We start from the raw sequence: 71,697 nt of genomic DNA on the forward strand, positions 1-71,697 counted from the left end.
CCAGTTGATCAATGATAGTCAGTGTCTTCTGATTATGAACAAGGTGTTGTTGCTTGATAACTGGATCACGCCATTGGGAGAATCACGTGATGGACTAGACCCAAACTAATAGACGTAGCATGTTGATCGTGTCATTTTGTTGCTACTGTTTTCTGCGTGTCAAGTATTTATTCCTATGACCATGAGATCATATAACTCACTGACACCGGAGGAATGCTTTATGTGTATCAAACGTCGCAACGTAACTGGGTGACTATAAATAGGCTCTACAGGTATCTCCGAAGGTGTTAGTTGAGTTAGTATGGATCAAGACTGGGATTTGTCACTCCGTGTGACGGAGAGGTGTCTCGGGGCCCACTCGGTAATACAACATCACACACAAGCCTTGCAAGCAATGTAACTTAGTGTAAGTTGCGGGATCTTGTATTACGGAACGAGTAAAGAGACTTGCCGGTAAACGAGATTGAAATAGGTATGCGGATACTAACGATCGAATCTCGGGCAAGTAACATACCAAAGGACAAAGGGAATGACATACGGGATTATACGAATCCTTGGCACTGAGGTTCAAACGATAAGATCTTCGTAGAATATGTAGGATCCAATATGGGCATCCAGGTCCCGCTATTGGATATTGACCGAGGAGTCTCTCGGGTCATGTCTACATAGTTCTCGAACCTGCAGGGTCTGCACACTTAAGGTTCGACGTTGTTTTATGCGTATTTGAGTTATATGGTTGGTTACCGAATGTTGTTCGGAGTCCCGGATGAGATCACGGACGTCACGAGGGTTTCCGGAATGGTCCGGAAACGAAGATTGATATATAGGATGACCTCATTTGATTATCGGAAGGTTTTCGGAGTTACCGGGAATGACGAATGGGTTCCGGGAGTTCACCGGGGGGGGCAACCCACCCCGGGGAAGCCCATAGGCATTGGGGGAGTCACACCAGCCCTTAGTGGGCTGGTGGGACAGCCCACAAGTGCCCAATGCGCCAAGAGAAGAAAAATCAAGAGGAAAGAAAAAAAAAAGGAAGGAGGTGGGAAGGGAGGGGGACTCCTCCCACCAAACCAAGTCCAACTCGGTTTGGGGGGGGAGTCCTCCCCCCCTTGGCTCGGCCGACTCCTTGGGGGGTCCTTGGACCCCAAGGCAAGGCCCCCTCCCTCCTCCTATATATATGGAGCTTTTAGGGCAGATTTGAGACGACTTTCTCACGGCTGCCCGACCACATACCTCCATAGTTTTTCCTCTAGATCGCGTTTCTGCGGAGCTCGGGCGGAGCCCTGCTGAGACAAGGTCATCACCAACCTCCGGAGCGCCGTCACGCTGCCGGAGAACTCTTCTACCTCTCCGTCTCTCTTGCTGGATCAAGAAGGCCGAGATCATCGTCGAGCTGTACGTGTGCTGAACGCGGAGGTGCCGTCCGTTCGGTACTAGATCGTGGGACTGATCGCGGGATTGTTCGCGGGGCGGATCGAGGGACGTGAGGACGTTCCACTACATCAACCGCATTCCCTAACGCTTCTGCTGTACGATCTACAAGGGTACGTAGATCACTCATCCCCTCTCGTAGATGGACATCACCATGATAGGTCTTCGTGCGCGTAGGAAAATTTTTGTTTCCCATGCGACGTTCCTCAACAGTGGCATCATGAGCTAGGTTCATGCGTAGATGTCTTCTCGAGTAGAACACAAAAGTTTTTGTGGGCGGTGATGTGCGTTTTGCTGCCCTCCTTAGTCTTTTCTTGATTCCGCGGTATTGTTGGATTGAAGCGGCTTGGACCGACATTACTCGTACGCTTACGAGAGACTGGTTTCATCGTTACGAGTAACCCCCTTTGCTCAAAGATGACTGGCAAGTGACGGTTTCTCCAACTTTAGTTGAATCGGATTTGACCGAGGAGGTCCTTGGATGAGGTTAAATAGCAACTCATATATCTCCGTTGTGGTGTTTGCGTAAGTAAGATGCGATCCTACTAGATACCCTTGGTCACCACGTAAAACATGCAACAACAAAATTAGAGGACGTCTAACTTGTTTTTGCAGGGTATGATTGTGATGTGATATGGCCAACGATGTGATGTGATATATTGGATGTATGAGATGATCATGTTGTAATAGAAATATCGACTTACACGTCGATGGTACGGCAACCGGCAGGAGCCATAGGGTTGTCTTTATACTAACATATGTGCTTGCAGATGCGTTTACTATTTTGCTAGGATGTAGCTTTAGTAGTGATAGCATGAGTAGCACGACAACCCCAATGGCAACACGTTGATGGATGATCATGGTGTGGCGCCGGTGACAAGAAGATCGTGCCGGTGCTTTGGTGATGGAGATCAAGAAGCACGTGATGATGGCCATATCATGTCACTTATGAATTGCATGTGATGTTAATCCTTTTTGCACCTTATTTTGCTTAGAACGACGGTAGCATTATGAGGTGATCTCTCACTAAAATTTCAAGACGAAATTGTGTTCTCCCCGACTGTGCACCGTTGCTACAGTTCGTCGTTTCGAGACACCACGTGATGATCGGGTGTGATAGACTCAACGTTCACATACAACGGGTGCAAAACAGTTGCGCACGCGGAACACTCGGGTTAAGCTTGACGAGCCTAGCATGTGCAGACATGGCCTCGGAACACATGAGACCGAAAGGTCGATCATGAATCATATAGTTGATATGATTAGCATAGGGATGCTTACCACTGAAACTACTCTCGACTCACGTGATGATCGGACTTGGGATAGTGTAAGTGGATCATGAACCACTCAAATGACTAGAGAGATGTACTTTTTGAGTGGGAGTTTAGCATATAATTTGATTAAGTTGAAATCTAATTATCTTGAACATAGTCTAAGTCCACTTTGAATATATTTGTGTTGTAGATCATGGCTCACGCGACAGTCATCCTGAATTTTAATACGTTCCTAGAGAAAGCTAAGTTGAAAGATGATGGAAGCAACTTTGTAGACTGGGCTCGTAATCTTAAGCTAATCTTACAAGCTGGGAAGAAGGATTATGTCCTTAATGCTGCGCTAGGAGATGAACCACCCGCTACGGCTGATCAGGATGTTAAGAACGCTTGGTTAGCACGTAAGGAGGACTACTCAATAGTTCAATGTGCAGTCTTGTATGGCTTCGAACCGGGACTTCAACGTCGCTTTGAGCGTCATGGAGCATTTGAGATGTTCCAGGAGTTGAAGTTTATCTTTCAGAAGAACGCCCGGATCGAGAGGTATGAGACCTCCGATAAATTCTATGCTTGCAAGATGGAGGAAAACTCGTCTGTCAGTGAACATGTGCTCAAAATGTCTGGGTACTCAAACCGTCTAGCTGAGCTGGGGATTGAACTCCCGCAAGAGGCTATCACTGACAGAATCCTTCAATCACTGCCGCCAAGCTATAAAGGCTTTGTGTTGAACTACAACATGCAAGGGATGAACAAGTCTCCCGGCGAGTTGTTTGCGATGCTGAAAGTCGCAGAGTCTGAACTCCGTAAAGAGCATCAAGTGTTGATGGTGAATAAGACCACTAGTTTCAAGAGAAACGGCAAAGGCAAGAAGGGTAATTCGAAGAAGAGCGGCAAGCCTGTTGCCAATCCGACGAAGAAACCCAAAGCTGGACCTAAGCCTGAAACGGAGTGTTACTATTGCAAGGGTATGGGTCACTGGAAGCGCAATTGCCCCAAGTATCTGGCAGATAAGAAGGCGGCCAAAGAAAAATCAGGTATATTTGATATACATGTTATTGATGTGTACTTAACCGGCTCTCGTAGTAGTGCCTGCGTATTCGATACCGGTTCTGTTGCTCATATTTGCAACTCGAAACAGGAACTGCGGAATAGACGAAGGCTGGCGAAAGATGAAGTGACGATGCGCGTAGGAAATGGTTCCAAGGTTGATGCAATCGCCGTCGGCACAGTTTCACTTCAGTTACCATCAGGATTAGTGATGAACTTAAATCATTGTTATTTAGTGCCTGCGTTGAGCATGAACATTATATCTGGATCTTGTTTATTGCGAGACGGTTACTCTTTTAAGTCAGAGAATAATGGTTGTTCTATTTCTATGAGTAACATCTTTTATGGTCATGCACCTAATGTGAGAGGATTGTTCATATTGAATCTTGATAGCGATATGCATATACATAACATTGAGACCAAAATAGTTAGAGTTAACAATGATAGCGCCATATTTTTGTGGCACTGCCGTTTAGGTCATATTGGTGTAAAGCGCATGAAGAAACTCCATGCTGATGGACTTTTGGAGTCACTTGACTTTGATTCACTTGACACGTGCGAACCATGCCTCATGGGCAAGATGACGAAGACTCCGTTCTCCGGAACAATGGAGCGTGCAAGTGACTTGTTGGAAATCATACATACCGATGTGTGTGGTCCAATGAGCGTGGAGGCACGCGGCGGATATCGTTATTTTCTCACCTTCACTGACGATTTGAGTAGATATGGTTATGTCTACTTGATGAAGCACAAGTCTGAAACATTTGAAAAGTTCAAGCAATTTTAGAGTGAAGTGGAAAATCATCGTAACAAGAAGATCAAGTTCCTACGGTCTAATCGTGGGGGTGAATATCTGAGTTTCGAGTTTGGTGCTCACTTAAAACAATGTGGAATTGTTTCGCAGTTAACACCGCCTGGAACACCACAGCGTAATGGTGTGTCCGAACGTCGTAATCGTACTTTGTTAGAGATGGTGCGATCTATGATGTCTCTTACTGATTTGCCGTTATCATTTTGGGGTTATGCATTAGAAACAGCTGCATTCACTTTAAATAGGGCACCATCAAAATCCGTTGAGACGACACCATACGAACTGTGGTATGGCAAAAGGCCAAAGTTATCGTTTCTTAAAGTTTGGGGATGTGATGCTTATGTCAAAAAGCTTCAGCCTGAAAAGCTGGAACCCAAAGCGGAAAAGTGCGTCTTCATAGGTTACCCAAAAGAGACAGTTGGGTACACCTTCTATCTCAAATCCGAGGGCAAAGTGTTTGTTGCTAAGAACGGAACTTTTCTCGAGAAGGAGTTTCTCTCGAGAGAATTGAGTGGGAGGAAGATAGAACTTGACGAGGTTGTCGAACCTCTCATCCCTCTGGATGGTGGCGCAGGGCAAGGGGAAACCTCTGTCGTTGCGACGCCGGTTGAGGAGGAAGTTAATGATGATGATCATGAAACTCCAGTTCAAGTTTCTGTTGAACCACGCAGGTCAACGAGATCACGCGCTGCTCCAGAGTGGTACGGTAATCCCGTCTTATCAATCATGTTGTTAGACAACAATGAACCTGCGAATTATGAAGAAGCAATGGTGGGCCCGGATTCCAACAAATGGCTAGAAGCCATGAAATCCGAGATAGGGTCCATGTATGAGAACAAAGTGTGGACTTTGGAGATACTACCTGAGGGCCGTAAGGCTATTCAGAACAAATGGATCTTTAAGAAGAAGACGGACGCTGACGGTAATGTGACCGTTTATAAAGCTCGACTTGTGGCAAAAGGTTTTTCACAAGTTCCAGGAGTTGACTACGATGAGACTTTCTCACCCGTAGCGATGCTTAAGTCCGTCAGAATCATGTTGGCAATAGCTGCATTTTTCGATTATGAAATCTGGCAGATGGATGTCAAAACGGCGTTCCTTAACGGTTTCCTTAAGGAAGAGTTGTATATGATGCAACCCGAAGGTTTTGTCGATCCTAAGAATGCTGACAAGGTGTGCAAGCTCCAGTGATCCATTTATGGACTGGTGCAAGCATCTCGGAGTTGGAACAAACACTTTGATGAGGTGATCAAAGCATTTGGGTTTATACAAGTGGTTGGAGAATCTTGTATTTACAAGAAAGTGAGTGGGAGCTCTGTGGCGTTTCTAATATTATATGTGGATGACATATTACTGATTGGAAACAACGTAGAGCTTTTGGAGAGCATAAAAGGTTACTTGAATAAAAGTTTCTCTATGAAGGACCTAGGAGAAGCTGCTTACATTCTAGGCATTAAGATCTATAGGGATAGATCAAAATGCGTGATAGGACTTTCACAAAGCACATACCTTGATAAAGTTTTGAAGAGGTTCAAAATGGAACAGTCCAAGAAAGGGTTCTTGCCAGTGTTACAAGGTACGAGATTGAGTAAGACTCAGTGCCCAGCAACTGATGAAGATAGAGAGCATATGCGCTCCGTCCCCTATGCTTCAGCCATAGGTTCTATCATGTATGCGATGCTGTGCACTAGACCGGATGTTAGCCTGGCCATAAGTATGGCAGGAAGGTTCCAGAGTAATCCAGGAGTGGATCACTGGACAGCGGTCAAGAATATCCTGAAATACCTGAAAAGGACTAAGGAGATGTTTCTCGTGTATGGAGGTGACGAAGAGCTCGCCGTAAAAGGTTACGTCGATGCAAGCTTTGACACAGATCCGGACGACTCTAAGTCGCAAACCGGATACGTATTTATTCTTAATGGGGGTGCAGTAAGCTGGTGCAGTTCCAAGCAAAGCGTCGTAGCAGATCCTACATGTGAAGCGGAGTACATGGCTGCCTCGGAGGCGGCTAAGGAGGGTGTCTGGATGAAGCAGTTCATGACGGATCTTGGAGTAGTGCCAAGTGCGCTGGATCCAATAACCTTGTTCTGTGACAACACGGGTGCCATTGCCTTAGCAAAGGAACCACGGTTTCACAAGAAGACCAGACACATCAAACGACGCTTCAACCTCATCCGCGACTACGTCGAGGAGGAGGACGTAAATATATGCAAAGTGCACACGGATCTGAATGTAGCAGACCCGCTGACTAAACCTCTTCCACGGCCAAAACATGATCGACACCAGAACTGTATGGGTGTTAGATTTATTACAATGTAATTCACATGGTGATGTGAGGGCTGGATTATTGACTCTAGTGCAAGTGGGAGACTGTTGGAATTATGCCCTAGAGGCAATAATAAATGTAGTTATTATTATAATTCCTGTATCAAGATAATAGTTTATTATCCATGCTATAATTGTATTGAATGAAGACTCATTTACATGTGTGGATACATAGACGAAACACCGTCCCTAGCATGCCTCTAGTTGGCTAGCCAGTTGATCAATGATAGTCAGTGTCTTCTGATTATGAACAAGGTGTTGTTGCTTGATAACTGGATCACGTCATTGGGAGAATCACGTGATGGACTAGACCCAAACTAATAGACGTACCATGTTGATCGTGTCATTTTGTTGCTACTGTTTTCTGCGTGTCAAGTATTTATTCCTATGACCATGAGATCATATAACTCACTGACACCGGAGGAATGCTTTGTGTGTATCAAACGTCGCAACGTAACTGGGTGACTATAAAGAGGCTCTACAGGTATCTCCGAAGGTGTTAGTTGAGTTAGTATGGATCAAGACTGGGATTTGTCACTCCGTGTGACGGAGAGGTGTCTCGGGGCCCACTCGGTAATACAACATCACACACAAGCCTTGCAAGCAATGTAACTTAGTGTAAGTTGCGGGATCTTGTATTACGGAACGAGTAAAGAGACTTGCCGGTAAACGAGATTGAAATAGGTATGCGGATACTAACGATCGAATCTCGGGCAAGTAACATACCGAAGGACAAAGGGAATGACATACGGGATTATACGAATCCTTGGCACTGAGGTTCAACGATAAGATCTTCGTAGAATATGTAGGATCCAATATGGGCATCCAGGTCCCGCTATTGGATATTGACCGAGGAGTCTCTCGGGTCATGTCTACATAGTTCTCGAACCCGCAGGGTCTGCACACTTAAGGTTCGACGTTGTTTTATGCGTATTTGAGTTATATGGTTGGTTACCGAATGTTGTTCGGAGTCCCGGATGAGATCACGGACGTCACGAGGGTTTCCGGAATGGTCCGGAAAGGAAGATTGATATATAGGATGACCTCATTTGATTACCGGAAGGTTTTCGGAGTTACCGGGAATGTACCGGGAATGACGAATGGGTTCCGGGAGTTCACCGGGGGGGGGGGGTAACCCACCCCGGGGAAGCCCATAGGCATTGGGGGAGTCACACCAGCCCTTAGTGGGCTGGTGGGACAGCCCACAAGTGCCCAATGCGCCAAGAGAAGAAAAATCAAGAGGAAAGAAAAAAAAAAAGGAAGGAGGTGGGAAGGGAGGGGGACTCCTCCCACCAAACCAAGTCCAACTCGGTTTGGGGGGGCAGTCCTCCCCCCCTTGGCTCGGCCGACTCCTTGGGGGGTCCTTGGACCCCAAGGCAAGGCCCCCCTCCCTCCTCCTATATATATGGAGCTTTTAGGGCAGATTTGAGACGACTTTCTCACGGCTGCCCGACCACATACCTCCATAGTTTTTCCTCTAGATCGCGTTTCTGCGGAGCTCGGGCGGAGCCCTGCTGAGACAAGGTCATCACCAACCTCCAGAGCGCCGTCACGCTGCCGGAGAACTCTTCTACCTCTCCGTCTCTCTTGCTGGATCAAGAAGGCCGAGATCATCGTCGAGCTGTACGTGTGCTGAACGTGGAGGTGCCGTCCGTTCGGTACTAGATCGTGGGACTGATCGCGGGATTGTTCGCGGGGCGGATCGAGGGACGTGAGGACGTTCCACTACATCAACCGCGTTCCCTAACGCTTCTGCTGTACGATCTACAAGGGTACGTAGATCACTCATCCCCTCTCGTAGATGGACATCACCATGATAGGTCTTCGTGCGCGTAGGAAATTTTTTGTTTCCCATGCGACGTTCCTCAACATAGTCGTGAGAGGACACCTTCTGACCCAGGTACTCCTAACTCCCATGGCTTGCCCAAGGCAGCTACCAGGTCCAGAAGGAAGATAAATTCTGATTAAGATGTTGACTTTATCCCTGAGGAATCTGCTCCCCAGAAGCATAAGGAGAAGACCACAATGAGGAAGACTGTGAGGAAGGAGTATGCCATACCTGATGACACTAGAGCTCCAGAAGCTAGGCTTGCAAAGAAGCCAGGTCAGAATAGAGCCGGAAAGAGGATTGTCCATGCTGTTGGGAGGACAACCTCAATGTATGAAGATCCATCAGAAGCTGTTGATGATGAGGAGGAAGAAATTCTAGCTGAGATCCCTCCTCCCAAGAAGACAAAGTTGATGGCTGATGCTATGCCTAAGAAGACTGCCCCAAAGCCTTCAACACCTAAGGCTAAGAAGTATGTAGCTCCCAAGAGGACTGCAAAGGATATTCCTGCAGCTGAAAAGAACAAAGACTCTACATCCAGAGATTTTGTTGTAGAGGAAGATGAGGATGCCCCTATGCTTATGAAGTTGAGAGTTCATTTGCCAACCCATGATGCTTATCACCCTGCTGCTGAGGACATGCAGAAGAGGAGAGATATAGGTTTGAGGAAATGGAGATCTGTTGATCCATATGCTGTGAGAAGGAGAACTGTTGTTGATCCTCGCTTTCACACAAAGGAGCAACAAGATTTCTATGAGACTGTGTTGCTTGATAAGAGTCCAGCAGCCAGCGACATGAGATATGTCGATAGGGAATACATCAAGGCCAATGAAGATTATTTTCCCCATGTGAGAGAAATTTTCAGGATGGTTGATATTGAAGATTTTGTTGGCAAAGAGATGACTGCTTGGAATGATGAGATGATCATGCAATTCTATTCCATCGCTCACTTCTATTCTGATGGAAGAATTGTTTGGATGACTTAGGGTCACCGGTATGAGTCTACAGTTGATGAATGGGCCACTATCATTGGTGCACCAAAGGCACAAGAAGGAGATTTGGCATGGGTAGAAGAGAATTGTTTGGATGGATTGGAATATCTAGATCTCAACACATGAGTAGGTGACTCTCTCTCATAAAACTGGATATGGCAAGTGTGTGTGTGAGTATGTTATGAGTGCTTCCTCTGCGAATGAGAGATGGTGAAGGGGTATATATAGGCATCTCCCAAAATCCAACCGTTACAACATTATTACCCAACTCGATGACAGTGAAATGAATCTCGGTGGTACCGAGTTGCACTAAGTGTGGCAACTTTTGAATTCTCGATGAGACCGATATATGAATCTCGGTGGTACATATTCGATGGCCTAGGGCAGCTTCCAAATCTCGATGGTATCGATTTCAAACTCGGAAATTCTGATTCTTAAAACAGAGATACGAGAGAGTTGGTCACTGACTTTTGGTGGCACTGGTATGAAAGTTGATGGTACCGAGAGATTAGAGTTTGGCAAAGGTTCCGTCACTAGAAAAATTGGTAGGGCCGAAATGGAATTCTTGGTGACACCGATTTTGATGTGAAGGCTTTGGACGCAGATATTTGTGAGAGAAATGCCGAGTATTTTTGGTGGCTATCTTTAAACACTTGAGCAACCAATTCATTATAAATACCTCACCCCCTTTTAATAGTATCGACTTTCCTATGGACTCAAAAGTGATTTCTCATAAATATAAAATGTAGAGTCCTCTTGCCTAAAGTTTGGCCAATCCTATCGCTTTCCTTGCACCAAGAGTTTCTCCTCACAATACTTTAGCCAATGCATCTTTGATTTTTTCTGAAATAAGCTTAGATGGAATTATTAGTTCAATGCTACATATGTTGTTATTAATTATTAAAACCACCTTAGGAAGCAATTGTGCTTTCAGGTAGCTGCTAGCGGTGACCGCCATGACCGTTACCCCATCGGTTTTTGTTGTCGCCATGCCACCGGCGGCCGCCTTGGCCGTCACCGCACCATCATACGCCTCGTTCGCCACCACACCTTCGTCCTCCTTGGCAGCCACCCCACCATCAGCCGCCGGGGCAATCACCCGCTCCGCCACCGCGGTCCGAAGGCGGGAGTAGGAGGCAGCCGTAGAAGCCCAGTTGCTCCGCTACATACCCTAGCTTTTAAATGTTGGGGATGCTTTGTACTTGGGTGAAATTTTATAGGTAAATGCTTCCATCCGGCGCGCCGACCGAATCGTTCGACCGGTCGCACGCCACGCTGGCCAGGTGCATGCAACATTTTTTCGTCAGATTTGCTCCAACCATGTGTTAATTTGATACAAGCGCTTTTCATTTTGCTACAATCTGTCTATTCAAGAAGCTACATCCACGTTTGGTTGCAACTCGAGTTCGTTGAATTTTTGCTACAACCGGCGTTTTGACTTTTGCTATAACCGTATTATTTTTTGCTACAACCGACATCATTTTTTGCTGCAACCGTTGACGAAAAAAGTTGCATGCACGCTCACGTAGATATTTGCTACAACCTGCGTTTGACTTTTGCTACCACGCACCATCAGCTTCGTTTTTTTGCTACGATCACGTAGATATATTTTTTGCTACAATTATTTTTGTTGTTGCAACCGTTGACAAAAGTTGTTGCATCGTGGACGAAATTTGTTGCATCGAGAAAAAAATACTGCATGAAAATCGAATGGCGTGGTCCGCCTACAGCTAACGGATCGGGTGACCCGCGCGCGGCCGCCCAATTTTATAATGGATTCAGATCCTTTTCGAGAAAAGGTGTTCGTAATAACAAAAAGGAAAGGAGGAAACACCTGGACCCACTGTCATACGCCGTGAACACGACGGGCCGCGGGGACGAAGCCAACCAAACCCTCGGCCGTTCCATTCCATAAACCCGAGGAAGCGCACTGTCACACGCCCCGCCCCACCCCACCCCTCCCCCCGCTCCACTCCGCCGCGCGGCCACCCCTCCGCCAGAACCCTAGGAAAATCACGGAGAAGGCGCGGAGGAAGCAGCCGGCCTCCCTCGCTCGGGAAGATGACGGAGAATCACCGCTTCTGGGGTGCGTACCTTCCTCCCTAATCCCCCAATTTCGCCCCCGATCCGATCGCGCGGCCCAATTCCGGTGCCCCCGTGCCGTCCCTGCATTTCGCCGCGTCTGATCGGCGGGTGCTAATTCCGCTGGTGACGGGGTCCGTCCAGCAGTTGGGGGGGATCTACGCGATCTGTTCCCGCCTAGGGTTCCTCGATTCTGACCGAACCCTGTTTGTTTAAAGTAGCGCATTCATTCTGATTCCGGGGCCCCTGCAATCCATGATTCGCACTTCGCTTATTCCGTTGGCTCGCGATTGCATGCCGTGTCTTGATCTAGGGAGAGTGGTGCGGTTACCTTGTTATGGTCTGGATTCTGGAGAGAGCATTGTGGTTTCCTGCTTGTTGTACCTGGGATTTGGTTTGTGTGAACAGTAATCTGATGGGTACCCGGTTGGATGGTATTGGTTTCTCCTGTACTTTCAGTGGTCATAACCTACATAAAAATATGTCGTCAGCTTCGATATATGTTGTTTTGTGACCTGCATTTCTTCTGAAGATGAGCATGCTCTGGTAATCGTTCATGTAGGTTTCTCCTGTACTTTCAGTGGCATTTCGTTCGTGTAGGGCCACCAATGCACGGTTTCTGTTCTGTGTGAAGAAATATCCCCATTCGGTCTGCCGTAATAATGCGTGGTGCATATTTCTCTGGGGTGCTTCAGGAAGCAACAGATATTTGTGTTTGCCAGTTTCAATATTTGTTAAAGACTAATGGCTACTATGCATGGATGCAAACATTTGCAGGAGTTGTTGTCAAACCTGGAGAGACGGTGAAGTGTGACCCAGGGGATTCACATTATCACATTTCGACGGTGCGTTTTGCACACTTTGTTTATAAGTGGCCTTCTAGCTTATTTGTAGGTGGATCAAGTTTGCTTACTCTTCAGGTGTTTGCTTTTCTCGTTTAATACAGATAGCACTGGAGGCTGGCAAGGCAGAAGAGAATGTGCAAGTTTTCGTCAACACCGATGATACAAGGATTATGCTTGGCACACTGTCAGTTCATAATCATCCTCATGTTTTAGCTGATCTGGTGTTCAAAAAGGAGTTTGAGCTGTTGCACTCCTCAATGACCAGCAACATCAGCTTTACGGGCTACAAATTTGATATTATGAAAAGATATCCTTCCACATTTCCTTCTTCAATGATTGCTACGGAGCTTAGACATGCATTTGTGTTCTTTAACTGTTTTCCTGTCTTGTCACATCTCACTCATGTACTAAACAAGGTAAATATTATTTTTCATTTTAGTATTGGTCATCTATGATGTTTTTTTTTTTGTACAATTGATAACTGCATAACTTACATATATCTGATGTTTCAGGTGATGAATCTGACGAGGAGGTTCCAATGGCCATTCCACTAGACTTCAATACAGACGGTATAATTCTTTTGCTATGCATAACAATTGTTGTTTAAGAGTTCAGAATGATTTATCTGCTTTGACGATATTAGTAAGATTTGCCTGTCTAGTAAGTTGTGCTTTGCCCTCTTTGTTTTTGTTCTAGAACGATAACATGCTGTATTGACCTTTGGCTTGTTTGACATTATTTACTTTCAGCTAACAAAAACAATGAAATTGCACATGATGCCAATAAGCTTATTGCACCAAGGCCTGCTGATGCTCCATCCTCTATACCAGAGGCTACAGTTGAGGAAACAAATACTCCTGGAAAGCAAAAGGCAGATGATAAGGTTTGTATTTTTGTTAAGAATAATCAGCCGTAGTTATGATGGTTTCCTGTATGGTCTATTTCCTTGCTCTTTTTGTTCTGGATTGTGCACTGAGAATATCGGTAAATAAGTTCAGTGAACATTCTAATGTGTATCAGTTAATTGTTTAACTAAAAATAGTTAACATGGATTATGCATCCATTTTGACAGTTTTTTTTAAGTATATGATCAGTGTTTTCCATGTGTCCACACAATACTTGCTTTTATGCAGCCTGCCACATTTAATTCTAGTTGGATGGCAGATCCACAAATTGTGGGTTGTAGGTTGTAGCCCAATTAGTGGCCTAGGGAACTGATACTTTGTTGATGCTGAAACCTGACATGGATTTGGTAGTTGTGCAAACTAAGTTTCCTAATGCTGAATACATTTTCAGGGTAAGGCTAATGCACAGAATCCCATTGATGGCGCTGATAATGAGAGTTCTGATCAAGATGTGGATTATCTACGAAAGGTGCGAGATTGCTCAAATAGACCTGTTATTTTGATGCCTTTTATTTCGTAAATTCTTGAAACTCTTTCTGATTTAACATATGCAGAAAACAAAGGACGATTATAATCCAATGGAAACACCTCTGAACACACCCCAGGGGAAGAGGGCAAAGATAGCAACACCAACTACGGGCAACAAAACTGGTGTGAAGAGATCTTTATTTTATATTTAATCTGCTGAACTTGCATTGTTCTTTTAACAGCACAGGAATCTCACTGCTTGATGAACAACTTGCGTGCAGGCTATGTCCATGTCGCGACCCCTCATCCAGCAGCCAAACAGGCTTGCAAGTCTGTTGACCATGTCCATGTTGTGACCCCTCATCCAGCGGTAAAACAGGCTCGCAAATCAGGTGACCGTGTCCATGTTGTGACCCCTCATCCAGCGGCAAAACAGTCTCATAAGTCAGGTGACCATGTCCACGTTGCGACCCCTCATCCAGCGGCTAAGCAGGCTCGTAAGTCAGGTGACCATTTCCACGTTGCGACCCCTCATCCGGCAGCAAAACAGGCTCGCAAGTCGGGTGACCATGTCCATGTCGCGACCCCTCATCCAGCTGCGAAACATGCAAGGAAGACACCTGAAAACAGCGATGACAAGTCTAAGCAATCTGCTGGCCACGTCTGCAATTCATGCAACAGGCAAGATCTTGTTCATTCTTTTTGAATCTGATCCCATCTGGAGTATATGCTGTTGTATCCTCACACACACACACACACACTTCTCTTCTTCAGGGCTTTCAGCTCCTTGAAGGGTCTTGATGATCATTCCAAGATGAAGCATGGTGTCGCAAGTAAGGTGGCCTGAAAGATACCATGGACAGGCTTGAGTGAGGTGTTAGCTCAGGGGGAATGCTGGTGAAATGAATTTGGGTATCCAGGGAAGAGATGATGTGTAAAGAGGTTGCTTCTTTTGGGTATATTGGACCCTACGCACAATCAGGATATCTCTAGAATGGTGTTGGTGCTATGCTAAGAAATGCTGTTATCTGTGCCAGGATTCTGGAATCACGTGGTTGATAGTAATGGTTTTGGTACTACTGTCTTGTTGGTGAACATTCTTTTGCCTCGTATGTGTTTTCTGGGCTTATTCTTATATTCCGTATGTGTTTTCTTTTGGTGATTCGTCTTGCTTGGTATATGTGCAATGAAGTACAAGTATGACCTCAGCTATGAGAGATTTTCTCGATCGAACTTTGATGGTCATGTAAAGGCGTACAGAGCATAACCCTGAGAGAAACAGAAATCTTAGCCTCTTGGAATCAGAACCCTGAGAGAAAATTCAGCAAATCAAAGTTTAAAACGCTCAGACGAACTTTCATCCCACACGCGAAGGAAGCTTAATACAGCTGATGAATCGGCACAGCGCTGAGCATGGCCGAAGAGAAGTTTCAGAATACAGAGCATCATCAGCTTTTCCAGACTTGAAAGGTTTGGCATTCTGTCATGCGGAAGCTACAAAGTGCAAGATTCAGTAAAGGCGCATTGTTTGCTTCAGACAAGGAATTCAACTCCTTTGATCTCAGACAAGGTGCATTTAGATGAAAAAAATCAACCACACTCAGTGGTTCCCTATTTGACAGGGGGAGACAGTCAAGACACTCTATGCATGAACCTAGCTCATGATGTCACTGTTGGGGAACGTTGCATGGGAAACAAAAAAATTCTACGCACACGAAGACCTATCATGATGATGATCATCTACTAGAGGGAGATTAGTTTCAATCAGAAAAAAGTTACGAGCACAGTAGACTAGCAAGGAACTGCAGAGTATATAGATCTTCCAGACAATATCACATCAAAAACATGGCTTTCCAAGTTCCAGGTTTACCATATATCAACATCCAATTAATATCTTTCCGCAATATTAATCACATCTCACTAACTAACAGATTCGCCAAAAAAAATATGAACGACAACCAACGGCAGAAAACTGGGTATGTATGAAAGAGCCAACACCATAGGCAAAACTTTCCAACTTCAAGCTTCTAGGAGAGGACCAAAAGACTAATCTAAGGCTGATCAGAGTATAGAAGTTGGGAGACGGAGCATCAGCAGCAGCAACATCTTGTCACCAGTAGCAGCTCAAGCGTGCTTGGCCTTCTCATGGGACTTGAGCGCCGAATCACTGCCGAAAGTCCTGAAAGAATCGACGAGAGCATAAGCGAGTTAGATGTCAAGCTCTGCAGTTCTGCATCAGCAGAATATGAAGTTGACAAACTGTCTGCATACCTGCTGCACGACTTGCAGGCGTGGGAGCCGCCAACATATTTGGTGGACTTGCCATTTTGCTTGCCGGCCTGCTTTGCTGGGTGGGGAGTAGCCACATGAACAGCCTTCTTGTCATCTGAAGTAAATGGGGATTTAGTTAAAAACTGTTCTTACGACCGCATCCGTATTGAAGGGTTGACAATGGACCACGGTAAGTATTGACGCACCTGTGTCCTGGCCAGATGGTGTTTCAATCTTAGCCTTCTTGTCAGAAGCGGGCGCCTTCAATTCAGTTTCGGCCGCCCTCTTGTTGCCACCCTCAGGCTGTAGTGCACAAGATAGTCAGATGAAACTGTTGAAGCGAAGGGGAAAATGCGAAAACTGTTGGAACCATACCTTGTGAGTGTTTTTGTCTTCCTCATCATTCGAATCCTCTTTGTTACTGGTATCCTCAGAAGCAGCTATCTTCAAGGCAGTTTCGGCCACCGTCTCCTTGCCATCCTCAGGCTGTAGTGCACAAGGCTGTAGTGCACAACAGAGTCAGATGATGCTGTTGAAGCAAATGGAAACAATGTGAACTGTAAACTATTGGATCCGCACCTTAGTACTGTCTTTGTCCTCCTCGTCAGTTGAATCCTCTTCGCTACTGGTATCCATCTCTTCTCTACCGGTACCATCCTCTTCAGAATCGGTATCATCACCTGAGCTACCGTACTCATCATCGGTCGGGTCGTACTGGAAATAAATGATTCATTGCCATCAATATTAAACGACTCAGTGGGTGAATACACTTGCATTATCATTAGCGAACGCACGTACATCATCTGAATCTGTACAAGTATCACTATCATCCTCATCACTGTCAGGGTTATCCGCAACCTTTTTATCATCCTTTGTTGTAGGAGTCGGAAGCTTTACCACATTGTCTTAAGATGGAAGACACAGAGGCACAAACGGGGTCCAAACGCTATTAGTTCAGCCAGATTTAAGAAGAAACACAATTGTTCTTCAAGACTTCAATAATAAAAGACAAAATCTGCTTACCAACAATAGGATTGATAACTCGATTGTTTACAGTTTCCACTTCATCTAAAATAAAGACAAATTAGTTAGCTTTTGTTATATAGCAGAAAAATATGGAGTACTAGTGCAATCTATAACCAGGAGAGTACCTTCATCTTCGCTAGAATCAGACTCGCAGATAGGCATGCGAACCTTATAACCACACGCAAACACGCTGGCAGTCTTTGAACTGTGTGATAGCTCAAACCGTTTCTCAAAGATCAAATCATAAGGAATCTGAGGGTGACTTTCAGCCGACAGAGTTCCAATGACCACCTTCTGATCACCAATTTTACCAGTTACAAGTGTGCTGACACTTCCTTTCTCTGTTTCACCCAGGGCAACCTGAAATCAGTAATCAGAGCATGCAAGTAAATCCATTAGCTTAAGAGAGAGCACTGATTAAGCTTATAAGATAATAGTAGATCCAAATAGGCAAAACAAAAAACAACGAGGGACATGGCTAAACCTGTGAGAAATGAATAACATGCTCTTTATTGGCGTCGCAATAAACAGTCTGTCCCGGCTTCACTTCCACACCTGAACCAAAATAGCAGATACCAGTAACCAATAAGGCAATAAACACTTGATAATTTAAATCAACAATGATATCTTTTTACTACTAGGAAAGATAGTTAACGTATCCCCAACAAAGGTATCATAAACAGTATACGACTATAAATGAAAGCTGCTGCTTCACCAAATAAAGATGTTCTGCAGTAGTACTGCTGGTATTCAAATAAAAACAGTTGTATTAGAAAGAAAAAACTACATAGCAGCAATGCCATAAAACTGCAACATAATGCTCGACAAACTATGTGATCATACATGAAAATTGTCGATTCACCAAATAATTAAAGATTTGCTGCAGTTCTTTCAGTAGCCAAACAGACAAGGTTCTATTGATAATCTACATAGTAGGCATGTCATCTCACTGCAACAATAGTGTTTGACGACCCAGAAAAACGCAAACGCTAAACATCAGCTAGCACTATTGAACTGCAAAACAGGTTGCTGTTCAGTAATTGCATATGAAACGCCAAGGTGCAGAAGTATAGATTGCCTAGCTTCCAGCAGTGCTCAAGTCGGATAAATACGACCCGGAAGCCTGTCGCTCAGGCGTAAGTACAGTTAACCTACGCAACCTTAAGCAATCAAGCCCCCACACAGACGACACTGAGCCTAAGCAGATCGTCTCTGAACACGGGCAGCATCAGGACGAAATCGCGTGCCCGCCACCGCAACCAGGGCAGGCAGGCTACACGAAACACGATGGTTGATGACGCGCGTTGATCACCCGAATTCGAAGCAAGAGCTCTGAAAACCCGTCAGGAGGGAGGAGGGGAGGAGGTGAGATGATGGCTTACCCCAGAACTCCATGGTGGTCGCTCGGGGAGTCGAAGGCGCGGCCGCGCGAAAACCCTAGGTGATCGGACGGAGCGGGAGGGAGAAGGAGCGGGTTTAGGGTTTTGACGGTGGGGAAGAAGAGGGGAGTGGACTCCAAATTTAAAGAGAGGCAGATGCTCCAGGGCCGTTCGATTCTTCTCCCTGAGATCTGTCCGTCCGTCTGCTGTTGTTGTTCTTCTTTAGGGAAAAAACAAGACACCCGACGTGTCTTACGGCAACTCTAGCCGATCCGTGTATAACCTCTCAAAATATAAGAATTTCCACTTTTGAGGACTTCTGTATAAATCAAAACAAGCCGGCCGAACCCTTAAAAGTCATCTTAGGTATGATTAATATCAAGTCAGTCAATCAATCAATCAAGAAAAATAAGAGGGGTCTGTTATTTGCTTTCATCTTTCCGCGCCCTTTTAGTTGTTTTTCTATTGCATATAAAAATATAAAACATGTCAAATTTCGCATTTATAGAAAAGTTAAGAAAAACGATCTAAAGCCGTCGGATGTAAACGTCCGACGCGCTAGCCGTGTCCATCGCTTGCCACGTGTCCACGAGTCACCCATCCACCTCCTTTATCTTCTTTACCCACCACCGCTTTCTCTTATCCATCCATTCATTCTTACCTTATCCTCCTTTTCTTTCCTTCTCAAATGCCAAATCTCGACGTGGAAGCAGCCACCAGAGTTGTTGCGAGGTCGTCGGAGTTGCTATGACGGTTCCGTCGTGTTGCGAGGTCGCCGGAGTTGCTGCGACGGCTTCGTCGTGTTATGAGCCGGTGCTACGAGGTCTTCGAAGTTGCTGTGACAGCTCCGTCGTGCTGTGAGGTCGCCAAAGTTGCTGTGACCGCTCCGTCTTGCTGCGAGCCGGTGCTACGAGGCCGTCAAAGTTGTTGCGACGGCTCCGTCGTGCCGCGAGCCGGTGCTCTGAGGTCGTCGGAGTTGCTGCGACGGATCCGTCGTGTTGTGCGGTCACCGGAGTTGCTGTGGCGGCTTCGTCGTGCTGCGAGCCGGTGCTGCGAGCCGGTGTTGTGAGGTCGTCGGAGTTGCTGCGACGGATCCGTCGTGCTGTGCGGTCACCGGAGTTGCTGTGGCGGCTTCGTCGTGCTGCGAGCCGGTGCTGCGAGGTCGCCGGAGTTGCTGCGAGGGGATGTTGTGTGAGAAAGCAAGCGGACAAAGAGAAGATTGGACGACAGGCCTTGAGCATCCAACAACTTTCAACGCGAATGTTGTTTGACAAGTAACATGCGGATGACGCCTAGCACGCGTTGTTAACTTATTCTGCAGCAATCAGAAATAATTCTTTCTGATGCAGAGGTCGGAGGTAAACCTCCTTTTCTAAAAGGAAAGAATTAGAAATAATTTAAATCCACTTTCCTTGCTATGTATTTTGATAATAATGCAATTCGACAAGAGAACAGTGGTCCAAATAATTATATGTACTACAAACTAAGATCCATTTGATGGGTTTCAAGATATTCTCGTGGAAAGTTGTCTTCAACTTCATTCGCATGATACCCGAGGAAGTAAGAAAAAGTTCTTTGTCAACTCATAACCATCTTGTACTCCCTCCGATCATTTTTAATCTGCGCATAGGAACAATCACGCATACCAAAAGAAGCTCCACTACATGTTTTGTGGACAAAATTACCCTCGTATGCATGGATGGGATGAACCAGCGTTGTAAATGTTGCATGCAGCCCATTGACTCACTGCCCCTCCCTCCCCGATTTTGGATTTTGCATGCGAACTGGTGTAATAAATGCAAAGGGAGGTGAAGCGAAAGTGGAGGGACATTTTGGAAAGAATCAGCAAAAAGATCTAACCGCGTAGAGCATTGCGGATTTTTAAAGAATGTGCAGAGCAAAGAGGATCGGAGGAAGTATGACCAATATACGTGGAATATGTAAGAATGCGCAACATAGAATACTCAACGTGCAAACTAGACCGAGCCAATTATTTACCTGGTACAACGTACCAACGGAGGAGGCCCAATGTATAGGGTTAATTACGGGCTTAGCCCAAGTTATCTTACCTATCTTAGAAGTCCAAGTTATATTAGAGTCCAAGTTATATTAGAGTCCAAGCTATCTAGGGTTTAGTGGAGGCTGTCCTCCTTTATAAACACATGTACCTCTTCGATATTAATGAGACAATAAACAGTATATTCTGTTGTCGTCTCCCTCAGGAGACGAGAGCCCCAAACCCTAGCCGCCTCCCTCTCTCTCTCTCACGCCGCGACGGCGCCCAACCGCCGGCGCCGGCGTCCCCAACCTCGCAGCCCGCACTTCCACCCCTACAACCTACGTCCGAGACCTGGTAGAACCCTAGCCTCTACCAATTTGGTATCAGGTAGCTTGAGTTCGATGAGTTTGTCGGACCTTCCCACCACCACCGCCACCGCCACCACCGCCTTCCCCGCCACCTCACAGCAGCCGCGGCCGCCGCACCACTCACCGCCGCCGGCCACCTCAGGTCCGGCCGCCTCCGGTCCCGCGGCCCTGGCGGCCGAACCCGCCCCCGTCCTCTCCCCGACGGAGATGTCCTCGGCGATCCGCGACCTCAACCTGGCGGTCTCGAACCTCCGGACTCTCCTCCAGGCTCCGTACGCAACCCCGCCACCACCGCCTCCGCCGGCGGCGCCCTTCGCGCCACCGCCCCCGGCAACTGTCGTGCCCCAGGGCCTGCCGATCACCCAGGTCCGGTGGCCGCCGTCGCCGTCCCCGCTACCGACGTGGATGGACACGCCGACCTACACGACGGCGCCACTACAGCCGACGGTGTTGCAGCCACCCGCCCCCACCTTCGGGGGGTTCGGCGGGTACACTGATCCGTACACCAGGAGCTCCGTGGTGCCGCAACACTCTCCTTCCGCCGTGCTAGGCCGTCACGAGGGCACCTACGCGGCCTCGCCACACGTGCAGCAGCCACCCCGCTTCACCAAACTGGAGTTCGCCACCTACGACGGCACCATCGACCCCCTAAACTGGCTCAATCAGTGCGACCAGTTTTTCAGGGGGCAGCGGACCATGGCGTCTGACCGCACGTGGATCGCCTCCTACCACCTCCGTGGCGCCGCCCAGACTTGGTACTACGCCCTCGAGCAGGACGAGGGCGGAATGCCTTCATGGGAGCGCTTTCGCGACCTGTGTCTCCTCCGGTTCGGCCCCCCATACGTGGGAGCCGCTTGGCCGAGCTCGGTCGCCTTCCCTTCACCACCTCGGTGCAGGACTTCGCCGACCGCTTCCAGACGTTGGCCTGCCATGCGCCTGACGTCACGGCTCGCCAACGCGCCGAGCTCTTCGTCGGCGGCCTTCCCGACCACATCCGCATCGACGTCGAGATGCGCGACCCCCAGGACCTGCAGACGGCCATGTATTACGCACGCGCGTACGAGCAGCGCACCAACGCCCTGCAGCAGGCGTTCCCGGGCCGCGGCACGCGTTCCCCGACCCGACCCGCCCCGGCGGCCGCCACCCCGACACGCCCCGCCCTGCCGGCCGCTACGGCGGCTGCCCCCACGCCGACACGCACCTTCCGGCGCTTGACGTCGGCCGAGCAGCTCGAGCGGCGCCGCAAGGGCCTGTGCTTCAACTGCGACGAGCCGTATGCGCCGGGTCATACGTGCGCCCGCCTGTTCTACTTGGAGACCGTCAACGACGCGGAGGTGGAGGCCCTCACCGCGGAGCTCGACGCCACCACACTCTTCGAGGCCGGCGTCACGACCTACGGGCCGGTCGACGCGACCGCCTTCGTCGTCTCCCTTCATGCCATGGCTGGCATCAAGACGGCAAAGACGATGCTGCTTCCGGTGACGATCAACGGGGAGCGTCTGACCGCGCTCGTGGACACGGCTTCGACGCACAACTTCCTTTCCGGGGACGCCATGCGCCGCCTCGCACTCCAACCGGCGGGCTCGGAGAAGTTCAGCGTCACCGTCGCCAACGGGGACCGCCTTGCTTGCGAGGGGGTGGCGCGGCAGGTTCCCGTCCTCATCGGCGACGAGCCGTTCTCCATCGACTGCGTCGGCATCGACCTGGGCTGCTACAACTTCATCCTCGGCATCGACTTCCTGTCCACTCTCGACCCCATCCTTTGGGACCTCGATGTGCTGTCCCTCATCTTCTGGCGCGAGGGCGGCCGTCGCGTTCAGTGGACAGGCATCGGCGGCTCCGGCGTCGTGACTCCACAGCTCCAGTTGATGGCGTCCGCACTGGACGAGGCGCATCCCCTCCTGGCCGACCTCCTGCAGCAGCACAGCGACATCTTCGACGAGCCACAGGGCCTCTCTCCCGTGCGGCCCTGTGACCACCGCATCCACCTGCTGCCGGACACGGCACCTATAGCCGTGCGTCCGTACCGGTACCTCAGCTGCAGAAAGACGAGCTCGAGCGTCAGGTGGCGGTCATGCTCGCGCAGGGCATCATCCGGATTTCGACATCGCCGTTCTCCGCCCCGGTGCTCCTTGTGCGCAAGTCCGACGGCACATGGCGCTTCTGCATCGACTACCGCGCCCTCAACGCCCTGACGTCCAAGGACAAGTTCCCCATCCCCGTCGTGGATGAGCTCTTGGACGAGCTACACGGAGCGCGCTTCTTCACCAAGCTCGACCTTCGCTCGGGCTACCATCAGGTGCGCATGCACCCTGACGACATCGAGAAGACGGCGTTCCGCACTCACCATGGCCACTTCGAGTTCCTGGTGATGCCGTTCGGCCTCTCCAACGCGCCGGCGATCTTCCAGGCCCTGATGAACGACGTGCTCAGCCCATACTTGCGCCGCTTTGTGCTTGTTTTGTTTGATGACATTCTCATCTACAACGCATCTTGGGCGGAGCATCTACAACATGTGGCCATCATCTTCAATGAGCTTCGAGCGCATCGTCTTCACCTCAAGCGCTTGAAGTGCTCGTTCGGCACGACCTCCGTCGCGTACCTGGGGCACGTCATCTCGGCGGACGGGGTAGCGATGGACGCGGACAAGGTCGCCGCCGTCGCCGCGTGGCCGATCCCGCGGTCACCGCGGGCGCTCCGCGGCTTCTTGGGCCTCGCCGGCTACTACCGGAAGTACATCCAGGAATTCGGCCTCATCGCCGCGCCACTGACGCGTCTCCTTCGACGCGACGCCTTCTCCTGGGATGAGGAGGCGACTACGACATTCGAGGCTCTCCAGCGGGCGCTCACGACGGGACCCGTCCTCCAGATGCCGGACTTCGATATGCCGTTCATCGTGGACTGCGACGCCTCTGGCATCGGCTTCGACGCCGTCCTTCACCAGGGCGAGGGACCGCTCGCCTTCTTCAGCCGCCCCTTCGCCGCTCGCCATCACAAGCTCGCGGCCTACGAGCGCGAGGTTATTGGGCTGGTTCAGGCGGTGCACCACTGGCGGCCTTATCTTTGGGGCCGGTCATTCTGTGTGCGCACGGACCACTACAGCCTCAAGTTCTTCCTGGACCAGCGCCTCTCCACAGTTCCGCAACACGAGTGGATCAGCAAGCTCTTTGGCTTCGACTTCACCGTTGAGTACCGCCCCGGCCGTCTCAACACGGTCGCCGACGCCTTGTCCCGCCGCGACACTGAGGATGTCGCGGACGACATCGCCATGGCTGGCACTATCATGTGCATTCGCTCCGGGCCATCTTTCGCCTTCATCAACGACATTCGCCGGGCAACGTCGACGGCCGTGGACGCCCAGGGCCAGCGCCAACGCCTTGACGCCGGCGAGCTGGACGCGCCCTGGCGCTTGGACAAGGGGCTACTCCTACATGGCCGCCGCATCTTCATGCCCGACCATGGCGACCTGCGCCACCAGGTCCTAACCTTGGCGCACTCTGCAGGGCACGAGGGCGTGCAGAAGACTCTCCATCGTCTCCGTGCTGATTTTTACATCCCCGGTGATGGCGCGATGGTCCGCGACTGGGTGCGGTCGTGCGTGACGTGCCAGTGGAACAAGACGGAAACACTACGACCCGCGGGTCTACTACAGCCGCTGGACGTACCCTCCCAGGTGTGGGCGGATATTTCCATGGACTTCATCGAGGGCCTTCCCAAGGTGGGCGGCAAGTCCGTCATCCTCACGGTGGTTGACCGCTTCTCCAAGTACGCGCACTTCATCGCCCTCGGTCATCCATATACAGCCGCCTCCGTGGCGCGGGCCTTCTTCGACGGCATCGTCCGCCTCCACGGTTTTCCGTCGTCTATCGTCAGCGATCGTGATCCCGTGTTCACGGGACATGTCTGGCGGGATCTCTTTCGACTGGCGGGCGTGAAGCTCCGCATGACAACGGCGTTCCACCCTCAGACAGACGGCCAATCCGAGGTGGTCAACAAGGTGATCGCCATGTACCTGCGCTGTGTTACTGGTGATCGTCCACGAGCTTGGGTGGACTGGTTGGCATGGGCGGAGTACTGCTACAACACCTCCTATCACTCCGCCCTGCGCACCACACCTTTCGAGGTGGTCTACGGGCGCCCACCTCCGGCGATGCTCCCTTACGAGCCTGGGACGGCTCGGTCCGAGACGGCGGGCGACTTACTCCGCACCCGCGACGACATTCTGGCTGAGGCACGCCAGCATCTTCTCCAAGCACAGCAGCTGGCTCGGAAGTACTACGATGCTCATCATCGCGAGGCGGAGTCCGCGGTGGGCGATTCGGTGTGGCTGCGCCTCCTTCACAGGACCACGCAGTCTCTGGACCCGCGCTCCAAGCGCAAATTGGGACCTCGCTACGCCGGTCCCTTTCGTGTGCTGGAGCGTGTCGGCACACTCGCATACCGCTTGGAGCTGCCAGCTGGTTCTCGCCTTCACGACGTCTTCCATGTCGGCTTACTGAAGGCCTACCGCGGGGACCCTCCTGCAACGACACCGGCCCTTCCTCCTACTTCGGATGGCCGCCTCCTTCCAGCTTCCGCACAGGTGGCGAAGGTGCTACAGGCGCAGCAGCGTCGCGGCGTCTAGCATGTCTTGGTACAATGGACCGGCCTGCCAGAGGAGGAAGCGACTTGGGAGAAGCTCGACGATTTCCGCCAGCAGTTTCCAGATGTTCAGCTCGAGGACGAGCTGTTTGAGAAGGCGGGGAGAGATGTTATGACCGGTACAACGTACCAACGGAGGAGGCCCAATGGGCAGGGTTAATTACGGGCTTAGCCCAAGTTATCTTACCTATCTTAGAAGTCCAAGTTATATTAGAGTCCAAGTTATATTAGAGTCCAAGCTATCTAGGGTTTAGTGGAGGCTGTCCTCCTTTATAAACACATGTACCCCTTCGATATTAATGAGACAATAAACAATATATTCTGTTGTCGACTCCCTCAGGAGACGAGAGCCCCAAACCCTAGCCGCCTCCCTCTCTCTCTCTCTCTCACGCCGCGACGGCGCCCAACCGCCGACGCCGGCGTCCCCAACCTCGCAGCCCGCACTTCCACCCCTACAACCTACGTCCGAGACCTGATAGAACCTTAGCCTCTACCATTACCATTCTATGAGAGCATAAATTCAAAAACAAAATAGCCAGACACAACTCTGCAAATGACTATATTACTATTATATATCTCGATCGTAGTGATAATAAAATGAATGTTTGTATCATGAATGTTATGACAATTTTAAATAGATAAATTTACCTGCTCGTTGGAATACCGGCTGGAAATATACACTGCCAAATATATGTATATCCACTCCTCATGTATTTCATAATAATTACTAGGTACCCCAAAGTGAGTTCCATGAGAAATTACATTCGAGACCCCAAATTACACATTATTTACACATAAACTGCATTTTTGTATAGAATTTTTTTGTACTTCATAAACCAAGGGCCCTATTTTTTTTTTTCATAAAACTTGTATTGAGGCATATTACCATAAGTAATAAGGTATATTGAGAATGATAAAGTGGTATAATACATTTGTGTATATGGTACTACTTTAACTGAATCTGAGAGTACATACTCCCAGAAGTACAGAAAGTGAGTGTGTGTATGTATGCAGAATCCAATCCAATCATCCGAATTGTATAAGGCCCAACCAGGAAATCTCATACATAACCTAGTGAAGACAGCAAACACATTTACACCGTAATCTACCACTGTAACGTTAACAAGAACACCACACTCCACGAACTACATGCATGATCCGCCCTGAAACGGACTGAACCTTCCCGTAAACCTCCAGCGCCGAGCTCCTTAACTGAAGTGCCCATGCCAGCGCCGAGCTCCTTAACTGTAAGTGCCCATGCCGATGGTGGAGCCGCCGTATGGAGCGCCACCGGCGGCATCCCGGGATTTGGAGTAGCTGATGTAGTAGAACTCGCTGAGGATGGCCGTGAAGAAGGTGAAGGCTGCACCGGCAGCGAAGACACCCTTGCGCAGCGTCTCGCAAGAGAGTGGGTCGCCGTTGAAGATACCCCTGTACCGGGTGTGGTATGCGTTACGCACTGATCCTGCCAGCAAACACGCCGCTGCGACGAGGAAGGTCAGCCTGCAAATGGGAAGCAATCATCATCTTGCCGATGAAAATTTTCTCTGGGACTGCAATTGGAATGACTTGGTTGATACATTGTGCGCGTCATTATCTACTTTTTTGGCATTGCTACAATTTGGGCGCAGATCCTGACTGCAAGTCACCTGACTTGGAGTTAGAGAATCTCAATGAAACCTCTAGGTACCGAAACACATTTGGTCATGTTAGACACTCGGACAACAATAATAATGTGAAAGAGCATCTATTTCAAGTTTCAATATATGTATTGAGGGACACATGAAGAATCACTCAGAAACAGTCCAAGAAATCAAACCGGTTCCAGACTGGTGAGAATGGTCAGGCAATGGCAAGTCTAAATTAGTTCAAGGCTGGGCTAGCTAAGGACACCGAGGAAGCGAAGCCATTTATTGGTGTCGACTTATGAACTGTTTAGAAAATCCCAAAACATGATTTCAAGGAAGACCAGATAAACAATTCAGCCACGCAGTTCTAAAAAAACTGAAGTGGTTCGACAGCTCATTGAAAAACTTAACTGAAGCATGTACTCTCACCTCTGGTCAAGAGAGATGAGCATATGAACATGTTGTCATTAGTTTATTGTAAGTACAGCTGTTGCTAGTGGTTAGCACAGCTACACAGGTACTCTATGAAATAAGAGGATGCTACAGAAGATCTCATTAACAGTAGAGGAAAGAAAAATGAGGAGCCTTTGTACACCCTATATGAAAAAAGTAATTAAATACAAAGTCAAGAAGTTCTGAAAATATTTTTAAAAATAAATTTGACCTTTCATTGTACTTGTGAAAAAATCCAGAAAAAGAAAAACGCTCAAGGCTGCGGAGAAAAAGGAACGACAGTTCGATAAGAGCTACTCCTACTACTTATAATACATTACCAGTTGTGTGCCAAAATTTGGTTCAGTCAAGAGATTCTATACCCAACTTATAACAGATCTAAGGCACCTGCACAGTTCTGCATCTCCATAACAGAACTGTCACAGGTACTAAATTTAGCACAAACACAGGACCCTCAACTGTCCAGCCTTGGCAAATACAGTACTACCGAGCAAGGTAAATTTTGATCCTGTCATCCTTCCAGGCTAACCAAATTAGGCCGCAGCGGGAACCTAGTTCAGAAGGCACTCACTTATTTCTTAGCTTGAAATTGATAGCCAACCCAACATTAAACGAACCAGCAGCAGAATCACACACACACACACACACACACACACAGAAATCTGAACCCGAACCTCGACCTCACTTCAGATCTAAAGTGAGTGAGTGAGGCCTAAAGTGAGGGTTGAGCGGCATGGGTAAATTCAGACCACAGGGTTCTTAGATCTAATCAATTTCAAACGTTCTGTAAAAGCAGAAAACTGAACTAATGGCCACGACAAATGTCAGAAGCGGAGAAGCAACCCCGGCCCGAGGAGCAGAGAAGAGGAAAGGGTGCTTCATGGTAACGAGGCACATAACGTAAGCGTGGCAAATGGTTTACCATGAGAAGAGGAAGAGCATGAGGGCGCAGGCGCGGGAGCCCCCCGGCTTGAGCCCGCGTCCGCAGCAGAAGCACCGGCTGGCGAGCATGACGACGACCTGCGCGGCGGTGAGGAGGAGGAGCGCGCCGACGCCGTAGCCGGTGGCGACGTCGGAGTCGTAGACGCAGTAGTCGTACTCCTTGGCCAGATCCGGCGTCACCGTGGCCTGCGCACCATTTTGCGTCAACTGATTAATCAGCGGGGCCAGTGCTGGCTTTGGATCGCTAGATTGGTACACCAGTTGAGTTGGTAGCCAGGGCGGTCGCGAGATCAGGCGAGCGAGGTTCTGGGCGTGCAGGTGCAGGTGCAGGGCTTACCTTGCTGCGGCGCTGCTCGGCGGCGACGGCGAGGCCGAAGGCGATGAGGTTGAGGAGCAGGGCGGACACCTGCACGATGATGGACGCCATTGCTCTCTCTCACTCTGTCTCTTTGTTTCCTGGGTTGCTTGCTCTGCTGGGGAGGAAAGTGAGGTGTGGAGCGGGTGCCGCTATGAGCCTGAAGCGGCCGCAAGTGCTCCCTCTTGCTAGTTAAAAGGTCGCGGTTCGTGTCGGTGAGGTGAGGCGAGGCCGGCGTGGAGCTGGTGAGTGCGAGCTAGCCAGATCTGGGGTTGGTCGTTCAAATAAAAAATAAAAAAATCTGGTTAGTTGGGTGGGGAGGTGAGTGAAGCGGACTGGCCACCAAAACGGAAGGTAAGGTACCGGCCTCATCTAGTATCAGGCCATCTTCGTAAAATTGCCACATAGACGATTTTGATGACATATGTCACATAATAAAAAAAGAGAGAGAAAATGAAATCGTATGAACTTGAAACAACGGTTCTGGCACAAGCTTCGAGGTAAGCATGATCATTTCTTCAACATTTAGTGAGCCCGCTTAGTTATTTTACATACACTCCATTAAAGAGCTTGTATGATGTGCTGTTGGCTGCTGACGTGGACATTTATACCAACGATTGAACATATAGACCGTTGAAGATGCTTTTAGAGCATCTACATCCGTTCACCTCTCATTAAGAGCATCTCTAACATGCGTCCAACCGTCGTGCGTTAAAAATATTATGCAGCATCGAAATAAGAATTTTTAGCGTGTCGGAGTACGCCGGCTCCAGCGGTCGCATCAGAGTATAGCGAACGCGCGAGGAGTCACCGCTTGCACTTTGTTCATTTTCATGAAGATAAATATGGATATTTCAAGCATCTTTACCTAATAATAAAGAGGCTATCGCTTCTGTCGAAAAATCCGCCGCGGTTATTTTATAAAAAATCCCTCCTATTTTATGATAATTGTACCCGCAGTCCTCATCATAAGTCGGCCTCGAACCGGTACAGAGAAGAGAAAAAAAAACGCCTCACACTATCTCCTCGATCCCATCTCCACCTCCATCCCGCGATGCCCGCCCGACACCGCCTCGACCGGGACCGCGTCGCCGGTGCGGGAGTCCTACGCAGCCGTGCGAGCTGGGGACCGAGCGACAGCCGACACGGCTTGGGGCGAGGTCGTGGCTCACCTGGCGCTGGTGAGGCGCGTCGTGCCCGCTCGCTCGTTCCCGAGCAGAACGGCAGCAACCTGCAGCGCTGGAGATCCGCCGCGGGGGCTCGGAGCTCCGGCGACGAACGGCGACGTCGCGTGAGGGGGGGGGAGGGGGGAACGTTTCGTGGTAGCATGGATCCGGGCGCGGCTTAGCAAATCCGACGAGCGGCGGGGCTGCAGCTCCTGCAACTTTGAACAAGGCACCGAGACGTCTTGCACGTCTTGCTCGCCAAAATCCACTCCTTCTCTTTTTTTGTCGGATCTAGAGTGAATTAACGATCTATGTTTCGGTCGGGTATCCTCTACTACTGAAGTTTTACCATCATATGGTGGTGCTCGACAGCAGAGACGACAGGGATCAGTGAGTACTATCGACCAAAAATGTTCGGTTCCTAGGAGCCTAGGTGCAATCCCGGCCACAATAGCCTTGGATGGCCTGAACGGCGCAGATGAGTTCTTCTACCCAGGGAGGGCCATAGGTGAGACCTGGCCTGAGCCGACAGATATAACCCAGTAAGAATGTAACTCCGAGATTGAATTTTGCTTGGTTACAGATTTGTCATTTGGTGTATTTGTCGGCCTTTATGCTTTTGATTGATTATGCACTTCTGCTCACTCATTATTTACTCTGTATTCATTAAAATTTATTTATTTTGCACCATATCGTGGCATGTTCAAGGGACACACGCAGAGATGTCCATGATGCTAGCTGATAGCACCTGTTAACTTGACAAGTTTACATGCCTTTTCTCTACTTAAAAGACAGTTTCTTAACAACTATTGATCCTAGCGGTTATATAGATTTATGACGCTAAAGCCACTACTCAACTTCAGGTCGGTACTCCGTTGTAGAATATACCTCCATAATTCTCCATCTAAGATACTAAATTTTCTTGATGATTCTTTGTTCGAGCGCTAGCAACGACAATAACGTCTCTAAGTACCTGACCAACACGATGCAACCTAACTCGGTCATCCTTAAGTGTGTTTGTGGTGGAACGGGAAGAAGATTGCTAACTTTGTGCCTAATGATAGTTGCCTGAACTTCATGGAGCAAATTGACGAGTTGTTGATTGCTAGACTTGGTCTTAAGAGGCACGTCGTCGGATATACACCTTGTGCCAGCTTCAAAGTTGTCATGGTATCTGGTGTCTCCCAGCGAGATTTGTTCCTTCTCTTAATAGTTAAGGTAGTAACAGTGATGTGCTACTCTGCTGGTCCTTTATATGTCAAAAAAAGTTATGTGTTGTTGTGCTGGCTAGCAAGTTTATCTCCCCCGTGGATGCACAATTCAGAATATGCTCAGTTTTTCAGTATGCTATCTTGCAAGTTGCAACGTACCACAAAGCTAGCATTTTTTGGCGGGTGCACAAAGCTAGCTGCTAGCTGACCTGTCTATCCTGGCTAGAACGTTTCTGATTTCCAAGGAAACAATTTGTGTCAGTTTTCATTTCTATTGGTTTTAGTTACGAGAATTCTCACTGAGAGAATTGATCTAAGATGGTGTCCTCGAATGGCAAGCATGCATTGATTACCACCATGCTCAACGACGACATGGCAATGTACTCCCTCCATCCGCCATTCCTTCGACAAGTATTTCTGGATCGATGGAGTACTTCTGTGGCGATGCATGTGGGTGGGTGTGGACTTGCTCTGGTCCGGCTACACTGTACTGTGTTGGATGACGTCGATGTGTGGTGTCGTGGTGCCGAAATTGAAGATGGATCATTGTTTCTACTCTAAACCATGGTTAGGATTGATCACGTTTGCCATGAATGGGTGGATATTGTGGCCGTCGCCGGTGATTATATGACAAAAAACATGCGTGCAATACGGTAATAAGGATTTGTTTTACCCGTTGCAACGCACGGGCATTTTTTGCTAGTAAATAAAAAGACATAGCATAATTTAATTCCACGACACATCAACAATCATGCCACATCATCCAACCAAGTGCAAAATCATCCAACCAAGTTCATCATGACATAAAAAAAGTTCACACAAAGAAATGTAACACAACAATCATGCCTCATCCTCATCTTCGTCCTTCTCTTCCTCCGTTTCTTCATCCTCATCTGAAGACGATTCTTCCTCCGTTTGCGACAGCGCTTGCAGCGGCGGCGACGGAATGATCGCGCGCGTAGGAGGAGGTGAGGGGGATGTCGGTGCGGATGTCCATCGGGCGGTTTCGACGAGGGCGGCGCGGGCGGGGTGAAGGCACGGGGTGGGAGCGGAGTGGCAGCGCGAGTGCTCGATTGTCCAGCGCGCGATAGAGGGCGCACGAAATTTGGGGGACGCGATGCCGTTTCGCCCCGCGCACTGAACTGTTTATAGCGTGTGCGTCTTTTTTGCGCCTCTGTTGGAGCGCTCGAAGCGGCGCCGTGCACGCTATAAATTCGTTTTTTTCAGCACGACACTTATATAGCATGGCCGTTGGAGATGCTCTAAGGCCTTAAAATAGTGATGTTTGAGGCGAATCGACGCTAAAATCGGATGGGGGGGGGGGGCTCTGTTGGTAAGCGTAGCATAAATTCAAAAAAATTCCTACGCATATTCAGATCTTCCTATGGAGAGACCAGCAACGAGAGAGGGGTGAGTGCATCTTCATACTTTTGAAGATCGCTAAGCGGAAGCGTTGCTAGAACGCGGTTGATGGAGTCGTACTCGTGGCGATTCAGATCGCAGTGAGATTTCGATCTAGTGCCGAACCACGGCACCTCCGCGTTCAACATACGTGCAGCCAGGTGACGTCTCCCGCACCTTGATCCAGCAAGGAGGAGGGAGAGGTTGGGGAAGATATCCGGCAGCACGACGGTGTGGTGTCGATGGAGAGACGAGGTCTCCCGGCAGGGCTTCACCAAGCACCGTGGGAGGAGGAGGAAGGAGGGGAGCAGGGATGCGCCGAGAGGAGAAGAAATAGTGTGCAAAACAGCCCCAAACCCCTCTCTATTTATAGGAGGAGGGGAGGGGGGTGCCACCCCTAGGGTTTCCCCCCTAGGTGGTGTGCTATCCCCCCCAGATGGGAGGTGTGGCGGCTAGGGCAGGGGGAAGGGGTGGCGCACCCCTTAGGTGGGCCTTAGGCCCACCAGCGCAAGGGTTTCCCCCTTCTCTCCCTCCTGCGCCTTGGGCCTCTTGTGGGAGGCGCACCAGCCCACTTTGGGCTGGTTGCCCTGCCCCTTTTGGCCCATGCTACCTCTTGGGCCTGGTGTCCCCTCCTGGTGGACCCCCGGGACCATTTCCGGTGGTCCCGGTGGTGCCGGTACCCTACCGGTGACGCCCGAAACATTTCTGGTGTCCAAAACCATCCATCCTATATATCAATCTTTACCTCCGGACCATTCCGGAGCTCCTCGTGACGTCCGGGGTCTCATCCGGGACTCCGAACAACTTTCGGTAACCTTGTATAACATTTCCCTATAACCCTAGCGTCATCGAACCTTAAGTGTGTAGACCCTACGTGTTCGGGAAGCATGCAGATATGACCGAGACGTTCTCCGGCCAATAACCATCAGCGAGATCTGGATACCCATGGTGGCTCCCACATGTTCCACGATGATCTCATCGGATGAACCACGATGTCAAGGATTCAATCAATCCTGTATACAATTCCCTTTGTCTGTCGGTATAGAACTTGCCCGAGATTCGATCGTCGGTATACCTATACCTTGTTCAATCTCGTTACCGGTATCTTTACTCATTTCGTAGCACGTCATCGTGTGACCAACTCCTTAGTCACATTGAGCTCATGATGATGTTCTACCGAGTGGGCCCAGAGATACCTCTCCGTCACACGGAGTGACAAATCCCGATCTTGATTCGTACCAACCCAACAGACACTTTTAGAGGTACTCGTAGTGCACCTTTATAGTCACCCAGTTACGCTGTGACGTTTGATACACCCAAAGCACTCCTACGGTATCCGGGAGTTGCACAATCTCACGGTCGAAGGAAAAGACACTTGGCATTAGAAAAGCTTTAGCATATGAGCAATATGATCTAGTGCTATGCTTACGATTGGGTCTTGTCCATCACATCATTGTCCCAATGATGTGATCCCGTTATCAATGACATCTAATGCCCATGATCAGGAAACCATGATCATCTATTGATCAACGAGCTAGCCAACTAGAGGCTTGCTAGGGACACATTGTGATCTATTTATTCACACATGTATTACTGTTTCCTGTTAATACAATTATAGCATGAACAATAGACGATTATCATGAACAAGGAAATATGATAATAACCATTTTATTATTGCCTCTAGGGCATGTTTCCAACAGTCTCCCACTTGCACTAGAGTCAATAATCTAGTTACATTCTGATGTATCGAACACCCATAGCATTATGGCGTTGATCATGTTTTGCTCGAGGAAGAGGTTTAGTCAACGGGTCTGCAATATTCAGATATGTGTGTACTTTACAAATATCTATCACTCCACTTTGGACATGGTCTTGGATGGAGTTGTAGCGGCGCTTGATGTGCTTGGTCTTCCGGTGAAACCTGGGCTCCTTGGCTATGGCAATGGCCCTAGTGTTATCACAGAAGAGCGTCATTGGACCCGACGCGCTTGGAACCACTCCAAGGTCGGTGATGAGCTCCTTCATCCAAATTCCTTCATGAGCCGCTTCTGAAGTAGCTATGTACTCCGCTTCACATGTAAATGCTGCCACGACTTCTTGGTTGCTGCTGCACCAACTCACTGCCCCACCATTCAAAACATATACGTATCCGGTCTATGACTTAGAGTCATCCAGATCTGTGTCGAAGCTAGCATCGACGTAACCCTTTACGACGAGCTCTTCGTCACCTCCATAAACGAGAAACATCTCCTTAGTCCTCTTCAGGTACTTAAGGATATTCTTGACCGTTGGCCAGTGTTCCATACCGGGATCACTTTGGTACCTCCCTACCAAACTTATGGCAAGGTTTATATCAGGTCTTGTACACAGCATGGCATACATTAGAGAGCCTACGGCTGAAGCGTAGGGGACAATACTCATCTTCTCTCTATCTGCTGCCGTGGTCGGTGACTGAGTCTGACTCAATCTCATACCTTGCAAAGCTGGCAAGAACCCCTTCTTTGAGTTTTCCATATTGAACTTCTTCAATATCTTGTCATGGTATGTACTTTGCGAAAGACCTATGAGGCGTCTTGATCTATCTCTATAGATCTTGATGCCTAATATGTATGCAGCTTCTCCAAGGTCCTTCATCGAAAAACTCTTGTTCAAATAGGCCTTTATGCTCTCCAACATCTCTATATTATTCCCCATCAATAATATTTCATCCACATACAGTATGAGGAAATCTACAAAGCTCCCACTCACTTTCTTGTACAGACAGGCTTCTCCGTAAACCTGTATGAACCCAAACTCTTTAATCACCTCATTGAAGCGAATGTTCCAACTCCGAGATGCTTGCACCAGCCCATAGATGGAGCGCTGGAGCTTGCACACTTTGTTAGAACCCTTAGGGTCGACAAAACCTTCTGGTTGCATCATATACAACTCTTCCTTAAGATTCCCGTTAAGGAACGCTGTTTTGACGTCCATTTGCCAAATTTCATAATCTTAAACGGCGCCAATTGCTCACATGATTCGGATTGATTTCAGCTTCGCTACGGGAGAGAAAGTCTCTTCGTAGTCAACTCCTTGAATTTGTCGAAAACCCTTTGCGACAAGTCGAGCTTTATAAACGGTCACATTACCGTTTGCATCAGTCTTCTTCTTGAAGATCCATTTATTTTTTATGGCTCGCCAGTCATCGGGCAAGTCCACCAAAGTCCATACTTTGTTCTCATACATGGATCCTATCTCGGATTTCATAGCCTCAAGCCATTTGTTGGAATCCGGGCCCGCCATTGCTTCTTCATAGTTCGAAGGTTCACCGTTGTCCAACAACATGATTTCCATCACAGGGTTGCCGTACCACTCTGATGCGGAGCGTGCCCTTGTGGACCTTCGCGGTTCAGTAGTAACTTGATCCGAAGCTTCATGATCATTATCATTAATTTCCTCTTCAGTTGGTGTAGGCGCCACAAGAACAATTTCCCGCGCTGCACTACTTTCCGGTTCGAGAGGGGTGTAATTACCTCATCAAGTTCTACTTTCCTCCCACTTACTTCTTTCGAGAGAAACTCTTTCTCTAGAAAGGATCCGTTCTTGGCAACAAAGGTTTTACCTTCGGATCTAAGATGGAAGGTATACCCAATAGTTTCCTTACGGTATCCTATGAATACGCATTTCTCCGTTTTGGGTTCGAGCTTCTCTGGTTGAAGTTTCTTCACATAAGCATCGCAACCCCAAACTTTAAGAAACGACAACTGAGGTTTCTTGCCAAACCATAGTTAATACGGTGTCGTCTCTACGAATTTAGACGGTGCCCTATTTAAAGTGAATGCTGCAGTTTCTAATGCGTATCCCCAAAATGATAGCGGTAAGTCGATAAGAGACATCATAGATCGTACCATATCTAATAAAGTGCGATTACGACATTCAGACACTCCGTTGCGTTGCGGTGTGCCAGGCGGCGTCAGTTGTGAAACGATTCCACACTTCCTTAGGTGTGTGCCAAACTCGTGACTCAAGTATTCTCCTCCACGATCAGATCGTAGACACTTGATTTTTCTGTCACGTTGATTCTCGACCTCACTTTGAAATTCCTTGAACTTTTCAAATGTCTCAGATTTGTGCTTCATCAAGTAGATATACCCATACCTACTCAAATCATCGGTGAGAGTGAGAACATAATGATAGCCACCGCGAGCTTCAACGTTCATTGGACCACACACATCAGTATGTATTATTTCCAATAAGTCGGTCACTCTCTCCATTATTCCTGAGAATGGAGTCTTAGTCATCTTGCCCATGAGGCACGGTTTGCATGTGTCAAATGATTCAAAGTCAAGAGACTCTAATAGTCCATCAGCATGGAGCTTCTTCATGGGCTTAACACCGATATGACCAAGACGGCAGTGCCACAAGTATGTGGGACTATCATTATCAACTTTACATCTTTTGGTACTCACACTATGAATATGTGTAACATCACGATCAAGATTCATCAAGAATAAACCATTCACCAGCGGAGCATGACCATAAAACATATCACTCATATAAATAGAACAACCATTATTCTCTGACTTAAATGAGTAGCCGTCTCGCATTAAGCAAGACCCTGATACAATATTCATGCTCAAAGCTGGTACTAAATAACAATTATTAAGGTTTAAAACTAATCCCGATGGTAGATGTAGAGGTAGCGTGCCGACGGCGATCACATTGACCTTGGAGCCATTCCCGACGCGCATCGTCACCTCGTCCTTGGCCAGTCTCCGCTTATTCCGCAATTCCCGCTTTGAGTTGCAAATGTGAGCAACAACACCGGTATCAAATACCCAGGAGCTACTACGAGCGCTGGTAAGGTACACATCAATAACATGTATATCACAGATACCTTTAACGTTGCCGGCCTTCTTGTCCGCTAAGTACTCGGGGCAGTTCCGCTTCCAGTGACCTTTTCCCTTGCAATAGAAGCACTCAGTCTCAGGCTTGGGTCCATTCTTTTTCTTCTCCCCGACATCTGGCTTACCGGGCGTGGCATCAGCTTTGCCGACTTTATTGAAGTTCTTCTTACCCTTGCCCTTCTTGAAACTGGTGGTCTTGTTGACCATCAACACTTGATGCTCTTTCTTGATTTCTACTTCTGCAGACTTGAGCATCGAGTACAACTCGGGAATGGTCTTCTCCATCCCTTGCATGTTGTAGTTCAGCACAAAACCTTTGTAGCTTGGTGGGAGAGACTGAATGATTATGTCAATTATGACATCATCCGGAAGTTCGATTCCAAGTGAAGTCAGACAACCGTGTAACCCAGACATTTTGAGTATATGCTCACTGACAGAACTATTCTCATCCATCTTACAACTAAAGAACTTGTCGGAGACTTCATATCTCTCGACACGGGCATGAGCTTGAAAAACTAGTTTCAGCTCTTGGAACATCTCATATGCACCATGTTGCTCAAAACGCCTTTGGAGCCCCGTTTCCAAACTGTATAGCATGCCACACCTAACCAGAGAGTAGTCATCACTCCGCGTTTGCCAGACGTTTAGAATATCCTGGGCTGCTGCGGGAGCGGGAGGGTCACCTAGCGGCGCATCAAGGACATAAGCCTTCTTAGGTGCTTCAAGGATGAGCTTCAAGTTGTGGACCCAGTCCGCATAGTTGCTACCATCATCTTTCAGCTTGTTTCTCTCTAGGAATGCGTTGAAATTGAGGTTGACGTTGGCCATCTACAATATTTATAAAGACAACTTTTAGACTAAGTTCATGACAATTAAGTCCATTTAATCAAATTAAGTATGAACTCCCACTTAAATCGACATCCCTCTAGTCATCTAAGTGATACATGATCCATGTTGACTAACCCGTGTCCGATCATCACGTGAGACGGACTAGTCACCATGGTGAGCAACTTCATGCTGATCGTATTCAACCATACGACTCATGTTCGACCTTTCGGTCTCTTGTATTCGAGGTCATGTCTGTACATGCTAAGCTCGTCGAGTCAACCTAGGTGTTTCGCGTGTGTAAATCTGGCTTACACCCGTTGTATGCGAACGTTAGAATCTATCACACCCGATCATCACGTGGTGCTGCGAGACAATGATCCTTCGCAACGGTGCACACTTAGGGGAATACGTTCTCAAAATTTTAATAGGGATCATCTTATTATGCTACCGTCGTTCTAAGCAATAAGATGAAAAACATGATAAACATCACAATGCAATCATATAGTGACATGATATGGCCATTATCATCTTTGCTCTTTCGATCTCCTTCTTCAGGCATCGCATGATCATCATTGTCAATGGCGTGACACCATGATGTCCATCATCATGATCTCCATCATCGTCTCTCCGTGAAGTCGTCACACCAACTACTACTATCACTACTACTATAGCTAACCGTTAGCAATGAAGTAAAAGTAGTAAGCACATGGCACTGCATCTCATACAATAAATTAAGACAACTCCTATCGCTCCTGCCGGTTGTCATACTCATCAACATGCAAGTCGTGAAACCTATTACAATAACATGATCATCTCATACATCATACATGCAACATCACAACTTTGGCCATATCACATCACATGTCAAACCCCGCAAAAACAAGTTAGATGTCCTCTAATTGTTGTTGCAAGTTTTACGTGGCGGATTTGGGTTTCTAGCAAGAATGCCTTCTTACCTACGTGACAGCCACAATGATGATATGCCAAAGCTATTTACCCTTCATAAGGACCCTTTTCATCAAATCCAATCCGACTAGAGTAGGAGAGACAGACACCCGCTAGCCACCTTTATGCACGGTGTGCATGTCTGTCGGTGGAACCAGTATCACGTAAGCGTACGTGTTAGGTCGGTCCGGGCCGCTTCATCCCACAATACTGCCGGAAAAGAATAAGACTAGTAGCGGCAAGCAATTGACAAATCATCGCCCACAACCTTTTGTGTTCTGCTCGTGCATAGAATCTACGCATAGGAAACCTGGCTCGGATGCCACTGTTGGTAAACATAGCATAAATTCAAAAAAATTCCTACGCATATTCAGATCTTCCTATGGAGAGACCACCAACGAGAGAGGGGTGAGTGCATCTTCATACCTTTGAAGATCGCTAAGAGGAATCGTTGCTAGAATGCGGTTGATGGAGTCATACTCGCGGTGATTCAGATCGCGGTGAGATTCCGATCTAGTGCCGAACCACGGCACCTCCGCGTTCAACACAAGTGCAACCAGGTGACGTCTCCCGCACCTTGATCTAGAAAGGAGGAGGGAGAGGTTGGGGAATATCTCCGGCAGCACGATGGCGTGGTGTCGATGGAGAGACGATGTCTCCCGGCAGGGCTTCGCCAAGCACCGTGGGAGGAGGAGGAAGGAGGGGAGCAGGGCTGCGCCGAGAGGAGAAGAAACCGTGTGCAAAACAACTCCAAACCCCTCTCTATTTATAGGAGGAGGGGAGGGGGTGCCACCCCTAGGGTTTCCCCCCTAGGTGGTGCGGCAGCCCCCCAGATGGGCGGTGTGGCGGCTAGGGCAGGGGAAGGGGTGGCGCACCCCTTAGGTGGGCCTTAGGCCCACCAGCGCCAGGGTTCCCCCCCCTTCTCTCCCTCCTGCGCCTTGGGCCTCTTGTGGGAGGCGCACCAGCCCACTTTGGGCTGGTTGCCCTCCCCCTTTCGGCCCATGCTACCTCTTGGGCCTGGTGGCTCCTCCCGGTGGACCCCATGACAATTTTCGGTAGTCCCGGTGGTCCCGGTACGCTACTGGTGACGCCCGAAACATTTCTGGTGTCCAAAACCATCCATACTATATATCAATCTTTACCTCCGGACCATTCCGGAGCTCCTCTGTGATACGTATCCAACGTATCTATAATTTTTGATGGTTTCATGCTGTTATCTTGTCAAACTTTGGATGTTTTATATGCCTTTTATATCTTTTTTGGGACTAACCTATTAATTCAGTGCCAAGTGCGAGTTCCTGTTCTTTCCGTGCTTTTGACCCTTTTTCAGGCGGAGTCCAAACGGAATAATTCTTTCGCGATGATTTTTTATGGAAAATATCAAAAATACCGGAAGAAAAAGATACCGGAGAGGGGTCCCAAGGAAGCCACAAGCCTTGTAGGCGCGGCCACCGCCCAGGCCGCACCTACCAAGCTTGTGGGCTCCTCAGGGGGCCACTTGACACAACTCCACCGCCATCTGTTCCTATAAATCCAGAAACCTCCAGAAAGAAACCTAGATCGGGAGTTCCGCCGCCGCAAGCCTCTGTAGCCACCAAAAACCAATCTGGAGCCCGTTCCGGCACCCTGCCGGAGGGGGAATCCATCTCCGGTTTCCATCTTCATCATCCCGGCGATCTCCATGACGAGGAGGGAGTAGTTCTCCCTCGGGGCTGAGGGTATGTACCAGTAGCTATGTGTTTGATCTCTCTCTCTCGTGTTCTTGATATGTGATGATCTCGATGTACCGCGGGCTTTGCTACTATAGTTGGATCTTATGATGTTCTTCTCCCTCCCCCTTCTTGTAATGAATTGAGTTTCCCCTTTGAAGTTATCTTATCAGATTGAGTCTTTGAGAACACTTGATGTATGTCTTGCAAGTGTCTATCTGCGGTGATCAACTTGCGGGTTTGTGACATTTGGAACCTATGCATATGGGTTGGCACACGTTTGATTCATGTGAGTACTCTATGTATGTTTTGGTGATCAACTTGCGGGTTCGTGACATTGGGAACCTATGCATAGGGGTTGGCACACGTTTTGACTCTCCGGTAGAAACTTTGGGGCACTCTTTGAAGTTCTATGTGTTGGTTGAATAGATGATTCTGAGGTCATGTGATGCATATCGTATAATCATGCCCACGGATACTTGAGGTGGCAATGGAGTATCTAGGTGACATTAGGGTCTTGGTTGATATGTATCTTAAGGTGTTATTCTAGTACGAACTCTATGATGGATCGAACGGAAAGAATACTTCGTGTTATTTTACTACGGACTCTTGAATAGATCGATCAGAAAGGATAACTTTGTGGTGGTTTCGTACACGACAATAATCTCTTCATTTGTTTTCCGCTATTAGTGACTTTGGAGTGACTCTTTGTTGCATGTTGAGGGCTAGTTATATGATCCAATTATGTTATCTTTGTTGAGAGAACTTCCACTAGTGAAAGTATGAACCCTAGGCCTTGTTTCCACGCATTGCAATACCGTTCGTGCTCACTTTTGTTACTAGTTACCTTGCTGTTTTTTTTAATTTCAGATTACAAAAACCTATATCTATCATCCATATTGCACTTGTTTCACCATCTCTTCGCCGAACTAGTGCACCATACAATTTATCATTGTATTGGGTGTGTTGGGGACACAAGAGACTCTTTGTTATTTGGTTGCAGGGTTGCTTGAGAGACACCATCTTCATCCTACGCCTCCCACGGATTGATAAACCTTAGGTCACCCACTTGAGGGAAAATTGCTACTGTCCTACAAACCTCTGCACTTGAAGGCCCAACAACGTCTACAAGGAGTAGGTTGCGTAGTAGACATCATCGTGACGTCCGGGATCTCATCCGGGACTCTGAACAACTTTTGGTAACCTCGTATAACATTTCCCTATAACCCTAGCGTCATCGAACCTTAAGTGTGTAGACCCTACGGGTTCGGGAAGCATGCAGATATGACCGAGACGTTCTCCGGCCAATAACCATCAGCGGATCTGGATACCCATGGTGGATCCCACATGTTCCACGATGCTCTCATCGGATGAACCACGATGTCAAGGATTCAATCAATCCCGTATACAATTCCATTTGTCTGTCGGTATAGAACTTGCCCGAGATTCGATCGTCGGTATAACTATACCTTGTTCAATCTCGTTACCGGTAAGTATCTTTACTCGTTCTGTAGCACGTCATGGTGTGACCAACTCCTTAGTCACATTGAGCTCATGATGATATTCTACCGAGTGGGCCCAGAGTACCTCTCCGTCACACGGAGTGACAAATCCCGATCTTGATTCGTACCAACCCAAGAAGTTACGTTGTGACGTTTGATACACCCAAAGCACTCCTACGGTATCCGGGAGTTGCACAATCTCACGGTCGAAGGAAAAGACACTTGACATTAGAAAAGCTTTAGCATATGAACAATACGATCTAGTGCTATACTTAGGATTGGGTCTTGTCCATCACATCATTCTCCCAATGATGTGATCCCGTTATCAATGACATCTAATGCCCATGATCAGGAAACCATGATCATCTATTGATCAACGAGCTAGCCAACTAGAGGCTTGCTAGGGACACATTGTGATCTATTTGTTCACACATGTATTACTGTTTCCTGTTAATACAATTATAGCATGAACAATAGACGATTGTCATGAACAAGGAAATATGATAATAACTATTTTATTATTGCCTCTAGGGCATATTTTCAACAGTCTCCCACTTGCACTAGAGTCAATAATCTAGTTACATTGTGTTGTATCGAACACCCATAGCATTATGGTGTTGATCATGTTTTGCTCGAGGAAGAGGTTTAGTCAACGGGTCTGCAATATTCAGATATGTGTGTACTTTACAAATATCTATTACTCCACTTTGGACATGGTCTTGGATGGAGTTGTAGCGGCGCTTGATGTGCTTGGTCTTCTGGTGAAACCTGGGCTCCTTGGCTATGGCAATGGCCCCAGTGTTATCATAGAAGAGCGTCATTGGACCCGACGCGCTTGGAACCACTCCAAGGTCGGTGATGAGCTCCTTCATCTAAATTCCTTCATGAGCCGCTTCTGAAGCAGCTATGTACTCCGCTTCACATGTAGATGCTGCGACAACTTCTTGCTTGCTGCTGCACCAGCTCACTGCCCCACCATTCAAAACATATACGTATCCGGTCTATGACTTAGAGTCATCCAGATCTGTGTCGAAGCTAGCATCGACGTAACCCTTTACGACGAGCTCTTCGTCACCTCCATAAACGAGAAACATCTCCTTAGTCCTCTTCAGGTACTTAAGGATATTCTTGACCGTTGTCCAGTGTTCCATACCGGGATCACTTTGGTACCTCCCTACCAAACTTATGGCAAGGTTTAAATTAGGTTTGGTACACAACATGGCATACATTAGAGAGCCTACGACTGAAGCGTAGGGGATAGTACGCATCTTCTCTCTATCTGTTGCCGTGGTCGGTGACTAAGTCTTACTCAATCTCATACCTTGCAAAACTGGCAAGAACCCCTTCTTTGAGTTTTCCATATTGAACTTCTTGAATATCTTGTCAAGGTATGTACTTTGCAAAAGACCTACGAGGCGTCTTGATCTATCTCTATAGATCTTGATGCCTAATATGTATGCAGCTTCTCCAAGGTCCTTCATCGAAAAACTCTTGTTCAAATAGGCCTTTATGCTCTCCAACATCTCTATATTATTCCCCATCAATAATATGTCATCCACATACAGTATGAGGAAATCTACAGAGCTCCCACTCACTTTCTTGTACAGACAGGCTTCTCCCTAAACCTGTATGAACCCAAACGCTTTAATCACCTCATTGAAGCGAATGTTCCAACTCCGTGATGTTTGCACCAGCCCATAGATGGAGCGCTGGAGCTTGCACACTTTGTTAGCACCCTTAGGGTCAACAAAACCTTTTGGTTGCATCATATACAACTCTTCCTTAAGATTCCCGTTAAGGAACGCTGTTTTGACGTCCATTTGCCAAATTTCATAATCATAAAAGGCGGCAATTGCTAACATGATTCGGATTGATTTCAGCTTCGCTACGGGAGAGAAAGTATCTTCGTAGCCAAGTCCTTGAATTTGTCGAAAACCCTTTGCGACAAGTCGAGCTTTATAAACGGTCACATTACCGTTTGCATCAGTCTTCTTCTTGAAGATCCATTTATTTTCTATGGCTCGCCGGTCATCGGGCAAGTCCACCAAAGTCCATACTTTGTTCTCATACATGGATCCTATCTCGGATTTCATAGCCTCAAGCCATTTGTTGGAATCCGGGCCCGCCATTGTGTTGGGGATATTATATGTTGTGTGACCTGCCTTGGTTGGGCCGGGTTACCAAGCGGGCGACTCATCCATTTGGCGATTCAAGCTTTGGCCCAATAAGGTCCAGAAGCGAGATGGCGGTTCAAGATCTTCGTGAAGAGTCAGTCGTTGGGAAGGTCTCCAAGTCTTGGAAAGGACGGCGACTTAGAGATAGAAATGATCATGACTTGTGTAATGACAAGGACTCTTGTAAACCCTAAGGGCTCGACCTGTATATAAAGGCGAGTCCTGGGGAAGGAGAGGGCAGGTTAGAAATCATCGAGTGCCAGGTCTGGCGAGTTACGCCCTCTTTGTAATCGAAATATTATCAATACAACACAAAGCAGGACGTAGGCTTTTACCTCCTCTCGAGGGGCCGAACCTGGGTAAATCTCTATCTCGGTCCCGTTCAACCCCTTTGAGTCACCACCAAGGTGCGATGGCTCTAACACTAAGTCCTTTCACGAGGACATCTCCGTGAAAAAACCATGACAGTTGGCGCCCACCGTGGGGCCTACGCACGGTGGAGTTGAGTTCTCAAAGGGAGCCCTACCAGGGTCAGGGAGCTACGCGGCGGGGCTCATGACTCGGAGCCGCCGCAGAAAGTACTACATCAATAACTCGTTGTGGGGGCCCGAGGCCGATTCAATCGAATCCGGCTACAGAGTCCCCTTCTGCAAGATCAACATCTTTGTCGGCATGGTTGGATCGCCTGCGCCTGAGCCGTACATCTTGACCGACATCGTCGAGCCGGCCAGGTATGTACGCCCTGTTGTGACGCCAAACCTAACCCGCCCGGTCTTTGTTGGTTTCACACAGGGATCTGAGGAACCAGAACGATCGGCGACTCAGGAGACTACGCCGGTCAACACTGATGACGAATCATCCATGGGCGACTCAGATTCAATTCAGTCTCTACACGGGGGCTGCCTCGGAGGCCTGTCGCTGGCAATGGACCCTGAGGTCCTCGACCGGACCCGCCGTCAGATCGCCGTGTACATGGGAGGGGCGACTCAGCCCCAGCAAAACCTTGCAGGCAATGACGGGACTGGCGAAACATCCAGGAGCCCAGCTGCGATCTTGGTGGACTTGACGGCGGAGATAACAAGGATCATGGCGACCCCAGTAACAACAGAAAACCAGGGCACGATAAATGCCGAGTTGGCAAAGCTAAGAGATGGGGTGGCAAAGGCTTAGCGAGATGCTGAAGCAGAAGCCGCCAAGATCGAGACCCAGCAAGTTCAGATCACCGCTGAGACAGCCCGCTTGAACACCGAAAACTGGCGGCTTGAGAGGCATCAACGCGCATCCACTCGTCGGACGGCATCACGGCGGCTCAGCTGTGCTGATCTTGGAGCAAAACTGCCACTATGAACCCTTGGTACGGAAGTTGGGGCGACTCAAGCGAAAGGTCCAGGATATGGGGGAACTGATGGACACCCTCACTAGGTACGCCGAAGCGGATGATACCAAAGATCCAGGAGAGGATGGCAGCAAGGCCAACTCGCCGAGGAAAGGCGAGTCATCCAAAAATCATACCCAGCTTCAGGGACGCGCCCACCATAATCATGGGGGGAATGGCAAAAGAAGGCAACAAGAAGGGTCCATGGACTTCGTCGCCAACACCAATGCCAACAACGGCAACCAACACCAGAAGAAGAGGGGTTACAGTGGCAAGAAGCCGCCCATTTATAATGACATACTCAAGGGCCCATGCCCGCACCATGCAATGGCGGATGGGCCGGCGACTCATTTTTGGGAGGACTGTTACGTGATGCAGGAATTTCGGGCGAAGGCAATCAAAAAGGGCCAAAACGGTGACCAGGGCCAACGGCAGGAACAGTTCGGTGCACCTAATCAACGCCAGAACCCGTTCGGCGGCTTCCCCGAACCGGGGGCTTAGGGCGGCTCGCAGCCAAGCAGCGGCCAGTATCCAGTGCATAACCAATAGCGGTATAACCCGCCCGGAGTATTTCAGCAGCCACCCCCGCAGGGGGCTCCACAGGGGCAAGATGATCACGGCGGGTTCCGCAACAATCCCAAACAATTAAGCAGCTGGCAATACCACGTGTTCATCACCAATGCTTGCAAACGTGATAAGAAGGTGAGTCACCGGGCGTACAGTGTATCTGAGCCGGCGCTCCCTAGGTACCTCCACTAGTCCGAGCAGACTATCTCGTGGAGTAGGGAGGATCACCCACCCAGAATTGACAACCCCGGCGACTTAGCATTGGTCGTGGCTCCTCAAGTCGGGAGATATACCCTATCGAAGGTGCTAATGGATGGTGGTAGCAACATCACATATTATACTTCGACACCTTTCGAAGGATGAACCTGCTGGAGAAAGACCTAATGCCGTCAACCACGGTATTCCATGGAATTGTCCCAGGTAAGTCGGCATACCCCATAGGCCGGGTTAAACTCACAGTAGCGTTTGGAACAACATCAAATTACAGGAGTGAGTCACTTATGTTTGAGGTGGTCAAGTTAAAGAGCCCTTATCATGCGTTGTTTGGGTGACCGGCTTACGCCCGTTTCATGGCTCGCCCGTGCTATGTGTACCTTAAATTCAAGATGCCCGGTCCTAAGGGACCCATCACGGTTGATGGTGACAGGAAGATAGCAAGAGAGTGCGAGGAAGGGGATGCGGCTTACGCAGAAGTCGCTTGTGCTGCAGAAGAGCTCAAGTATCACCAGGCCAATGTTGATCCAGCAGATATGTCACCCCTCAAGAGGCCAACAACAGACGCTGAGCCTCCCCTCAAGTTCAAAGCAACGGATGACACTAAGATGGTGGATTTCGTTCCTGGCGACTCATCCAAGCAGTTTACTATCGGGGCGGGTCTGGACCCTAAATAGGAAAGCGCGCTCATCGAATTCATCCGTGAGAATCGGGACATCTTCGCGTGGAAACCTTCTGACATGCCTGGTGTACCGAGAGAATTCGCTGAGCACCATCTTAATGTTGACCCAAAAGCAAAACCGATTCAGCAATATCTTCGCAGGTTCAATGAGGAACGATGCAAGGCAATTGGGGAAGAAGTCTCCCGTCTTTTGGCCGCCGGATTCATCGTAGAGGTCTTCCACCCCAAGTGGTTGGCTAACCCGGTCCTGGTGCTCAAGAAGAACGACACCTTCCGCATGTGCATTGACTACACAGACCTTAACAGAGCTTGTCCAAAGGACCCTTTCGCCCTTCCCCGCATCGATCAAATCATTGATTCAGTGGCGGGTTGCGAGCGTCTGCGTTTCCTGGATGCTTATTCCAGATATCACCAGATCAAGATGGCTGTGGAAGATCAGGAGAAGACAGCTTTTATAACCCCATTCGGGGCCTTTTGTTATGTGTCCATGCCGTTCGGGCTCAAAAGCGCTGGGGCGACTTACCAGCGCTGCATCCAAAATTGTCTCCATGGCCAAATCGGACGCAACGTCCACGCTTACGTTGATTACATTGTGGTTAAGACTCGTAGGAGGGAGGCTCTCTTGGAAGATCTAAGGGAAACTTTTGACAACCTGCGGGTATATCAAATGAAGCTCAATCCCACCAAATGTGTCTTTGGCGTTCCCGCAGGAAAGTTGTTGGGCTTCCTGGTGTCCGAACGCGGCATTGAGGCCAACCCGGACAAAATTGAGGCAGTTACTTCGATTGGGAAACCAGCGAATATCAATCAAGTTCAACGCATGGCAGGTCGTATCGCAGCTTTAAGTCGCTTCATAAGCTGCCTGGGGGAGAAAGCTATTCCCCTCTATCAGTTGCTTAAGAAATCTGACCGTTTTGTTTGGACAGACGAGGCCAATGAAGCTTTTGAAGCCTTGAAACAACAGCTGGTCAACCCGCCAGTTTTGGCTGCCCCGACCAAAAAAGAACCAATGCTTCTGTATATCGCGGCGAACTCGAAGGCGGTGAGCGTGGCAGTAGCTGTCGAACGGAAGGAAGAAGGGAAGGAATATACGGTACAACGCCCGGTGTATTTCATTAGCGAGGTGCTAACCCTCTCCAAGCAACGTTACCCGCACTGGCAAAAGCTGGTCTATGGGGTCTTTATGGCGAGTCGGAAACTCAAACACTATTTCCAAGAGCATCCCATCACGATGGTTAGCTCCTCTCCTCTTGGGGACATCATCCAAAACCGAGAAGCAACAGGGCGAACCGCCAAATGGGCAATTGAACTTGGGCCGCACCACGTGCGGTACACCCCTCGCACGACCATCAAATCCCAGGCATTGGTCGACTTCGTCAATGATTGGACCAAATTGCAGATTCCGGAAGACAGGCCTGACCTCACGTACTGGACTATTTACTTTGATGGGTCTAGGCAATTGGAAGGCTCGGGGGCCGGCGTGGTGTTGATTTCGCCCCAGGGAGACAAATTCTGTTATGTTCTCCGACTCATGTTTCCATGCACCAACAATGCTGCAGAGTATGAAGCCTAGCTTCATGGTTTGTGACTCGCCAAGGAGATGAACCTCACGCGTGTTAGATGTCTTGGCGATTCTGATCTGGTGGCTCAACAAGTTTCAGGTACTTGGGATTCTCGGGACCCCCTGATGGCGGCTTACAGAAGGCCCTTGTCTGATGTGGCGGGTCATTTCCATGGCTATCAAGTTGATTATATCGACCGGCGACTTAACGAAGCAGCTGACGCCCTTTCACGTCTCGGCTCACAACGTAAGCCGGTTCCTCCCAATGTTTTTCTCGATATTTTGCATAATCCTTCCGTGAAGTTTCCCTCAGAAGAGGAGTTGGTAATACCAGATCCTGAGTCCCAGTTTGTGGCGGCTCTCCGTGTTACGCCGGATTGGGTTCTTCCTTATTTGGCATATCTTGCACGAGGCGAGTTACCTTCGGACGAGGTGTTGGCTCGCCAAATTGTTCGTCGGAGCAAATCTATGGTCATCATCAACAGCGAATTATATAAGCGAAGCACTTCTGGGGTATTCCAACGATGCGTTTCTTCCGAAGAAGGGTGCGTGATTCTGAACGACATCCATGCCGGAGATTGTGGGCATCATGCCGGGTCACGATCCCTGGTCTCAAAGGCGTTTCGTCACGGATTCTTTTGGTTGACGGCTCATGCAGACGCAGAGGAGATAGTTCGTCAATGTGATGGCTGTCAGCGTTACGGACGACAGGCTCATGTGCCGGCTCAAGAACTAAGGATGATACCTATTACTTGGCCTTTTGCGGTCTGGGGGCTAGACATGGTTGGCCCCTTTAAGATGTTATCCAACAAAAAAACACATCTACTCATGGTGGTTGATAAATTCACCAAGTGGGTCAAAGCAGAGCCTGTTGGTGCCTGCGATGCGGAAACAACAGTCAAGTTCTTGAAAAAACTGATCTTCCGATTCGGATATCCACACAACATTATTACTGATAATGGTACTAATCTATCACAACAAGCGATGCAGGAGTTTTGCCACCGTGAGCACATCCGGCTTGATATATCCGCGGTTGCTCATCCACAATCTAATGGGCAAGCAGAATGGGCGAATCAGGAAGTTCTGTGAGGAATCAAGCCCCGACTTATGGTTCCCCTGGAGCGCACCCGAGGGTGTTGGGTTGAGGAGTTGCCTTCAGTACTATGGAGCATCCGAACCACCCCAAACCGTTCTACGGGTTTTACTCCCTTTTTCCTGGTATACGGAGCAGAAGCTGTTCTTCCCACTGACATTAGGCATGACTCGCCCAGAGTTGCTGCTTATGTGGAACAGGATAACGAGTTGGTGTGTCAAGATTCTTTGGACGCTTTGGAGGAAGCACGCGACTTGGCTGCCGCCCGATCGGCTATTTATCAGCAGGACTTGCGGCGTTACCATAGCCGCCGGGTCAAGAGCCGAACTTTTCAGGAGGGCGACTTAGTGCTCCGATTGATCCAAGATCGCACTGGCATGCATAAGTTATCACCACCATGGGAAGGACCGTTCGTCGTCAGCAAAAGCCTTTGCAACGGGTCTTACTATCTGGTGGATCTTCGGCCTGATCGTCCAACCATGGAGGCTGAGTCAACTCGCCCCTGGAACATAGCCCACTTGCGGCCTTATTACACTTGAGCTATTGGCTCTGTTTTTTCTTATCTTGAAAATTGTAAGTCTTTCATTTTTATAAAGCAATAAAATTGACGCCCACAAATTCTGGGGGCTTTCCTGCTATTTCATCTTATTGAAAGTATGGATTTTTATTGCTCTTCGACAAGTCTCCCAAGCATGGACGCTATCCATACCAGAGAGCATAAGTCGCCATGCTGCACTTATTACAACACTGGGTATCGATAAGCTAAAGAGGATCAAGTCGCTACAAGCGCGCGATCCAAACATAGGCGCACTATATGATTCTGTGGATTAGGCCGGCTTACTTGGGGGTTATTTGCTCCCAAGTCATTTTGGGGTAAGAGCATATACACTTCTACAATCCTATGACCGGTCTTTCCCCTAATCATAGGTCACTTGGGGGCTTCCTCTCATTGAGATCAGCCTTACTACCCATTTGGCCTGCGAAAAATTACCACATTACAAATAGTTATACTGGATTGTGTGTTGGCCGAATCGCCATATGGACCCATGAACTCTTGGCGAGTTACTCCGCTTTATGGACCCTGAACTCGCCTTGGTTAAAACATGCATGGTACCGGCTAGCGCCCCACATGGAAAATAGAGAAACCATTGGTTCACTGAACCTGCTTCACTGAAGCTTGACTCGTGCCTGATCAGCCGGTCTAAATACTTGAGCTTTTTTACACAAAAAGTCTCCTTCGGGTAGCACTTGAGTTTATATAACTCGTCCTATCCTATCGCGACTTAAACGAGCCGACGAAATTCTTACTTTCACCTTCCTCACACTGCCATAAGGTTTTGCAAAATTTTCTGACTCACCGAAACATCTTGAGTCGCTTATCATTTATTATCATTCATTACTCACTGAGGTGATTAGATGTATGTTTTTAGCCTAACAGATAAATGATCAAAATCTCTACTGACATGGCGGGTCAAGCATCATAAGGCGCCCTGAGGGCGACACAAGGGTTTTAAAGAAGTCGCAGAACAAGGTTGTTTTCTACAATAACCTATTACATGGCTCTGATGGCCAATGCCAGGAAGAACTACTCTGCCGATGTCCCCGATCAGCTTGCTTTGAGCTCTGGCCGACTTCAAGTTGTAAGTCGCCCAACACCCAATTACACTTGGATAAGGCGGCGAATTCATCTTCATCATTCAAAAATGTCGAGAGGTCCGCCTCCAAATCAAAAGGGTTCTTGGGCCGACATGGAGTCAAGCTGGTTGTTACGAATGTCGGCGGATTTATTTTCTTGTTCTTGTCATCATAAGCAGCTTGATACTTTGACAAATCCAAACTTGCTGCAAGCTGAGTCGCCGCTGAGCGAGATTCTTTGACAACACGCTAATAATCATCTTGAGTAAATTCTGACCCGTCGTCCTTGAGGTGGGGAAAGGCTGCTGCTACTTCGTCGGGTTTTAGCTCTGGAGCGTATGCTAAGCACCGACTCAACGTAGTCAGTACCCCTTTCCGGGCAGCTGATCGGGTTAGCTCACCTAGCTGAGGCGGAAGGGTAGATAAGCAGCCAAGCATCTTTTTGATTGATGTTACGGGTTCCTTGGCGCCCATCACTGCCTTCACGGTCAGCACGCTTCCGGTATACAGCTGCTCTGTTAATGTGTAAATCGCCTTTAACATCAAGATACAGTCATCCTGAAGGTTGGCGGTTCTCGGACCTATATAAGGGATAATGATGGTCAATAACTTCTTCATACTAAGTTTTTTTACAAAGTACAAGATCAGGGTTTGCTTCTTACCAAAGATAGCCTGTGCCATGTTGGAGATATGTTGCTTTAAGCCGGCCAACTCTTGTTGCATGGTTTCCAGTTTTGCTTCAGCTTTTTCCGCTCGCTTTAGCGCGGCGCCTTGATCAGCTTGAGCCTTCTTGTGAGCGGCCTTCAGCTTCTCCATCTCAAATAAGATCACTTGACATTTTTCTTCTGATTTAGCCCGCGCGTCTTGTTGGTCGGCTAAAATTTTCTTTAAGTCACCCAACGCCGACTCAGCTTGCGCAAGAGATTCATGTCAAAATATATTATCAAGGGGCAAGTCTCGGAATTATTGCAAGCAACATCTCTGACACTTGGGGGCTAATGTATAATTTTTTTAGACAAAATTATACAAGATCAAGACCCGGCTCATCTTTCAACAGATGACTCGGCCCTTGGGGGTTACAGGTCGAAAGATATTTTCTAATATCAAGACCCGGCTCATCTTTCAACAGATGACCCGACCCTTGGGGTTTACAGGTCGAAATATTTTTTCTAATATCAAGACCCGACTCATCTTTCAACAGATGACCTGGCCCTTGGGGGTTACAGGTCGAAAGATTTTTTCTAATATCAAGACCCGGCTCATCTTTCAACAGATGACCCGACCCTTGGGGGTTACAGGTCGAAAGATTTGTTCTAATATCAAGACTCGACTCATCTTTCAACAGATGACTCGGCCCTTGGGGGCTAATAAGGACAGTATGCATTAAGGTGTACCTCATGTCTATTCTTTATCATAAGGAGTAGATTCTTCTCCATTTCATAACTCGCTTCCAGGCGACTTGCAAAGCCGGAGCAGAGCTCTTTGAATTCAAGATTTTCGTATTGGGATAGTTTGGCCTTGGAAATCTCATGTCCAGTAGAAGGCTGGGTTGATGTTGATACATGCTTCGACAAGACTGCCGAAGCCGGCTTAGAGAAGCTAGTACTAGTGATGATTACAACATCTGGATCCTCTGCCGTTTTCAACGGACTCGGCGGATTGGGCGTTTCCGTGCCTTCCTTGGGAGAACTTGGGAGGTCCGCTTGGTCATCAGGTTTATCCTTTGCCGGGTTAGCCTGAGTCGGCGCCGGTTTTTCAACTGGTTCCAGAGCTGTAGTGGAAGTTGATCCACCAGTTTTCCTTTTCTTCGCTTGTGCCCTAAAAAGCGAAGGGGATATGCTTAAAAACAGACATCATCATCATCAGAACAAATGTAAGTATTATAAGGGTTTACCCTGGAACGCGGATCATTGGCGGAAGGGCTGACATCACTGAGTCGCGTGACGAAGGCCGAGAATTCTACAAAAGTAATACCTCAAGATATGAGCAAGTTACAAGTATGATCCAAAAGGAAGCAAAGGGGGACGCTGCTAAAAGGATACCTCATTCTGCCTCTTCTTGGTAGGAGTTTTCACTGGTAACCCGGACACCAAGTCTCCAGAATGACTCGGAGTCTTCCGATAGGAAGCATGTTGCGCTTTCTTCAAAAGGAAATTAGGATCCAAACAAGCATTTGGGTGAGACATGGGAACCTTCCCACAAACCCGCCTGGCCGGCTTAGGCGGAGGAGAAGATGAGTCGGAGGAAACATAAATTACCTCTACGGAGTCGTCTTGGCTTTCATTGCCATCATTCTATACATAAGACATTCAGAGGTGTAAACACAAATTATAGCAATGGATGTCAAGACAAAGAAGATAGAATTTTACCTCTGAAGATACGTCGCCGATTTGGGATTCGTTCACATCAGACGGTTCAGTAATGGCGGTTTTGCTTTTGCTCTTGGATTTCTTTTTTGGAGGCGGCCTGGCTTGCTTCACGGCCATCTTTTTCGGCCTCTTGGACCAGAATCGGTCACCTTTCTGAAGTGGCATTTTTATTATGTGAATCAGAATTTAAGCAAGTCGGAAAGAATAAAGTAAAGGCGGGTTAAGTTATTTACCTTAGGAGCCGGGTTGATCTTGCAGAATGGCTTAAGCCCTATTTGGCTACACTTGGCCAAGGGCTCGCCGGTCAGCTTCTTGATGATGGTCACAATATCATTTTCTGTCAGTGCTATACGGAAGTAGCATTGGGGATGGTCCAAGGTGCCATCAAACTCACACATTAAGCCGTCTCGGTGACTTAAGGGAAGGATGCGCCATTCTACCCAGCAGCGGATCAAATCAATCCCAGTGAGACCATTGTTTGTCAAAGATAGTAACTCGGATAGCACCAGAATAAAATCTCACTCCTCTTCTTCAGTGAGCTTGTCTGGAGGTCTAACGTTTGTAGGAAGGCGTTCCTCCCTATAGCTAAGGAGCTTGTTTTCACCCTCACGAGAAGTTTCTTGGCAATAAAACCAAGACTCGCCCCAGCCTTTGGGATGGCTTGGCATGGCGAGTGATGGGAATGAGCTGTCCCTGCGGCATTGAACGTTGACGCCTCCAAGTTCTAAGCTGGGGCAATTGGAAAATTCGGTCTGGCGATTCAGATGAAAAAAATACCAGAACAAAGGAACTGAAGGTTCCATCCGCAAGTAGGCTTCGCAGAACACTTGGAACTGACATAAGTTACTAATCGAGTTGGGTCCTAAGTCTTGGAGGCGGACGTTCATGAAAGTCATGGCATCTCTGAGGAATTTTGACCCTGGCGGCTTAAACCCCCGTTCGAGGTGTTCAGCAAAGACAATTATTTCCCCTTCCTTCGGGTTGGGAATTTCTTCTCCAAACCTGGATCGCCATCCGATAACCTCTTTCGGGTCAAGATTTCCTGTCTTCACACAGTCGTTGAGAAAAGCTTCATCAACTTTGGTCGGGAGCCAATCGGCTTTGAAAACGGTACCCATGGCTACAAAGGAAAAGATTATGGATAAATTAACTCGTCGAGCGCTTATTGAGTGGTTAAAAGGATCAATTAACTCACCGAACATTTGTGAGGTGACTAAGGGAGTCTGTTGACTCGCCAACAAGGGACCAGGTCAGGATACAAGGGCGATTTAGAAATTTCCTACTGTTTAAGGGAGACAACTCAGAGCTTCAGAGATGTTCGCTAAAATGGTGAAGTACGGATCTACAAACAGGTTTTATATAGCAGGCAGTAACACATAGATCTACAGAGCAGGCGAAAATGAATGGAAAAAGGCCTGGATAAAGTAAAACAGCCTATGGCTAGGGTAAAAACAGTAAAGCTGATTTGACAGAAGCCTTTTTAATACCTTGGAAGGAGTTAATCGGTTGAGAGTATGGTTGAAATTACCGCGCCTAGCACTACTGCAAATTAATCAGTATGTAAATGGAAGGATTCGAGGTGCGCTAAGGAACCGGCGGACAATGAACACCAAAGAGCTTAGATCTGTTTCTAATGGTGAAAGGCTGACCTGATGGTGGTATCCGGTGGCGACCAAGAGAAATCTGCGGTGAGTGCAGCGTCCTTGGGCGGCCTGCAGACGCGTCAGGCGAGGTGGCCGGAGGTGGAGTTTTCCTCGGGCGACGATAGAGCTCTCGATGTGGTCGCGAGGAAGAAGAAGACCAGCGAAATGGGTAGGTGGGGATGCGCCCTGCCTCCTTCCCCGAGCCTATTTATTGAGTCGGGCGCTGGAATCAAGGCGCCTTGCGCGGGAATTGAAACAGGGTAAAGATTCGCTTTAATAGCGCCAAGATTTTCGGGATATCTGTGCCGAAAGATCCGTTGGAGATTGCGTCATCATTTCCTCTGAGATTAAAGGGATAAGATGGTGTCAACAGGAAACGGTTCGGTGACTTGGACATTTCTATGAAAGATGGCAGATTAAGCGTATGATGCGTAAAAGAGCAGAATGAGTCGCCCTTAAATAGGTAAGAGTTGGCGTGAACAGGTTCAAGTCAATCTGGGGCCTAATGTTGGGGATATTATATGTTGTGTGACCTGCCCTGGTTGGGTCGGGTTACCAGGCGGGCGACTCATCCATTTGGCAATTCAAGCTTTGGCCCAATAAGGTCCAGAAGCCAGATGGCGGTTCAAGATCTTCGTGAAGAGTCGGTCGTTGGGAAGGTCTCCAAGTCTTGGAAAGCACGACGACTTAGAGATAGAAAGGATCATGACTTGTGTAATGGAAAGGACTCTTGTAAACCCTAAGGGCTCGACCTGTATATAAAGGCGAGTCCTGGGGAAGGAGAGGGCAGGTTAGAAATCATCGAGTGCTAGGTCAGGCGAGTTACGCCCTCCTTGTAATCGAAATATCATCAATACAACACAAAGCAGGACGTAGGCTTTTACCTCCTCTCGAGGGGCCGGACCTGGGTAAATCTCTGTCTCGCTCCCGTTCAACCCCTTTGAGTCGCCACCAAGGTGCGATGGCTCCAACACTAAGTCCTTTCACAAGGACATCTGCCGTGAAAAAACCACGACACATTGCTTCTTCATAGTTCCAAGGTTCACCATTGTCCAACAACATGATTTCCATCACAGGGTTGCCGTACCACTCTGGTGCGGAGCGTACCCTTGTGGACCTTCGCGGTTCAGTAGTAACTTGATCCGAAGCTTCATGATCATTATCATTTACTTCCTCTTCAGTTGGTGTAGGCGCCACAGGAACAATTTCCCGCGCTGCGCTACTTTCCGGTTCGAGAGGGGGTGTAATTACCTCATCAAGTTCTACTTTCCTCCCACTTACTTCTTTCGAGAGAAACTCTTTCTCTAGAAAGGTTCTATTCTTGGCAACACTTTTAGAGGTACTCGTAGTGCACCTTTATAGTCACCCAGTTACGTTGTGACATTTGATACACCCAAAGCACTCCTACGGTATCCGGGAGTTGCACAATCTCACGATCGAAGGAAAAGACACTTGACATTAGAAAAGCTTTAGCATATGAATAATACGATCTAGTGCTATGGTTAGGATTTGCTCTTGTCCATCACATCATTCTCCAAATGATGTGATCCCGTTATCAATGACATCTAATGCCCATGATCAGGAAACCATGATCATCTATTGATCAACAAGCTAGCCAACTAGAGGCTTGCTAGGTACACATTGTGATCTATTTATTCACACATGTATTACTGTTTCCTGTTAATACAATTATAGCATGAACAATAGACGATTATCATGAACAAGGAAATATGATAATAACCATTTTATTATTGCCTCCAGGGCATATTTCAAACAGGCTCATGTTCCTACCCGCCCTCCACGGTCGCCCCACACACCGTGTTTTAAATTGAATTCAGATCAAATTTGAGGAAATTGACTCGATTTTGAACGAAATTTAGATGGTTTCATTTATAATTATACAAACTTAAAAAGTACATAAAAACATAAAAACTACGTCGCCACCATCGTCCTTCCGCCGCTAGCCTAGTTCATGACGAGGAGCTGGTAGAAGGCGGTGTAGTCGCCGCCACCGTCCTACGCGTCGTCCTTGCTGCAGCCTTGCCCTGGATCACCGTTGCGGACGGGGGCGGTCTGCGCCCGCGTCTCCTCATTGCCGTTGTCGAGGATGATGACACCGCCCTCTTCGCGATAGCGACGATCTCCTCCAGAGCGTGGCGTTGGCGATTCATCTCCTCCCGAACGTAGTTGTCGCAACACCACTTCAGGTCGGTGTTGAGGTCGGCGGCCATCTCGGGGTGCTCCTGCTTGACGACCACCGGTGGCGTCGCCGGCTCCTTCTATGCTGTAATAGCCCGGAACCGACGCTCCAGAAGATTCCCCTTTTATTCCGTTGCCGCTGTGTGATTAGATTGTTTGTCGCACTCATCATTGCATCATTCGCATCATCTGCGTTACATCGGCACTTTGTCGCCGCCAGTTTTCAAAAACTTGCATCTGTTATTAGTTCTTGGTTCTCTCCATTTTGCCGTTGACCGTTTCGAGGCCAACCACACACACGCGCGCCCGTGGTGTCATTTAAATTTTGTTTTCAAAAGTGCGTATAAACTTTCTCAGATTGGGTTAAAACTTGGCTTGCAGTCTTGTTTAATTGTAGGTAGGACGCCTGCCAAATTTCGTCACAAACGGAGTCCGTTTGATAACCGAACGGTTGACCGTTTGAGCACCGTCATCGGTTTATCGTCGGACGTTTTTTCGGCGTTTCAAAACCTTGTGTCGGGCCGCAAATCTCCCTCTCTTCTCAGCCTAACCTATTCTACACAGTCCAACACCACCCACCTACCCTACCCCTCTGTTTCGGACCGTCCGATCAAGATCCAATGGCCCACAAACAGAGCAAAACCCCCTAACCCCAGCCCCCATTCCTATTTAAACAACCTCCCTGCCTAATTTGGACAGCCAAACCCTCTCTCACCTCGGATCCCGTGCCCAAACCCTACCCGCCGCCACCCACAACCAGTCATCGCGCGGGCCCGCCCAAGCCCATCGCAGGCCCGCCCGCGGCCCGAACCACAGCTGCCGCCCCCGAGCGCTCCAGATCGGGAGAGGAGCTCCCGATCCAGAGCACGAGCAGTCGTCGGGAGCCGCGTCCCTGCCGCCAGCGCTGCCCCGCACCACACCGGACTTTGCCGGAGCCAGCTGCACCCGCCGCCATGTTCTCCCCGCCGCCGGAGCTGCCGCCAGCGTCCACAGCCGTCGACCTCGTCCGCAACCATGGCCGCAGCACCTCCAGACCAACCCAAGTTGCCGACCTTTTCTGCTCTGCCCCGCCGCCTATACCTCGCCCTCGCCCAGATCTTGGTCGGATCCGCCCTCCGCCGTCGTTGTGCTGCCTCCTCCGCATCGGAAGCCGTCCTACCGGCGCCCCGTCGATTGCGTGAGCCGCGTTGCCTCCCTTCTCCAGTTTGTGCAGGGGAAGGTGCTGCTCTCCGCATCCACAACCCGTCTGGGCCGACCCCGACCTCATGCCCCGTCTCCCTGTGCAGTGCCAGCGCCAACCCCGACCTCCAAGGGCCCAGTCAGCTACTAGCATGCCAGACCACGCCTCCTCTCGTGCCTCGCGAGCCGGCCCAAATCGCCTCTTTGCAAATGGCGTGAGGCCCATGGTGAGCACCGGTAGCCTCTAACCCTCGCCCTATGCATGCTTTAGTTACACAATGCCGGGGGTACTGTAGGCCCAACTACTGTAGATCCGGCCCGTAGCTATTTTCATTTAACCTACGAATTTGCTAGATTTCAGAAAATTGCATGATTTTAAAACATCCGTAACTTTTAAACCGTGCGTCGGATCAAAATAAGTTAGATATGTAAAACGTGTAGAATTTCATGTAGATTAATATTTTCCAACTCTCATGCATATTGAAAACTATTAACGTTGCTCTTTGCCTCGTTTTGTGTAGATGCCATGCTAAATCGGTTTAATTCGTAGCTAGTTAACCCTAGCTCCGTTGGAGATGAGCTATATATGTAAACCAACTAGAATGATGTGTAGAATCACATGATACACCTCTTGCCATGTGTAAATAACATTTAATATTGTCGTGTACGTAAATGAGAGTGAACTAAATAATTCGTATGTGGAGTTTTGTCAATATGCAACTCGTTGCATATTGAGCTTCACTTAATGTGTAGTGTTTGATTGTCGTGAGTTGCCATGCCATGCATTGCATAATTGAAATGGACATGCATCATATTAGGTTATGCATCATATCATGCATGTGTGGTGGTGAATATTATGTGTTGATTCTTGTTTCATGTTTGCTTCTTCTTGATAGAGTTCCGCAAGCGTGTCGGAATGTGAGGATTCGTTCGACATTCGATTTGCTTGCTTCACGGATTCATTATTCTTCCAAACGGGATCACAGGCAAGATGATAATTTCCCTAGATACCATTACTATCATTGCCATGCTAGTTGTCTCGTTTCTTTTGCTATGTCTCGTTGCCTACCACCTTTTTAATATCAGCCTCCCAACATTGCCATGAAAACCTCTAATCTTTACACTACCCAGCAAACCTTGTTTGGCTATGAAATTTTATGTTTATTTATTTTTAAATATATATAAAAAAATACATCAAGAAATAAATTCCAAAAAAGATCAACCGTGGGCCCACAAGGGCGGGGCGAGTGGCCTACCCCCTCCCAAGGCGCGCCCTCCCTGCTTGTGACACTACTTTTGATATATTTACAGGTTTGGAAATTTTAATGTAAGTAAGCATATTTTTTAGTAAGTGACTACAAGTATGTGTAATCAGTTTTCTATCAGTTTTTTTGTACTTCGCATCACTTATCAAGAGGGGCCAAAAGATATCTATGTTCACCAACAGTCCATGGTCCTAGGGTGTGTGTGAAGAAATCCCTTATGAAGAAGAGTAGAAAAGCTTATGCAGCTTCTTTTTAGTATGTAGCTTGTCTTTCATCATTATATATTTGCAAATGAGTTTTTCACAGCACGGTGCACAAGATTGATGATTGAGTACTCATGATGGTTATGAGCATTTCCTATACAAGGTATATTGCAGGTCAAACCTGTAGCTGTTATTGCTGAACTCTACTTGTGATACTCCTCTGATCGTCGATTTCACTTATATGCACATACTTCTAGATCCTTGAATTAATTTTAGACTGGATGTTATTACCTTGGTACTTGTTGTAGGATAAATAATAAGGAGGACGGCATCAAGGTTATAATACGACCATACTGTATGACTCACGGCCCCAGCAGCATGGGTATGTCTTTTATCTGCAGTTCTCCGAAAGTGCTCTTGTGAGCTCGAGCTCATATGCTCTCGGGTGAACAGTAAAATCCGAAAAAATAGTAAAACAACTAAAAAAAATCTAAAATTTTGTGACAAGAAACATTGATGCTTTTCCTACATGCATGCAAAAATTCATAACGGAATCACATTTCTGGAGGCGTAGACAAAAAAACCAAATTGATTCTCCAAAATGCTTCCAAAAACACTATTTTTGAATCATTGATTTTGGTTTTTTTCCCACACCTCCACAAATGTGATTTCATCATGAAATTTTGCACACATATAGAAAAAACATCAATCTTTCATGCCCACAAATTTCAGATTTTTTCGAATTGTTTACTATATGTACTGATTTTACTGTTCATGCGGGAGTATATGACCTACTATTTCCAATGGTAAAAGTTATGTTTTTCCATTTCTTGATTTACTTATACAATATTTCGGTTGCAACGATGAAGTTGGTTGTTTCTTTCCTTTGTTCTTTTTAGAACATAAAGATGAAGTAATGGCAGAACTCCTCCGGTTGGATCCTATCCTCATGCTCATGATGAATTCGACAAGCATTTAGTCCATTGAAGATAGAAGCAAGAAGTATAGTTTATGTCGGTGGATGTAAAAATGTAATATTTTCCAAATGAGTGTTTCTTAACCATTTGAAATGTTAGGAATACTACTGAATGATGTGAAGATACTTACATTAATTTTAATGCAATGTAATTACACTATGATCGGTACAATCCTAAACTTTTGTATATTTGTAATAAATATCTTGAAATTTTCAATTTGTGTATGTGTTGTGCTTCAGTTTCTCTATCATTTTAATAATGACAAGAATCATAATAAAACAATTAATTATTTGAGAAAGTGTGGTAATTTTATTGAATAAATTTTTATTCAATAAAATCTGTACTCAATTTTGTGTTTAATAAAATAAATAAATATATTATTTATGTTGCGATGCTAATATACTAGTGTTACTGATGGAGTTACTAGAGTTACAAACTGTGTTACTAGGGTATTGACAACTATAACTTATAGTGTTACAATATTTGGATATTATGTTACTAGTTTAGTTTCGAAGCTAAAAAATGTGTTACGAATTGTGTTACTATAGTTACAAAAATATGTTACCATCAATATTCTTGGTCTAGGTAGGTATGTTACTATAGGTGTTACTGTGGCTACAATAAGATGTTACCATATTGTTGAGTAACACATAATATGCATGTTACTACAACATAACAGTAACACAATATTTAAAATGTGGTAACAACTCTTATGTGTGATAGTGCACACCTGTTAGTAACATGGTCTAATGGAACATATTCCAAAATGTGTTACTACATGGCGTAGTAACACGTTTTTGGGCCTGTAGTAACATAACACGGTGTTACTAAAGCTCTGTCATGCTGTAGTGTGAAGCCCACGGGGCCCCTTCGGTGTGCGTCCTCTGTTATATGAAGCCATTTGCACTAAAAAAATAAAAGAAAACTTTTGGGACAACGCACCGTCGTCTCGAGGCAAAACCTGGACAGGAACATTTTTGCTCTCCGACGGAGCTATTCCACCAGGAATACTTCCCTCCGGGAGGGGGAAATGGAATCTTTCGTCATCGCCAACACTCCTCTCATCATGGGAGGACTCATCTCCATCAACACATTCACCATATCAAACCCTATATCATCTCTTGTACTTAATTTTTGTCCCAAAACCTTAGATTGGTACCTGTGGGTTGCTAGTAGTGTTGATTCATCATGTGGTTGATGCTAGTTGGTTTAATTGGTGGCAGATCATGATAAGTCTCCAACGTATCTATATTTTTTGATTGTTCCATGTTATAATATTATCATTATAGGATACATTTTGGGATTTATTTGTTGATTCATATTATTTTTTAGCACTAACCTATTAACCTAGTGCAAAGTGCCAGTTGTTGTTTTCTCTATGTTTTTGGCTTTTCAGGTTTATAGTACCAAACGGAGTCCAAATACCATGAATTGTTTTGATGATTTTTTCTGTACCAAAAGAAGACCTAGAAACTTCAGAAGAAGGCCAGGGGCCACACAGAGTCCCCACAAGCCAACGGGGCACGCCTAGGGGGTGGTCATGCCTCGTTAGCTTGTGGGCCACCCCCTCGTCTCCCGCCCTCGTTCTTTAGCTTATGAATTCTCATATATTATGAAAACCCCAAGGGAGCTCACGAAACACTTTTGCGGCCACCGCAAGTCTCTATTCTGCAGTGTGCCCATCTGGAGCCTTGTTCCGGTACCCTACAAGAGGGGGGGTCGATCACGGAGGGCCTCTACATTAACCTTGCTACTCCGATGGTAATGTGTGAGTAGTCTACCATAGACATAGGGTCCATAGCTAGTATCTAGATCTCTCTCTCTCTCTCTCTCTATGTTCTTCAATACAAAGTTCATCGCATCTTTGCGATGATCCATTCGATGTAATCACTTTGTATGGTGCATTTGATGGGATCCGATGCATTGTGGGTTTATGTTCAAATTATTAATGATAAAATATTTGAGTCTTCTCTGAATTATATGATTCCTATTTGCATGATTATTATAGCTTCGTAAATCTCTCCGATCTATTGATTTGGTTTGACCAACTAGATTGATCTATCTTCAGTGTGAGGGCTGCATTGTAGTGGGCTCAATCTAGCGGTGCTCTATATCCTAGTGACATAAAGGGACACTCCTTTGTATTGTTGCCACTAAAGATAAAAAAATGGGGTTGATTCATATTAATTGAGTTTTCTTTGTCTACATCATGTCATTGTTCTCCAAGCATTACTTTGTTTTACTTAATACTATAGATCCATGTTGGATAGCGGTCGATGGGTGGAGTAATAGTAATAGATGGAGGTGATAACCCACGAGTATAGGGGGTCGCAACAGTTTTTGAGGGTAGCGTATTCAACCCAAATTTATTGATTCGACACAAGGGGAGCCAAAGAATATCCTCGAGTATTAGCAGCTGAGTTGTCAATTCAACAAAACCTGAAATACTTAATATCTGCAACAAAGTAGTATGAAAGTAACGGTAACGGCGACAAACGTAACAGTAGCAGTTTTGTAGTGATCGTAACAATAGCAAAGGAAAAGTAACTTAGCAAAGACCAATATGTGGAAAGCTCATAGGCAATGGATCAGTGATGTATAATTATGTTGGATGACATTCATCATGTAATAGTCATAATATAGGGTGATACAGAACTAGCTCCAGTTCATCAATGTAATGTAGGCATGTATTTCATATATAGTCATACATGCTTGTGGAAAAGAACTTGCATGGCATCTTTTGTCCTACCCTCCCATGGCAGCGGGGTCCTAATGGAAACTAAGGGATATTAAGGCCTCCTTTTAATAGAGAACTGGACCAAAGCATTAGCACTTAGTGAATACATGAAGTCCTCAAATTACGGTAATCACCGAAAAGAATTCCAGTTATTGTCACCCTGGGGATGCGGATCATAACTTGTAATAAGTGTCTATAATTGCAAGATAGGATCAAGAACACATATATATTCATGAAAACATAATAGGTTCAGATCTGAAATCATGACACGCGGGCCCTAGTGACAAGCATTAAGCATAGCAAAGTCATAGCAGCATCAATCTTAGAACATAATGGATACTAGGGATCAAACCGTAACAAAACTAACTCGATTACATGATAGATCTCATCCAACCCATCACCGTCCAGCAAGCCTACGATGGAATTACTCACGAATGATGGAGAGCATCATGAAATTGGTGATGAAGGATGGTTGGTGATGACGACGGTGTCGATTTCCCCTCCATGGAGCCCAAATCAGACTCCAAATCTGCCCTCCCAAGGAAGAATAGGAGGTGGCGGCGGCTCTGTATCACAAAACGCGATGAACTCTTCTCTCTGATATTTTCCTCCCCAGATAGGAATACATAGAAGTGGAAACGAGGTCGGTGGAGCCTCGGGGACCCCACAAGCCAGGGGGCACGGTCTATGGGGGGCGCCCTGCAGGCTTGTGGCTAGGGGGTGGCCCCTCTCCGGTAGATTATTTTGCTAGTATTTTTTATTAATTCCAGAAACAGTCTCTATAAATTTTCAGGTCAATCGGAGAAGTTGTATTTCTGCACAAAAATAACACCAAGGCAATTCTGCTGAAAACATCGTCAGTCCTGGTTAGTTCCATTCAAATCATGCAAATTAGAGTCCAGAACAAGGGCAAAAGAGTTTGGAAAAGTAGATACGTTGGAGACGTATCAGCAGGAAGGAGTCGGTCTACTTTCTTATGGACGTGATGCCTATATACACATGATCATTGCCGTGAATAAATATTGCATAACTATGCACTCTTCTATAAATTTGCCAACAGTAATTTGTTTACCATCATATGCCTTCGAGAGAGAGATGTGATACATCTCCGTCGTATCTATATTTTTTGATTGTTTCATGCCAATATTATATAACTTTCACATACTTTTGGCAACTTTTTATATGATTTATGCGATTAACCTATTGATCTAGTGGCAAGTGCCAGTTCCTATTTTTTTGCATTTTTTTGTATCGCAGAAAATCCATATCAAACGAAGTCCAAACGTGATAAAAATTTACGGAGAATTATCTTGGAATTTATGTTATTTTTGGGAGGTGGAATCAACGCAAATGGGGGCCCACAGAGCCCACAACCCACTAGGGCGCGCCACAGGCCCCTGGCGTGCCCTGGTGTCTTGTGCCCTCCTCGAACGTTGGTTGGAGCCCTTCTTTCGCGTAAGAAAGCTAATTTCCGGATAAAAATCGTGTTAAATTTTTAGCCCAATCAGAGTTACGGATCTTCCGGAATATATGAAATGGTGAAACGCTAGAATCTGGGACGGAGAAGAAGCGCGAAACGGAAGGGAACAGAGAGGGAGATCCAATCTAGGAGGGGCTCCCGCCCCTCCGCCGCCATGGAGGCCATGGACCAGAGAGGGAACTCTCTTCCCATCTAGGGGGAGGCCAAGTAAGGATAAGAAGGAGGGGGGCTCTCTCCCCCTCTGTCTCCGTGGCGCCGGAGTGCCGCCGGGGCTAGGATCGCGACGACGATCTACATCCACAACCTTGCTATCGTCAACACTAACTTTCTCCCTCTCTATGCAGCGGTGTAAGACCCCTTCTCCCCATTGTAATCTCTACTTAAACATGGTGCTCAACTCCATATATTATTTCCCAATGATATTTGGCTATCCTTTGATGTTTGAGTAGATCCGTTTGTCCTATGGGTTAATCGTGATCTTGGTTGGTATGATTGTATATTTTATTTATGGTGCTGTCCTACGACGCCCTCCGTATTGCGCAAACGTGAGGGGCCCTGATACGTCCATTTTGCATCATGCTTTTATGTTGATATTTATCGCTTTATGAGCTTTTATTACACTTCACGGTACAATACTTATGCCTTTTCTCTCTTATTTTACAAGGTTTACATGAAGAGGGAGAATGCCAGCAGCTGGAATTCTGGTCTGAAAAGGGAGCAAGTTTGAGATACCTATTCTGTGCAACTCCAAAAGCCGTGAAAATCAACAGGAATTATTTTAGAATTTATAAAAAATACTGGGTGGAAGAAGTACCAGAGGGGAGCCACCAGGAGGCCACAAGCCTGCTAGGCGCGGCCTACCCCCCTGGCCGCGCCTAGCGGGCTTGTGGGCCCCCTGTTGCCCCTCTGGCTCCCATCTTTTGCTATAAGGTGGGTTTCCTTCCAGAAAAAAATCAGGAGGAGGCTTTCCGAAGGAGTCGCCGCCCCCAGGAAGCGGAACTTGAGCAGAACCAATCTAGAGCTCCGACAGGGTTGTCCTGCAGGGGAAACTTCCCTCTCGGAGGGGGAAATCGTCGCCATCATCATCACCAACACTCCTCTCATCGGAGGGGACTCATCACCATCAACATCTTCACCAGCACCATCTCATCTCCAAACCCTAGTTCATCTCTTGTAACCAATCTCCGTCTCGCGACTCCGATTGGTACTTGTAAGGTTGCTAGTAGTGTTAATTACTCTTTGTAGTTGATGCTAGTTGGATTACTCGGTGGAAGATTATATGTTCAGATCCTTGATGCTATTCAATACCTCTCTGGTCATGAACATAATTATGCTTTGTGAGTAGTCACTTTTGTTCCTGAGGACAAGGGATAAGTCTTGCTATAAGTAGTCATGTGAATTTGGTATTCGTTCGATATTTTGATGCATTGTATGTTGTTTTTCCTCTAGTGGTGTTATGTGAACGTCGACTACATAACACTTCACCATTATTTGGGCCTAGAGGAAGGCATTGGGAAGTAATAAGTAGATGATGGGTTGCTAGAGTGACAGAAGCTTAAACCCTAGTTTATGCGTTGCTTCGTAAGGGGCTGATTTGGATCCACTAGTTTAATGCTATGGTTAGACTTAGTCTTAATTCTTCTTTCGTAGTTGCGGATGCTTGTGAGAGGGGTTTATCATAAGTGGGATGTTTGTCGAAGTAAGGGCATAACCCAAGCACTGGTCCACCCACATATCAAACTATGAAAGTAGCGAACACGAATCATATGAACATGATGAAAACTAGCTTGACAGAAATTCCCATGTGTCTTCGGGAGCGTTTCTCCTCCTATAAGAGTTTGTCCAGGTTTGTCCCTTGCTACAAAAGGGATTGGGACACTTTGCTGCACCTTTGTTACTATTGTTACTTGCTACTTGCTACGAATCATCTTACCACACAACTATCTGTTACCGATAATTTCAGTGCTTGCAGAGAATACCTTGCTAAAAACCACTTGTCAGTTCCTTCTGCTCCTCGTTGGGTTCGACACTCTTACTTACCAAAAGGACTACGATAGATCCCCTACACTTGTGGGTCATCAAGACTCTATTATGGCGCCGTTGCTGGGGAGTGAAGCGCCTCTGGTAAGGAAACATTTATATAGTGTTCTGAAATTTATTGTCACTTGTCACTATGGAAACAAATCCTTTGAGGAGCTTGTTCGGGGTATCTTCACCTCGAACGGAAGCACAAGGAGTTGCTCCTCAACCTGCTGCACCTACTGAAAATATTTTTTATGAAATTCCTTCGGTTATGCTAGACAAACTGTTGGCTAATCCTTTTAGAGGAGATGGAACATCACATCCCGACTTGCATCTAATCTATGTAGATGAAGTTTGTGGTTTATTTAAGCTTGCAGGTTTGCTCGAGGATAAGGTAAAGAAGAAGGTATTTCCCTTATCTTTGGGGGATAAAGTATTGACATGGTATAGGCTATGTGATGATACTGGATCATGGAACTACAACCGATTGAAATTGGAATTTCATCAAAAGTTTTATCCTATGCATTTGGTACATCGTGATCGGAATTATATCTATAATGTTTGGCCTCGTGATAGAGAAAGTATCGCTCAAGCTTGGGGGAGGCTTAAATCAATGTTATATTCATGCCCCAACCATGATCTCTCGAGAGAAATTATTATTCAGAACTTTCATGCTCGGCTTTCTCATGATAATCGCACCACGCTTGACACTTCTTGTACCGGTTCTTTTATGAAGAGAGACATTGACTTCAAATGGAATTTATTGGAAACAATTAAACGCAACTCTGAAGATTGGGAGTTTGATGAAGGTAAGGAGTCAGGTATGAATCTTAAGTTCGATTGCGTTAAATCCTTTGTTGAAACAAATACTTTTTGTGATTTTAGCGCTAAATATGGACTTGACTCTGAGATAGTTGATACGTCCATTTTGCATCATGCTTTTATGTTGATATTTATTGCTTTTTGGGCTGTTATATTACTTGTGGTACCATATTTATGCCTTTTCTCTCTTATTTTGCAAGGTTTATTTGAAGAGGGAGAATTCAGGCAGCTGGAATTCTGGACTGGAAAAGAAGCAAATCCTAGTCCACTATTCTGCACATCTCCAAATGCCCTGAAAAGTTATGTGGATTTTTTGGGATTATATAAAAAATACTGGGCGAAAGAACTACCAGAGGAGAGCTGTCAGGGCGCCACAAGCCATGACACCGCCACCCCCTGGTGGCGGAGTGGGGGCTTGTGGGATCCCTGACGGCCCACTAACCCCCCTCTTTTGCTATATGAAGCGTTTGGGTCCGGAAAAAAAATCAGACAGGAGCTTTTTCGTGGTTTCGCCGCCGCCACGAGGCAGAACTTGAGCAGATCCAATCTAGAGCTCCAGCAGGGCGATCCTGCCGGGGAAACTTCCCTCCCGGAGGGGGAAATCGTTGCCATTGTCATCACCAACACTCCTCTCGTCGGAGGTGAGGCATCTTCATCAACATCTTCATCAGCACCATCTCCTCTCCAATCCCTAGTTCATCTCTTGTAACCAATCTTCATCTCGCAACTCCGATTGGTACTTGTAAGGTTGCTAGTAGTGTTGATTACTCTTTGTAGTTGATGCTAGTTGGATTACTTGGTGGAAGAGTTTATGTTCAGATCCTTGATGCTATTCATTACACCTCTGATCATGATTATGATTATGTTTTGTGAGTAGTTACTTTTGTTCCTGAGGACATGGGACAAGTCATGTTAATAATAGTCATGTGAATTTGATATTCGTTCGGTATTTTGATATGTTGTATGTTGTCTTTTCCTCTAGTGGTGTTATGTGAACGTCGACTACATAACACTTCACCTTATTTGGGCCTAGATGAAGGCATTGGGAAGTAGTAAGTAGATGATGGGTTGCTGGAGTGACACAAGCTTAAACGCCAGTTTATGCGTTGCTTCGTGAGGGGCTGATTTGGATCCACTAGTTTAATGCTATGGTTAGACTTTGTCTTAATTCTTCTTTTGTAGTTGCGGATAATTGCGAGAGAGGTTAATCATAAGTGGGATGCTTGTCCAAGTAAGGGCAGTACCCAAGCACCGGTCCACCCACATATCAAACTATCAAAGTAACAAACGCGAATGATATGAACATGATGAAACTAGCATGACAGAAATTCCCATGTGTCCTCGGGAGCGTTTTTCCTCCTATAAGACTTTGTTCGGGCTTGTCCCTTGCTACAAAAGGGATTGGGCCACTTGCTGCACCGTTGCTACTACTTGTTACTTGTTACCTTTTGCTTGCTACGTTTCACCTCGCTACACAATCACTTGTTACCGCTACTTTCAGCGCTTGCAGTTATTACCTTGCTGAAATCCGTTTATTAGAGCCTTCTGCTCCTCGTTGGGTTCGACACTCTTACTTATCGAAAGGACTACGATTGATCCCCTATACTTGTGGGTCATCAAGACTCTTTTCTGGCGCCGTTGCCGGGGAGTGAAGCGCCTTTGGTAAGTGGAAATTGGTAAGGAAACATTTATATTCTGTGCTGAAATTTATTGTCACTTGTCACTATGGAAATTGTTCCTTTGAGGAGTTTGTTCGGGGTATCTGCACCACGAACGGAAGCACGAGGATTTTTCCTCAACCTGAGGTACCTACTGAAAATATATTTTATGAAATTCCTTCGTGTATGCTTGAGAAACTGCTGGCTAATCCTTTCACAGGAGATGTATCTTCACATCCAGACTTGCATCTGATCTATGTAGATGAAGTTTGTGGTTTATTTAAGCTTGCAGGTTTGCCCGAGGATGAGGTAAAGAAGAAAGTCTTTCCTTTATATTTGAAGGATAAGGCGTTGACATGGTATAGGCTATGCGATGATACTAGATCATGGGGCTACAATCGGTTGAAATTGGAATTTCATCAAAAGTTCTATCCTATGCATTTAGTACATCGTGATCGGAACTTTATTTATAACTTTTGGCCTCGTGACAGGGAAAGCATAGCTCAAGCTTGGGGGAGGCTTAAATCAATGCTATATGCATGCCCCAATCATGAGCTCTCGAGAGAAATCATCACTCAGACTTTTATGCTCGGCTTTCTCATGAAGATCGTACCATGCTTGACACTTCCTGTACCGGTTCTTTTATGAAGAAGGATATTGATCACAAGTGGAATTTATTGGAAAGAATGAAAAGCAACTCTGAAGATTGGGAGCTGGAGGAAGGTAAGGAGTCAGGTATGAATTTCCAGTTTGATTGCGTTAAATCTTTTGTTGAGACAAAAACTTCTAGAGATTTTAGCGCTAAGTATGGACTTGACTCTGAGATAGCAGCTTCTCTATGTGAATCTTTTGCTGCTCATGTTGATCTTCCCAAAGAGAAGTGGTTTAAATATCATCCTCATGTAGAAAGCAACATAGCCAAAACCAATCTAGTTGAAGAGAAAGTCATTGCTTTTAGTGATCCTGTTGTTTCTTGTGCTTACACTGAGAAACCACCATACCCTGCTAGGATAAAGGATTATTCTAAAGCTCCAACTGTGATACGTAGGGGTTACATTAGACCACTTGCACCCCCTGAGGAGATTAGAGTTGGACCTAGTGTTGCTATTATCAAAGATCTCTTAGCCG

At 47.3% G+C, this 71,697-nt stretch overlaps 3 protein-coding genes across 4 annotated transcripts; 1 reads left to right on the forward strand and 2 right to left on the reverse strand.

Moving 5' to 3' along the window:
* The first annotated feature begins 11,607 nt into the window (after positions 1 to 11,607).
* LOC123445158 (histone deacetylase HDT3-like) lies at positions 11,608 to 15,084 on the forward strand. Of its 2 annotated transcripts, XM_045122102.1 has the most exons (10): positions 11,608 to 11,791; positions 12,565 to 12,632; positions 12,734 to 12,939; positions 13,026 to 13,048; positions 13,145 to 13,201; positions 13,382 to 13,515; positions 13,929 to 14,006; positions 14,092 to 14,188; positions 14,287 to 14,686; positions 14,780 to 15,084. In XM_045122102.1, the coding sequence occupies exons 1-10, from the start codon at positions 11,767 to 11,769 to the stop codon at positions 14,850 to 14,852; spliced, it is 1,161 nt and encodes a 386-aa protein (XP_044978037.1). In that variant the 5' UTR covers positions 11,608 to 11,766; the 3' UTR covers positions 14,853 to 15,084. The 2 variants fall into 2 exon arrangements, with proteins under 2 accessions (XP_044978037.1, XP_044978036.1); XM_045122101.1 differs by lacking the exon at positions 11,608 to 11,791 and having other exon boundaries at positions 12,435 to 12,632.
* Positions 15,085 to 15,842: 758 nt separating this feature from the next.
* Positions 15,843 to 18,768, reverse strand: LOC123445159 (histone deacetylase HDT3-like). Its single transcript, XM_045122103.1, has 10 exons — positions 18,685 to 18,768; positions 17,787 to 17,857; positions 17,428 to 17,662; positions 17,300 to 17,344; positions 17,075 to 17,181; positions 16,856 to 16,990; positions 16,652 to 16,777; positions 16,483 to 16,579; positions 16,277 to 16,391; positions 15,843 to 16,184 (listed from the first exon to the last, which is right to left on the reverse strand). Exons 1-10 carry the CDS (start codon positions 18,695 to 18,697, stop codon positions 16,130 to 16,132), a joined length of 999 nt encoding a protein of 332 aa, XP_044978038.1. The 5' UTR covers positions 18,698 to 18,768; the 3' UTR covers positions 15,843 to 16,129.
* A 7,928-nt stretch (positions 18,769 to 26,696) lies between these two features.
* LOC123445160 lies at positions 26,697 to 29,364 on the reverse strand. The gene is made up of 3 exons (XM_045122104.1): positions 29,050 to 29,364; positions 28,693 to 28,898; positions 26,697 to 27,192 (listed from the first exon to the last, which is right to left on the reverse strand). Exons 1-3 carry the CDS (start codon positions 29,137 to 29,139, stop codon positions 26,931 to 26,933), a joined length of 558 nt encoding a protein of 185 aa, XP_044978039.1. The 5' UTR covers positions 29,140 to 29,364; the 3' UTR covers positions 26,697 to 26,930.
* Positions 29,365 to 71,697: the final 42,333 nt, after the last annotated feature.

The sequence above is a fragment of the Hordeum vulgare genome, chromosome 3H (assembly GCF_904849725.1).
Source record: "Hordeum vulgare subsp. vulgare chromosome 3H, MorexV3_pseudomolecules_assembly, whole genome shotgun sequence".
Lineage (NCBI taxonomy): Eukaryota > Viridiplantae > Streptophyta > Magnoliopsida > Poales > Poaceae > Hordeum > Hordeum vulgare.

Excerpts from the sequence above, each read along its gene's own strand:
- LOC123445159 (XM_045122103.1), bottom strand. Across the intron at positions 16,778-16,855 it reads AGGACAAAGACAGTACTAAG|CCTTGTGCACTACAGCCTGA; the intron begins GTGCGGATCCAA and ends TGTGCACTACAG. Across the intron at positions 16,185-16,276 it reads GCCTGCAAGTCGTGCAGCAG|GACTTTCGGCAGTGATTCGG; the intron begins GTATGCAGACAG and ends CGATTCTTTCAG.
- LOC123445158 (XM_045122101.1), top strand. The coding sequence starts at position 12,450 with ATGCGTGGTGCATATTTCTCTGGGGTGCTTCAGGAAGCAACAGATATT. Across the intron at positions 13,202-13,381 it reads ACTAGACTTCAATACAGACG|CTAACAAAAACAATGAAATT; the intron begins GTATAATTCTTT and ends ATTTACTTTCAG. Across the intron at positions 14,007-14,091 it reads ATGTGGATTATCTACGAAAG|AAAACAAAGGACGATTATAA; the intron begins GTGCGAGATTGC and ends TAACATATGCAG.
- LOC123445160 (XM_045122104.1), bottom strand. The coding sequence starts at position 29,139 with ATGGCGTCCATCATCGTGCAGGTGTCCGCCCTGCTCCTCAACCTCATC. Across the intron at positions 28,899-29,049 it reads CCGAGCAGCGCCGCAGCAAG|GCCACGGTGACGCCGGATCT; the intron begins GTAAGCCCTGCA and ends AATGGTGCGCAG. Across the intron at positions 27,193-28,692 it reads ATGCTCTTCCTCTTCTCATG|GCTGACCTTCCTCGTCGCAG; the intron begins GTAAACCATTTG and ends TCCCATTTGCAG.